The 72,089-nt window shown below is 32.1% G+C and overlaps 3 protein-coding genes and 1 long non-coding RNA gene across 12 annotated transcripts in view; 1 reads left to right on the top strand and 3 right to left on the bottom strand.

Moving 5' to 3' along the window:
* Window positions 1–23,633: 23,633 nt before the first annotated feature.
* LOC114169689 (uncharacterized) lies at window positions 23,634–30,656 on the bottom strand. The gene is made up of 2 exons (XR_003600990.2): window positions 29,480–30,656; window positions 23,634–29,376 (listed from the first exon to the last, which is right to left on the bottom strand). It is a non-coding gene; the product is annotated as an uncharacterized LOC114169689 (long non-coding RNA).
* A 3,936-nt stretch (window positions 30,657–34,592) lies between these two features.
* HB52 (homeobox protein 52) lies at window positions 34,593–35,449 on the top strand. The gene has a single exon (XM_028052922.2). It carries the CDS (start codon window positions 34,653–34,655, stop codon window positions 35,250–35,252), a length of 600 nt encoding a protein of 199 aa, XP_027908723.1. The 5' UTR covers window positions 34,593–34,652; the 3' UTR covers window positions 35,253–35,449.
* A 12,716-nt stretch (window positions 35,450–48,165) lies between these two features.
* On the bottom strand, window positions 48,166–52,096 carry LOC114169097 (Polynucleotidyl transferase, ribonuclease H-like superfamily protein). The gene is made up of 6 exons (XM_028054120.2): window positions 51,820–52,096; window positions 50,421–50,623; window positions 49,987–50,067; window positions 49,486–49,602; window positions 49,225–49,348; window positions 48,166–48,585 (listed from the first exon to the last, which is right to left on the bottom strand). Exons 1-6 carry the CDS (start codon window positions 52,042–52,044, stop codon window positions 48,385–48,387), a joined length of 951 nt encoding a protein of 316 aa, XP_027909921.1. The 5' UTR covers window positions 52,045–52,096; the 3' UTR covers window positions 48,166–48,384.
* Window positions 52,097–65,637: 13,541 nt separating this feature from the next.
* The window catches only part of LOC114169990 (uncharacterized), a 6,796-nt gene continuing 344 nt past the window's right edge, over window positions 65,638–72,089 (bottom strand). For 2 of the 9 annotated variants that reach the window (XM_028055422.2, XM_028055425.2), the window contains exons 2-4: window positions 69,868–70,113; window positions 67,537–67,639; window positions 65,638–66,623 (exon numbers count right to left, since the gene is read on the bottom strand). In XM_028055422.2, coding sequence (XP_027911223.1) covers window positions 65,902–66,621 — 720 coding nt within the window. In that variant the 5' untranslated portion in view covers window positions 66,622–66,623; window positions 67,537–67,639; window positions 69,868–70,113 and the 3' untranslated portion in view covers window positions 65,638–65,901. Of the gene's footprint in view, window positions 66,624–67,536; window positions 67,640–68,901; window positions 68,925–69,867 lie in introns of those variants that run through there. The other 7 variants (XM_028055423.2, XM_028055427.2, XM_028055424.2 and 4 more) reach the window with 6 other exon arrangements.

The following is a 72,089-nucleotide window of genomic DNA, read 5'->3' as shown; positions in this document are numbered from 1 at the left end:
GAAAAACCTTTATTGTACCGATCATTGTGAAGAGACTAGAAGCAATGTAGATGTAGAAGAGATAAACCCTAGAATGTGAGATGTCAAAATTAGAAAAGGGGAGAACAATGAGTGTAAGAGAGAAACGATGAAGAACGACGAGCAATAAACGAAAATGAAGAATAGAGAAATGATGGCTCAGCTACTTGAGAAACGAAAATCGCAATAGTGAATGGGAGAGGAAGCTGCAACGTAGTTGGACTCGAGAGGAAGCCGTGACTGCGTAGTTGGACTCGATAGGAAGCCGCGATGGTTGAACTAGAGAGGAAGGTAGGCGACGTAGTTGGACTGGCAACAGTCAACAGGGGAGATGCACTGGTGTGCAACCATGAATGAGAGAGACAATATGTGAATGTGCAACAGTGAAGAATGGGAGAGACATTTTTTGATCTAACATAAGGGAGGGAAAGGAAGAAAAACTCTTAAAGTGGATTTCACTTTCTTTCGGACCACATTTTTTTTAGCCCACGTGTTTTAAAGACAACATTCAAATAAATGTGGGTCTTAATTTGCTTTATATCACATTTATAAAACTGTTGTATTTAATATATTTAAGCAACATTTATAGACCTGTACTATATTTTAGTGTGGTCTAAAATGCAGAATGACGTAGTGAAATTATTGTATTTCAGTATAGTTGAAAATTTGATGGTCAACTGTGATGATGTCACCAAGCCTAACACACAAAATCCCAAAAAGGAACGGAAAAAATGTGTTTTTATTCTATAAATTAAAATATTGAATTAGTTTAAAAATTTAAATATGAATTAAAAGTATGCAAAGATGAAAAAATTGAAGGATATATAAGAAAAGAAATACTCATTTCATATTTTATGTTTAAATAAAGAAGAATTGACAAATGTAATTATTGCCTCCTTTATTGTTGTTCCATTCACAATATATATATACATAAAGATTACATAACTAGCTACCTCAATCTATGCTAATTACATTTAAATCATTCCTAAATATAATTTGTACAAACTGTCACAATTATAACAAATATTACAATTGTGGTAACAAAATCAATTATAATAACAAAAAATATGTATGGAGAATATTAGGGAGTATCAACAATTATTATGAGATATCTCATTACTCCCTCAAGTTGGGGTATATGGATTACAAATGCCTAACTTAGAAAGAACACATTTAAACTGAGTCTTCCCTAAAGCCTTGGTTAAGATATCTACTAGTTGAGCATGGGAAGGCACATGACCAGTAGTAATAATTGCTCGCAAAAGCTCATCACGAACAAAGTGACATTCCACTTCTATATGTTTTGTGCGCTCATGGAAAATAGGATTAGAGACAATGTAAAGAGCATATTGATTATCACAATAAAGTTTTATAGGACTATGGTGATTGATACCAAAACATGACAAGAGTTCCTTCAACCATTTTAGCTCACAAATGGTAGTAGTCATAGAACGATATTCTGCTTCTACAGAAGAACAGGATGGTGTGTTATTTTTTAGTTTTTCATGAGATGGGTGAATTACCAAGAAGAATAAACCAACCAGTAAGAGATTTTCTTGTCAAAGAACAATCAACCCAATCCGAGTCACACCAAGCATAAAGTTGTAAATCACAATTAACACTTAACAAAATTCTTTGTCTAGGGTTAGCCTTCAAAAAATGCATAACATGTAGGGTAGCTTCCCAATGTTCTTGTCGATGATGTTGCATGAATTGTGCCAGTGCATGCACACAATAAGAAAGCTCAAGCCTAGTAACAGACAGTACTAACTTGCGATGTTATTTTGGATACAGAAGAAGAGAACCTTAAGCTAAAGATAGGCAGTGTTGAGGATCTATGGGAGAGCCAATCGACTTAGCTCCTAACAATCCTACTTTAGATATAATATCCAACGCATATTTATATAGACACAAGAAAATTCTAATAGAGTTATGAGCCACCTCAATGCCTAAAAAGTATTTCAATCGTCCAAGGTCTTTCATATGAAAACATGCATACAAGTATGTTTTGAAGGCTTTTATAGCAACATTGTCATTGCAAGAAATCACGAGATCATCCACATAGACCAACACATGGAGTTGCACATTTTTACGTTGCATTGTAAATAGTGAATGATCAGAAGTGGATTGTGTAAATCCATAGTGTTTCAAAGCACCAACAAATTTAGCAAACTAGCATCGAGGAGCTTCTTTCAAGCCATACAATGACTTGTGAAGTCTACAAACTTTGTTTGAAGTTCTAGATCGAAATCCTAAAGGAAGTTTCATATACACCTCTTCTTCCAAGTCCCCATGCAAAAAAGTATTGACGCGATCAAATTAATACTACTTATCTATAACAACTTTAGTGTTGTTAAGAAAATAGTCAACAAAATAGAAAGGGTAAAATCAACCCTAAGTCGTCTCCCAACAAACACGAGATTGATTTCTAACAAATTAGTACTTATAAAAACTATATAAAAGAGTTAGTCAAATAAAATAATAAAAATATAAGAGGATTAAGATAAACAAAGAAAGAAATAAAATTCAAAAGATAAAAAGAGATAAAAAGAATAATAAGAAAATAGGTTGATTCCACTACTTTTTTAAAATAGAATCCATCATTGGTTTTGTACAGATTATTGTTATTGATTTCTAGTCAGAGATTTCAAATTAATCAATGTAACTTCTCAATTAATTTGTTGACATCCTCTATTTTAACCAAAGTAACTTCTCAAACAAAAGCAAGAACTTTATAGATTAATCATATTAAATTTAACCAAAGTAACTTCTTAATTAAATATTACTATGGCTAATCATGTCTATTATGTTACCTCTTGTATCTAGTAAAAAATTAATTAACCACAATAACTTCTTCATTAATTCTAATCAAAGTTTTCACCTTTAATCAAAGTAACTTCTCAATTATTAGCAAGAACCTCATTCAATCATATGAAAGTTTCTAAATTTAACCAAAGTAACGTCTCAATTAAAATTTAAAAACCCTTAGACTCATATGATTGTTATGTCATGTAGATTTAACACCGTGCTAACTTGCTACAATGTAAAAATCATAACTTTTACTTGATTAAGAGACAAAAGACATAGATGAAAATAAATCAGAACATGAATCAAAAGAACAAACAAATTTATTGATTTAACCTCAGAATCCAATTAAGAAATTGCAATGGAACTAACCCTTGAAGCTTAGCCCTCCATGGAATGCAAAATAAAATAAAAATATAAGAAGAGAATATGGAGGGAGAGAAGGAAATTAGGCCAACTAAGAGTTCTTAAACTCCGAAGTTCCGAACTTGTCCTTTATACTTTCTCTTGGTCTTTTTATTTTTGGATTGGGCTTTCTGTTGCTAAAATCTCTCAAATATCTTTAAAATAATCATAAATATCCTTTTTCATTATAGTTGTTATGAATATCTAAAAATATTTGGAGAGATATAGTCAATTTTAAACTATTTGACAAATATAGTTGGTTGATAATATCGATATCTAATTGTTCCGGTCAAGAAAGGTGTAAAATAACCTTCTACCGAAGATAATAAGAAAGACCAATTTTGAACCTTAGCTACTGACTCACTTAGGTCAAAATTGATTTGTCCCTTGACCATGGGAGTAACATTCTTATTTGTAGAAGGTAAATCGGTTACAAATATTACAGATATACATAATCGGTTAATGCATGATTATAGCTTTAGAGATAATCTAAGATATCCTCCTAAATAACAACCAGAATATTTCCTCAACAAATAACTAATGTATCCTCTATTAAATACAACCACTTAGCATAATCTAAAATTCTATCTTCACGTGCTTTATCTCTTCAACCCTAACTTAGTATTGATAAGTCGGTCTTAAGATGACGCTAATATCCTTCTCCTTCTTGCAATGACCTCGGTTATGCGGAGATAACTTCAAGCCTCCTCCTTTCTCATACATCAACAACCCTGTAACTTTGCCTCGTCTTTATGACGACACCAATCTTCTTCTCTATACATATTCACCGCTAGGTCGACTTTATGACGATGCTAATCTTCTTTTCTACACATCTTCACCGCCAGGTCGGCTTTATGACGATGCTTCTCATACCTTTACCTTTCGCCACTCTGACGATGCTTCTCACACCATACCCCTCGCCACTCTAACGTCGTATTCTTGGTAGGTACATAGCTCTCCAACTTTTTGAGTTTCCTCTTTTCAAGATAGGGAACTCATAAGTTGTCACATCATTAACTATTGTCGTTCATCATTCCCCACGACCCATCATCACGTTTCAATTACCCCAGCCACGTGTCCCATATCCAACGAGCTTTTTTTTTTCAAAATCATAACCTGCACACTTACCCTCCCACTTTTTAAGCTTATTCTTTACCCTAGTAGTACCCTTTCAGTTCCCATCTTCACCTTTTTTTGCCTTTCTTCCTCTTTTTGTACGTTGTGCTTGCTGCTTTCGCTCCTTACTCCACTCCCAAGTTCTTTTGATTCTCCCTCACACTTCATTTACATTTCTTGCTCTTATATTGGATTTCCTAATGATTTTTCCTTATCATTAGCTATTTTTCCATGTAATTCTGCATTTTCTTCATTTATGCGTTGCAACTTTATTTCCCTCTTAATTGTGTGCTTCCATTTTGTTTGCTTCTTATTGTGTACCCTTTTAGAAATCCCTTTACATATCCCTTATCCACATATCCTCATGTCTTCATACGACCCTTTATATCCCTGGGCCGCCCTTGCCTTGCGACGAGAAATTTCTTCTATGACCACAACTACCAGAGTTAGGGCGTTTGGACGCCATCAGACCTTATGCCAAAGCAATGAGGATGATGCAATAGTTTCTGTGTGCGATAATGATGAACCTATATGTAGGGATGGATCTAAACATCCTTTTTCCCTTCACAGATTCACCAATATGTACATTACCGTTTTGAAAAACTAGGTTTAAGGATGCCCTTTAACACCTTCGAAAAGGAACTTCTCACCACCTTAAATGTCACCCCCTGCCAACTACATCCTAACAACTGGGCTTTTATCCGAGCCTTTCAAATATTATGCACACACTTCGACATCATTCCCTCAGCAAACATGTTTCTCTATTTTTCGAACTGAGATCCCCCCAAACAAATGTGGTGTTCTTTGAGCGAAGTCAGTGGCCGATGTCTACTTACTTTATTCAACTCTTCATACAAAGGGTTCAAGGGAGTCTTTGTAAAAATACAAGCTCCCAAGCACAATCCCTCCCTCCTAGAGGGCTTTCCCTTATACTGGTGTCAATTCCCAAATTTACAAACCCCTCGACAATTAGGAGACCTGGACCCTTGTAAAAAAAGAGATTGCCTGATGTTGGAACAACTAAACATTATTTTCGACACACGAAAACTCTTAGAGCTGGAATTCCGAGTGGTGGACCTAAAATTCCACATCGGTACTAACCTTCCCTTCTTCCCCCTTTTTGTCTTTTAACTATACTTGCCTTTCTTTCACTCTTAATCATAAATTTTTCCTCTCATCTTTTGCAAAAAATCTCATGGCTATGTCATAAGAGGATGTATTGAAATGGGCTCGTCAATTAAAGAAACAAAAGATCTCTAGTGTCGGCACTAACTCTTCCATCCCTCTCCCTCAGACTGAGGTACACAAAGAACTATCCGAACCGGACAAGCCTCTGATGAGGAAATATAAAATTTCCCGAGGCAAGAAAATCGTAGAAACCACCTCTCAGCACTCTACCTCTCAACTTCAAACTCCTGTATTTCAAAACCAAACCATGGATGACACTAAGCTGAGCTTTTGGAACCCTAAGTTCCCACATTCTTCTCATGGTCGCAAGCACAACTACCTTCGCCAAGATGCCTTCGCACTCTAAACCCGAAACGTCAACAATATCCACGAAGGTGTTTTAGAAGGTCTTCATCGAGCCGAGGTTTCCACCTTTGCTTTACTTGACCAATTTAACATCCTTTCCCATATAGAGAAACAACAAATGAAAGACTTGGAGGAAAAAAGAAAATCCCTAGAGCTCTCATTATCCGAAAGTTCTCGGCTTAAGACTGAGGTGACTGAACTAAGAGGCCTTCACAACCAGCTAAAACAGAAGGATGAACAGCTTCTTACCTTAAAAGATAAGTTGAAGAACCTGGAGCTTGAGAAGAAAACCTGGAAGACCTAAGAACAAAACCTAATCAACAACTCTGACCTTTTAAAGGATCAAATAGGTTCCTCTCTCAACATGGGTTTCCAACTTGCCCTCGATCAAGTTCGTGTTTTTCTTCCTGATGTTGACTTGTCCCAAGCTGACGTCTCTAAATCTTTTATGGATGGGCAACTGATCGAAGCCGATGACTAAGAATTTTCACCATATCTCATCATATTTATCTATATGTATTTGTATTAAGAACATCTTTTGCCTTTATTTTGTCAACAAACTACTTTCTATTTTACTAAGTTATATTTAAACAATGACCTTGCCCAATGCTGCTTGTTTACTACACGCTTTATCCTAGAATCAAAATCTTATCTAACTTCCTGCTCCCATTCTCTAAAGAAACTAACTACTCTATCTTGCAAAACTCGACTTCACTTAATAAAATAGCGAACTCTCATTTCAAACCAATCTAGCAAAGTTTTTTAAACCCTCAAGCCCTTGATCCTTTAAGTGTTAAATCCTCGCATAGCAAGAGAAATCAGTCCAAAGCCGATATCGCTTAGTAAGAGAAATCGGTCTAAAGCTGAGATTTCTACAACATTTAGCATATGCAAAATAACCCGGAGCTCTCAACTCCCGCAAACAAACATGATAAGAGAAGTTAGTTCAAAACCGAGGCTTCTATAATTTTTAGCATATACAAAATAACTTGGAGCTCTTAGTTCCTGCAAACAAAACATGATAAGAGAAGCCAGTTCAAAACTGAGGCTTCTACAATATTTAGCATATACAAAATAACCTAGAGCTCTCAATTCCTGCAAACAAAACATGATCAAAGAAGTCGGTTCAAAACCGAGGCTTCTACAATATTTAGCATATACAAAATAACTTGGATCTCTCAGTTCCTGCCAACAAAACATGATAAGAGAAGTCGGTTCAAATTTGAGGCTTCTACAATATTTAGCATATACAAAACAACCTAGAGCTCTCAGTTTCTTCAAGAACTAATCTCCATATTCTGGTTTCGCTTCTTGCCATCTTTATCAGCATAAATCACTAAGCAATATGCTCGTAATCAATTACCATCGAGCGTCGTGGCTCGGAATTGCCTTCGAGCATGAGAGCCCAAAATTATCATCGAGCATCGCATCTTGGAATTGCCTTCGAGCATCGGGGCCCGGAAAAATGATTTAATAAAATAATAAAAAATGACTTGAATTCAAAATGAACGTTTGTAACAAGAAAACAAAACAAAAATCAAAAAAAACAATTATCAAACTAGCTAAAATAAAAACGCAAATTTGCAGCATTCCATATTCTAGGAATTTTCTTGCCATCCAAAGTCTCTAGCTTATACGCACCCACTCCGACCACTTCTTTGACTCGATAAGGTCCCATCCATTTGGGTGCCAATTTATTATGCATTTGAATTAGCCGTGCCTTTCTCAAGACTAAATCCGCTTCCTGAAAACTCCTTGGATTTACCTTTGTCTTATACCTTCTTTCCACCCTCCTTTTAACTGCCTCCCCCAATATCCTAGCCAATTCTCGAACCGCTTCCAAATTATCCAAATTAGCGCGTAATCCCTGCTCTGAAAGCTCTTCTTCAAATGATCTCACCCTTTCCGCATTTTTAGCAATTTCTATAGGAATCATTGCATTTGTCCCATATACCAAACTGAATGGAGTTTCATGCATGGTTAATTGAGGCGTGGTATGATATGACCATATCATTCGATGAATTTCATCTGGCCAATCACCTTTAACTGTCATTAGCCTTCGTTTTAAACCTCGCAAAATAACTTTGTTAGCTGCTTCAGCTTGCCCATTCATTTGAGGATGCTCTACAGAAGAAAAAACTTGTTTGATGCCCACCTCCTTACACAATTGTTGTACTTGTGAACATACAAATTGTGTGCCATTATCTGAAATGAGGCGTCTCGAAACTCCAAACATGCATACTATATTCTTCCAAATGAAATCTCTAATCTTATTCCCTATTATTATAGCCACAGGCTCTGCTTCAATCCATTTCGTAAAATACTCGACGACCACTATAAGAAACTTGAGCTGCCTAATTGCATGTGGAAAAGGTCCCAGTATGTTTATTTCCCACGTATGAAATGGCCACAATGCATTGATGGAGTGTAGAACCTTAGGTGGCGCTCTTGCCCAATCAGCGTGTTTTTGACACTGTTCACATCTTCTCACGTACTCCATATAATCAGTTCGCATAGTTGGCCAGTATAATCCCGCTCTCAGGACTCGTAACATCAATGCTCTTCCTCCAATATGACTCCCACATATGCCTTCATGTAATTCGACCCTGATTCTTGTGGCTTCCTCTTTATCCACACAGATCAACAAAGGGCGAGAATATCCATACTGAAACAAGTTGCCATCGATCAATACATACATGCTAGAACTCTTCCTAACTCTACTCGCTTCTTCATCATCCCCTGGTAGTTGTCCATCTACAATGTACCTTTTTATAGGAGACATCCAATTTTCCTTGAGGTTCACTTGTATCGCCATAATTTGATAATTTTCCCCTATTTCCACCCGTGGAGATACCAATGTTTCCCGAATCACCGATTTATGCTGCCCAGGCTTTGTATAAGTAGTTAATTTTGATAGCAAATCTGCCCTACAATTTTGATCCCTAGGAACATGTATAAACTTGAAAGATAATAAATTCTTGGCCAAAGCCTGAACGAATTCCAAGTACTTAGCTAGTTGAGGATCTCGTGCTTGAAACTCTCCTTCTACTTGTCTTGTCACCAATGTTGAATCACTCTTAATTAACAACTTTGTGGCTCCCATCTCCTTTGCCAACAACATTCCAGCTATCAATGCTTCATACTCTTCTTGATTATTACTAGCCTTGAATGAAAACCTTAAAGATTGTTCAATTAAGATTCCATCTGGCCCCTCCAAGATAACACCAGCTCCACTCCCTTTCAAATTAGAGGCTCCATCCACAGACAGAATCCACTGAGAGACATCTTCAGGCTTAGATTCCGCATGAGGATTAGTAAGCTCTACTAAAAAAATATAACAATACATATGCTTTGATCATACCTCCTGCGTCATACTGAATATTATACTCCGACAATTCAACTGCCCATTTAACTAACTTGCCTGATATATCAAGTTTTTGCAATACTTGTTTTATAGGCAAGTCTGTCATTATCCTCACAACATGATTTTGAAAATAATGTCTCAACCGCCGAGCTGTTACCACCACGGCTTGTAAGACCAGGGAAAAATTAGAATAAAGGGAAACACATAGAAAAAACAATTGATGGCTTATTTGAGATTGTTGATTTGTTTAAATTCATTATTTAATTTTGAGACATGATGGAATAATTAATTGATTGATTGATTTAAGTTAAGTGTTGTTTTGTTTAAATTAATTATTTTATTTAACCATGACATATGGAATTTATAATTGATTAATTATAATTGTGTTTTGTTTATTTTAATTATTATTCAATTATGGCGGATGGACAATATATGTTTATTCGTGCAGAATATATAACGAGATTTCTTGTGAGATTCCTCTCGTTCTTCCTCAAGGCGTGCTTGATCAGCCTTTGCCTTTAGTTTGATTTCCTCATTATGTCGTTGTAACACCAAGATGCTCTGTATAATCTATTGACGGGTAGGTCCCTCCCGAGTTGCATTTCGGTTCATCTCTACTTCTTGTTGAAGTATTTCTTTGTTTAGATTTGGTGGAGTTGAGATCGAGTTTTACCGGACCCCACGATGGACGCCAATGTTCCAGTTAAGAAAGGTGTAAAATAACCTTCTATCGAAAACAATAAGAAAAGACCAATTTTTAACCTTAGCTACTAACTCACTTAGGTCAAAATTGATCCATCCTTGACCATGGGAGTAATATTCTTATTTATAAAAGGTAAATCGGTTACAAATATTACAGATATACATAATCAATTAATGCATGATAATAGTTTTAGAGATAATCTAAGATATCCCCCTAAATAACAACCAGAATATTTCCTCAATAAATAACTAATGTATCCTCTATTAAATACAACCACTTAGCATAATCTAAAATTTTATCTTCACGTGCTTTATCTCTTCAACCCTAACTCAGTATTGATAAGTCGGTCTTAAGACGACACTAATATCCTTCTCCTTCTTGCAATGACCTCGGTTATGCGGAGATAGCTTCCAACTTCCTCCTTTCTCATACATCAGCAACCCTGTAACTTTGCCTCGTCTTTATGACAACATCAATATTCTTCTCTATACATCTTCACCGTCAGGTTGGCTTTATGACGATGCTAATCTTCTTTTCTACACATCTTACCGCCAGGTCAGCTTTATGACTATGCTTCTCACACCTTTACCCCTCGCCACTTTGACGATGCTTCTCACACCTATACCCCTTGCCACTCTCACGTCATTTTCTTGGTAGGTACACTAATAAATTAATTATTTAAAGATATTGATAAATTATCACCAAATAATATTTGCATTAATTTTTCCAAATCAACCCTTTGTAATATCCTCCAATTATCTTCTAAATAATTCAATATCTTCAACATATATTTGTTTGTTGTGGAGATCTAAAAAGATTTAAGAAGATCTTGCCATATTTAAAAAGATTTGGTAGTTATTATCTTTTGATATTTTATGATATAATTAAATAAGATAATTACTTAAAAATATCCAATAAAATATCTAAAGATATATTTTCCCAAATTATCTTTATCATAAATATTTATGAATTATTAAAGCCTTTTTTCTGGAAAAAGATAGAGAAAATCGTAAGGTCCAATTTTTGTTAACCTGAGGTGTGCTTGAACTAACAACTGTCAGAAAATGTTTGTGGTGTACAAAGAACTTGTCATAATTAACATAATGTGTTATAGGATAAGGTGTACTTGAGGTGTGAGAGGTAGCAAACGAAGTGGGAGAGGAGTCTACGTTGCAGATGGCATTTGTCACAAAACCTCACAACTGAGTGGACAATATTTTATCACGACGTCTGCAACCTAAAGTTTGCCCATTCACCTCAGGGTTGGAGTCCCCCTGTTAGTTGTATCTGTCTCTGTTTCATCGGTGTTATCAATATTGTTCTAAGGTGCAAAACTACTTGTTTTTGTGTTAGACAACTCAAATGCTAAGGACTGTGTTTCAACATAGGGAAATTTATTTTCAGAGAACATGACATCTCTGGATGTTAAGAACACACCCAAATCCAAGTCATTCAACCCTTCTTACCATACGAATATCCCAAGAAAACACACCTCCAACTGTGACTTGCGAATTTATCCCCTTTAGTGTCTTGGTTATGAACATAACACAAGCACCCAAACACGCGTAGATGATTGAAAGATAGTGGTTTGCTATAGAGCATCTCATATGGAGTTTTTCCATTTAATACAATTGAGGGTGTGCAGTTGATTAAGTATCCTGCAATTAGAATATGTTCACCCCAAAATGTAATAGGAAGATTAGCTTGGAACCGCAGTGCACAAACAATATTGAGAATATTTCTATGCTTTCGTTCTATTCATCTATTTTGTTGAGGAGTTCCTTTACAAGATGTTTCATGCACAATCCCGTGATATTTAAAATAATTATCCATGCAAACAAATTATGTGTCGTTATCACTACGCAAAATCCCATGATTTTGCTCTATGTTTCACTTGTTTATTAAATTGACGCTCCAACATAGCAAAGAATTGACACAAGCGTGTGAAAACTTTTTTCTTTTCTTATAAGAAATAAATCCATACAGCTCGTGAATAATCATCTATAATAGTCAAAAAATATCGAGCACCACAATGAGACACAGCTTGATAGGGTCCCCACAAGTCATAATGAATTAGTTGAAAAATATCCACTGTTTTATTAATACTGACACCAATATTTCTACTAACATCACAAACTTTATTGCATAGTGCATTATTTGTACTGACACCAATATTTGGAATAAGCTCTACAACCTTACAAAAAGCTCTACACCATTATTTCTATGCCATAAATTGAAATCATTCCCATATTTTATAGTTGCAGCAATAACATAATCCATTCCTTGAAGATAGTAGACCCCCCCTCTTTGTTCACCCGTTCCAATGACCATCCTCGAGTCATGGTCCTTGATAACACAAAATTTGTCAGTAAATTGGGCCATACAGTTAAATTCATCAATAAGATGTGATACTGAAATTAGATTGCATTTCAAGTTAGACACATAAAGCACATTGTTTAATTTTAATGTTTCACTAAGCACCACCATTCCTTCCTTAGCAGTAAAAATTTGTTTTCCATCTGGAAGCCTTACTTGGCATTCTAAGACATTTCTCGCATCAGTCAAGTATTCTAGCTCTCTGATGAGAAGCACCTGTATCGATAATCCATTGAGTAGAATTACGCTTACCAATTAGCTTTTCAGTAATGTCTAATTTGACATTATTTAAGAGATTCATCAAAGTTTGCCACTATTTGTCATTTAGTCTACCAACAACAGAGTTATCAACATCAATTATATCATAAGGTGAGATTGTCTTTCTCATCTTCGCTTCGTCCGTCATTTTGGTAATATCAGAGAAAACTCTGGTACCATAAAGAAGAATTAGCAATGTTATTCTTGTCCACTTTATTCTTGTTCTAGTCACAATATATATACACAAAATTTACATAACTAACTACCTCAATTTATGCTAATTACATTTAAACCATTCCTAAATATAATTTGTACAAACTGTCACAATTATAACAAATATTATAATTATAACATATATTATAATTATGGTAACAAAATCCATTATAATAACTGAAAATATTTATGGAAAATATTAAAAAATATAAACAATTATTAAGAGATGTCTCGTTATAAAATGGATCGATATTTGATATGAGTAACTCATACCTCGTAAATATCAATATTAAAAGTTTTCTGACCATTGGTTAAGAACGAGTAATTTATCTCTATGTGTGTATGATATAAACTCCTTGTAAATCCTAACTCACTATTAAAAGAAGTACATATTTAATGCACAATTTTTAGAGTTCATATCAATATTTTTTTTTCTCTAATAATATTTATATTTACAATAAATTTTAAAGATTAAAGTTACTATTATAATATATATATATATATATATATGAATTTAAAAAATTGTTTAAAAATTAATCAGTTTCAAACAAATTCATTATGTTCTCACTAGTTAATTAAATACAATATCATTTATTATTTTATATAATTTTTGCATGTTTAAATTGCACATTCATATATTGGTTAAACATTTTTTTACCATATGATAAAATTTTACAAAAAGTTGTTGGAAAAAGCTACTAAAAATTTATTAAGTTAGTAAGGTGATTAAAATTCATGACAATTTTTATTTTTATTGTTTATATAAATAGTTTAATTAAAATTAAATATTTAAATTCCTATACATCAATTATCGAAATAAATTCAAAGATCAATTAAAGAAATAGTGCAATATTGACTGTAATTTTAATCTAAGCATATGAACAGCTCATGTGATGAACTCTCACTTAAATGAGCTTCAAAATCGATTAAGTGAGTTGCATGCGACTACATGTACATCATTGTTATTACTACTACCACTTGACCTAAGGACAAACTTAGAGTGGGTTACAAACAAAAAACTCAACTCTAAATATTATAAATTTAGGATTAGAAAACATTGTAAAGCATCTTAAGTAACTAAGACACACATAAGAATATTTGTGTATGAGATTTTAGTCTTTAGTTTTTGTTTTTCTTTTAACATTTTTCTGGTGTTAAGCCATGAGTTGTTAAACATGTTAAAAGTTGCTATAACCCAATTAATATAATTCATCTTCTCATACGAAACATTTTTTGTTATTCGGTTAATTGTTTTTATTTTGATCTTATTGTTTCTTTGGCCTAATCAACCAAATCATGATTTTATTATAATTGTAATTGTATTGGAAAAACCTTCTATAAATTAGGATTTAGGAAAAATTTAGTGGTACAACCTACAAGTGAGAATGGAAGTAAGATTTACCAAGTTAATTGTAAGTCTTTGACCTTAACATTAGTTGATTGACAAAGTTCATCAATTAATTGGGTTCTCCCTTAAGCAATCTAAGTATTTTCTTATTGAATGATTAAGTTAAAATTTATTTTGTGGATCGTTGAATTAAATGTGTAATTGAAGTTGGATCGAGAATGAGTTAACTATATAGGAAAGGCCAGTGAAATAAATCTTCGATAGCTATTTTAACATTTCACATGTGTTTATATTTATTATTATTCTTATATTTGGTCATTTGATTAATTTTTACTCTCTTATTCAAAATCTTAAATACTCTTTTGGTTTTTTATTCTTTTATTATATAAAATGTTGTCTTTACTTTTATTTTCAAATACAAAAACCCTATATCTAATTTTCTTTCTTAATAATTAATTGGCAAGACTATGTAAATTTGATTCTTGAAACTTTGTTGATTCTTGAAATTTTGTCAATTTACTAGTGAAAAATAGTGCACTTACTAAAGAGTAGTCATTGTCTAACATAGAAAATTGTAATTTATAATAGTTAACCCACACTTCAATCACATTTAAGTTGTTTCACTAGTAAAAACTTTGATTATATGAGTACATCAACAACTCCTAATTATCTATTTTAAGTTTATCTTAAGACTAAGTACAAGAATATTCCTTATTGCCACATCTAACTACAATCACAAATGAAAAGTTGAAGGAAGGATTACTCTCAAAGATTGCTCAAAGATTAGTAAATTCAAAGAAGGATACAAAGATTTACCGCATTCCTACAAAAAACTTGATTAGACAAAAGGGTTACAGCTAAAAACTATATGTATATTGGTATCGCATTTGATTTTCTAGGTTTTTATATAAACTTTCAGAAGGATGGTTGTTGTGTAAATTTATATATAAAATGAAGAGGGTGATCAAATAAATTTTGCACAAAAGTATCCTTAATATTTCATGCTCGTTAGTGAGTCTGACTATGCAATGTTGCATTTCTCTGTAAATAATATAGACATTTTATGGATAAATTACGATTTCATTTAATTTCTTGTTAACCATACTCTTGATTTATTTTAAGATCAATTAATTTTCTAAGAGAACTTTTCCAACATTGTTGCACTCTTATTTTCATATTGGTTTAAATATGTTTTTGGAAACCCTTAATTTTCGGTAAAAATTAAAATTAGTCATCCTTCGAAACTTTGATTCAATTTAGTCTCCAACTTTAAAACTGTGCAAAAATAGTCATTTTAACCAAATTTTTTAAGTTTATTTGACGTTTAAAACACGTTTCATTATAGTATTTGAGTTGTATACACTGTTTGACACATTTTTGCTTCAATATTAATTAAAAAATGCATTTGAAATATCAAATAAACTTATCAAAATTTGGTTAAAATGATTAAATCCACGCATTTCTAAAGACGAGGGACAAAATTGGTCCAAAGAGGACTAATTCCAATTTTCACCGATAGGTAAGAGACCAAAAACATATTTAACCCTTTCATATTTATAAAAATGTATGTATTGTAAGTTGTTTGCAATGTTCAAGATGCACTTGAACAAATTCAACAAAATGATTCTTATTAAACATAGGTTAATCTTGCATATAATAGAATATTAACTCATAATACTTTTGTTACTGTACTTACCTGGTCCAAAAATATATTACTGTTGTTATGTCCAAAATAGTCCAATAAGCGTAAGATCTAAGTGTGAGATCTATATGAAATATTAACACCCTTAAAATCAAGTAAAGATGATATTTATGATAATATAAACAAAATCTAGGTTATACTAAACTGAATGCAATTATCATATCTGTTAATATATTGGTATATCTTGAGCTTATCTTATTTTTTGTTATACTAACTCTTAGGAAATAAAGCACATTTCCTATAATCAGATTTATGGAAGCAATATAAATGCGGAATAATCACACACAAATTAATAATGGAGTTCAGCCAATTATACCTACATCTCCATGTTGTTGCAGACTTTTATTTAATGAAAAGATAAAATTACAAAAAACTCAACTCACAACCTAAATAAACAAAAAAAAAAGGTATTATTTCATCCTTTAAAGAAATGAGAATGCACTCCTCACATATGGTTTGACCAATTCCAAAACTAACATACCCATGAAAGCATATAAATTCTCTCAATCACAAATGGTAATCTAACTCAATACTTATTCCTTACTCTCATACTCACAAAATACCTTTTATTGACTTGAACATCATAGTCCTTATAGCTGAACTTCTCCCTTTGTGTCGGATCAGAGCTCACACCTACCTACTCTAGAGACTAATTTATCTCGGGTCAACCAGATAAATTTTCGGTAAGAACCATTACTCTTAAGTTAACCATTGATTATTTAAACATCATGATAAATATCTAGCATAAGATTTTTTAAAGAAATCTTATAAGACTTTAATATATGTAATTGTAACTTTACTAAATAAAATATAAGTTAGAAGCTTTATAACCAATTTAAAAATTAATTTAAATATTTTTATATTTATTAATATAAAATATTTTCAATGGGACATAATCTAGTGTGTCTAGGGGTGTCAAAGTGAGCCAACTAGACTCACATGGGTTGGCTCACCACGGGTTGAGTTAAAGAAGGGTTAGCTCAACCCGACTCATTTCTTGATGAGTCAAAAAATTTTGCAACCCGGTCCAACCCACTATGGGTTGGTGTGTTAGTGGGTTGACTCCTATGATGTACCGATATTTCAACTTGGGTCACGTATCTGTATCCGACACGTGTCTGTATCCGATACTTTATAATACTTTATTGATACTTAGTGAAGTAGTTAAATATCTAATTTATAAAGTCATAGTACAATACAAGAAAATCTTTGAATGATGACAAATTTTAGTGATAAAAAATAATTAGTCATTATATAGTGACCAATTTAAGTACCAATTTAAAAACTAAAAATTATTTGCAACTAAAATAGTTCAAAATAATTATAACTAGAGTCTAAATTGATAATTAAAATAGTTTTTATTATGAATTGGTTTCTAAATATGTCTCTAACATTAACTATCAAGATTTTGACTATTAAAGTAATTGGTCTCTAATTAGAAAATTGGTCTCTAACATATTTTTTGTTACTAAAATTCGTTATTATTTAAAAGTTTTCTTATAGTGGTATTTTTATAATGACAATAATTTTTATTTTTTTATGTTGACAACTTTAGTACATATAGTTTTAATTTGGATTCACATAATAACAATCATATATTTATTATGTTTTTAAGAATTATTGTATATTTTTCAATATTCATATATCGCGTATCTATCACGCATCGTATCCTATTATTTTCAAAATAAAAGTATTGACGTGTCAGATATGTATCATATCCGTGCATCATAGGTTGACTCACTTACGAATGTTTTTTTATAATTTATTTTATACATTTATTGTATTACAATGATAGTAAATTAACTTAATTTATTTTTTATAATAGTGAAATCAAATTGTTAACCTAATTTTCGAAATATTATTATAAAGATAATAATTAAAAATTAAAGTATCAACACATATAACTAGAGAAACAAATTAATTAAACATTCAAACTATTCAAATATTTTTAAGCAACATTCTAGCATTTAAAAAATATGAAATTTTGAACTTATATAATTAGAAGTAGTAAATAATTATAATAAACAAATTAAAAAAATTGTAAAAAAATGTTGGTGGGTCAAATGAACCAACCCACCTTCAACCCAGCTCGAACCCATTTAATCTGTGGATTAAGTGAGTCGAATTTAGTTCAACCCACTTTTAAAATAAATAAATATTTTTTCTCAATCCATCCCGACTTGAATTTGTAGTGAGTGAGGTTGACTCAGAGATTATAACCCACCATTTTGACATTTCAAGGTGTATCTAAGAATTATTTGATTAACACCCAATTTTAACATTATTAACAACCCACATAGCATTGGGGGGTTGAGGATGCATTTGAATAAATGCATGTCTTGTTTCAAACAATGTCATTTATCATACAAAAAAAGATAGTCTTGGTATTTTTCCACACTATTCTTTTTATAGAAAGAATATGGACAGCTACAGATATAGTATAATTAATAATATAACAAATATAAGAAAATAAGTAAAAATCATCCCAAGTTTAGTTTTTTTTTTTTATTGCAAAGTTGGAGTTATAACAATATATTTAGAATGATTTAATTGGTTGATCTTTTCTCCTAGCTATTCTTTGTTTCACCATTTAATTTGGCGGCTGAAACTTGAGAATTGACTTTTTGCTTTTAGTTTACCAATGTTGTGTTCATAGACATAAAGGACCACATCAATTAAATACATCAACTCAATGGAACATCTATATTAATTGAAAAGGGGGAAAAAAGAAACACACACTTTAGGTTCCATTGGCGATTGAATCCCAGCAATCTACCTTATTCAAGTTGATGATCTTATCCCTCTACCAAATGGACCACTTCATTTTCTGTCTCCAACACAAATAAATATTGAGAAGTTCTTCTTCGCCTTCTTCTTAATAATATTTTAATAAATGTCAAAAATTTGAATAAAATTCAAAATAACACAAGTTCATTCTAATATACAAATTACAAAATAAAAAAATATTATTTATTTTATTAAGATACAAAATGTAGTATTTACCTTAATCTTCTAATGAAAACTTTACAGAAAAGATAAAAAAGGAAAGAAAAGATATAATGTACATCTACTTAAACATGAAGATGAACATGAATGCACATATACATATAAAGTCAGCGGAGGGAATGTTATTTGAGTGAGAAAAGTAACCAAAAAGAATAGTGATACAACATTTCGTCACTTTGGAGAATAAATATTAGTATCAAAAGTATCAAGGAGAAAGCAAATAAAGCAACCAAACCTAAGACTGAGAAACTTCTAGTGAAGCAAATGGTTGATGAGTTGAAACACAAGATTCTGGGGCGGCTGATATATTCCCAACACGCAAGTTGGTGAATGATATATGCTATCTTTAATACTTTTAGCTGTATAGAACTTCCACGAAACAAAGTAGACTTTCAAGTAGACTTTTAGAATACAACAACTGAATGTCTGTGAGTGTGCCTATCTATGCATTGAGTCAAGGATGAGAAAGTAAAGATGAAGGATCTCAATATCCTAGATCTTTCTTCACTCTGGATTATATTGTATAAGGAAAAAGACATTTTTATAATTTTTAACAACGATCCTTTGTCACCTTTTTATAGGAAAAATACATTTTTATTATTTTTAATAACTATCCTTTTATTATTTTTAATAACTATCCTTTCTCACCTTTTTATAGGTTGTGTATTTATGTTCTGACCAAATGTCTAAGACTCAATATATATTAAAAATTAAAAAAAAAATTCAAAGTAAACACAGATAGAAGATGGTAAAGAATCAAGATTTTGACAACTTAACGAAGAGTCTAAGTCTAGAGTCTCCATGTTCGTGATCAGGTTTCTTTGGTTTTTTTACTGTAGTGTAGTTTGGAATTTTTTCTGGTTCCTTTTTGTTGGGATGCACACCAAGTGTTTGGTTTCTTTTGTAGGTCTCATTGCTTCTTGAGACTGATCGTTTCTGGTTTCTTTTTGGTGACCAATTCTTGTGCAACTGACTTTTTCTGGGATTCTTGTGACTTTTCTTGCATTTAGCCGTTTGGTTGTTTGGTTTTGTTATCTCGTTGCTGTGGATCTGGGACTGATTCTGCAGGTGTCATTCCTTTGTGATGCATTCAATCGTCCATAAGGCTTCTCAAGTGCCTATGGCTCAAAATTGTACTTCTGCACAAGTTGTGCATAATACTTGCAATATTCCGCTTTCTTAATTGCCTTCCCCTTGAATTAAGGGTAACATTGTTTCTGTATAAATATTTTTGAGGTCCATCTCACTGGCATGGGAGAATGTAAAAAGTATCTACATGGTAGATGATCCTATCAAAATGAAAAAAACCTTTAAATCATTTAACCCGAATGTTTCTTGGAAATCTTTTGGTTCTTGGAATTTATCGCTAGATTTCCTCTTGTCTTTGCTAGGCCAAAGAATTTTTTTTTCTTTTGTGGGATTGCGTTAGGTTTAAAGTTCACTTTTTAACATGATATCTTAGCGAGATTTGTTGTTTGTTGAACATATTATTTTTTCACCCGCTATCGGACCACCCATAATGTCTAGTCCCACGTTCGATATATATATATATATATCTCTGCATAAGGGAATGTGTTGGAAGTCTTACATCGATTAGAGATAAGACAAGTTTATAATATATAAGTAAGTGCAAACCTCACCTTATAAATTGGTTTTGTGGAGGTTGAGTTAGGCTTAAAGCCCACTTCTCTTATTTTTATAAGTGAGTTAATATATACTATAAATTGATCTTATCTCTAGTCGATGTGAGACTTCCAACACACTCCTCGTGCTGAGACATATACATCTCAAACGTAAAACTAGACATTAGTGGGTGGTTCAATAGTCACCAGATAATGAGTGAAAACAATAAATCCAACAAATAACAAACTTTGCTAGGATATACTTTAATTCATGATTATGATATTTTGCCTATGATGTAGTACCCGGAGGACTCTTAGCTAGTGTATATCTTTTTTACAAGAATAGAGTATGGTATAAATTAACTTTACAAAAAATCGGCTTGTAAAGTGAAGTTTGTATCCACTTGTAGACTGTAAAGTGGCGTTATCTCTAATCGATGTGAAATTTCCTGTACCAACCAAAGACCATTTTTTTCAGTAGCATGTGTTGGCCCTCCCCTTTATCTTGCTGACAACATATTGAACAAAACCGGAGGTTTCTTAACGCGTGTTTTAGTTGATATTGATCTCTTATCTTACTTTCCTAATCAACTCCTTGTGGAGAGGTCGGGTTATGCTTTTGTAGTTTTTATTGAGTATGAAAACTTACCTCATTTCTCCTTATCCTGCAAGATGATTGGGCACAACTTGAATAATTGAATAAGGAAAAATAAAACTGCAGTCACTGAAAAGGGAGTGCAGAATGAAGAACAGAAGTTTGTTCCTAAGCAAAAGCATGATAAGGTTTTGGATTTTTCTGATCTCAATGTTGTTATTTTTAAGGTTTATGTAGCAGTTGAGGGCTCTTCTGGTGCAGGTGCAAGAGACTCTGATGATTTGGCTGACATGCCAGCCTTGGAATTAATTCATACTCTGTTTGATGGATTAATGAATAATCATGTGGTTGACTGGGACAAACATATTTCAGTTTCTCCACGAACTGATAAGGGTAAGATGAGGTTCTTCCCTCCTCGGTTCAGGCTTTCTCTAAGCAAATTCCAGAATCTAATGATCATGTTGAAGGTCTTTCCGGTAAGGGTCAATTTGATCTTGGACGAACCTCCCCTGTCAGAATTAAATTACAATTTTCATAGTCTAGCTAATGACGACACTAACGAACCTACTGAGCCAGCTGATCCTGCGGAACTTAATGTTCCTACTTCTATTGTTCATAATGTTGACTTATATGCTACAGAAACTGAGGATGTGCCTGAAACTGCTTCTAAGTTTGTCGAGGAGGATAAATTGGTCTCCAAATTGTGGGCGGATAAGGTCCAAGAGGAGGATGAAACTATTAGTGAGTAGGATGAAACTGAGGAGAAGCTATTCAAACAACCAGAAAACCTGGCAAACCACCTAAAAACTCCACCAAGGGTACAAGAAAAACTTCTAAAGTCGGTCAAAAAAAGAGAACGTAAATGGATCTTAGAGGTCTATCTTGGAATGTTAGAGGAATTGCTAGTGACAAATCGTTAAATATGCTTCAGCAGTTTATTCTCGAACACAAACTTCACTTTCTTTTTATTGCTGATCCTATGATTAGTTTCTTTGAGGCACATGCTCTTCTTTTTCAGAATTTGAATTTTTCCTGGTGTTGTGTGCTGTTAATTTTTCTATTAAGTAGTCTTTGGTGATTGAGCAGGTTTCATGTGACTATTAATCTCATTCATTCTGATTATCAATATATATCTATTAGCGTTACTTGGCATAGGAGAATTTTAAATGTTGCTGGTATTTATGGATCTACTTCTTACACAAATAGAAGATCTCTTTGGTCTGATTTATTCGATTTGTAGCAGGGCCGTTGGTGTTTTTCTTTTTGTGATTTCATTGTTCTTTCTGTTCATGAAACTAAGGTGGATTGTCCCTAACAGTGTGTCTTCTTCTAAATTTCATGGCTGGGTTAATGACATGTGATTTCCTGCTTGGATCAGTAGGTTAACTGCAGAATCAGGGTTCATCCAAGAAATTGTTCTGATCAGGCTACAGCTCTCTTTATCTCGCAATAATTCTTGTTTCCAACCCTCCTCTTTTAAAAAGTGACTTGAACATCCTGAGTGTAAGAAGTCTATTCAACAGTTCTGTTCTGAGTCAATGATTGGCTCTCCAATATGATCCTTCAAAAAAATTGCAAAGACTGAAATATGCCTTTAAAATCTGGAATAAGAATTTGTTTGGGAATGTTCACACTGTTGTTGTTTCTCAACAACAACTTTTGGTTTCTATTCAACAGAAATTGGCAGATTCGGTGTTGGAGGAGGAGGCTATGAATGATCCTAACACTGCTCTGGACCTGGAAGCTATGTTTTCAAAAGAAGGGCTTAAAATGAACTGGTCTGTGGATGGTGACAGAAACATGTCTTTCTTTCTCGCAGCGGTTAAAAGACGCTTCAATGCTAGTGTTTTTCATAGGCTGTTTGTCAGTCATTTGCTGTTGGAAGTTTCTAAGCACATTGAAGATTATATTTTGGACTTTTTTAAGAGTCTTTATTCTGCTGATGCCAGTAATGCTGACTCTACTTTCAATCAACTCATTAAAAATTTTACATTTAAAATGAAAGATATAACAAATTCAAACTCACTTAGGTGGTAAAAAAAAAATGAAAACTCAAATAAAACCAAAGAATTTAAAAGACAAGCAAAAAGGTACAAAATCAAGAAATATGTAAAACCCAAGAGAGTAAGAAACAAGACAAAATTATGACACAGAGAAAAAGTACTTTAAAAAGACAATAGTAATCTAAACAAGTACTCGAATTTATCACCATAAATGTAAAACAAAGTAAGCTAGATAATTAGTAAAATTTAATCTCCAAGCAAGATTTTCCGAATAATTCGTAATAAGAATTGAAAAACTATTTTTAGACACCAAAAAAGCACCAAAAGCATCAAGAAAAGCACCAGAACAAAAACACCAGTAATAGCACGTTTGAAGCCCAACACTGCACCACCAGCAATGCACACCAAGTGTTTGATAAAAGGGTCAAACAAATGAAGCACTAGTTCAGCACTTAATCAATTAACAAATTGTAATTAGCTCAAATATGAGTTCCAGCCGCTAATCGTCAATGCTGCACAACATCACCGAAGAACATATGTTTGTGCTGCCAATTGAATCAATTCAATGAAACAACCTTATCCGCTAGTTATATTAAATTCAATCACAATAATATTCAATGATCGATTTTAAATGTACAAGAATCTGCTGCATATAACAATTGAAATTAAATTTTTCACTGCTGCAAGGATTCAATCAAGGAAACCAGCAGCTACATAATTCACGTGTTTCCAATTTTTTGCTTCAATTTTCTGATTAATCCTTTGATTTCAATTTAAGTGCAGATTCACAAAATCAAAGAATTACATTGATTAGATCACCAATCCCACCAGCCGCTTCTACCAAATATACGTGATGAATTGCTACAATCAAAGAATAAAATTGCACCAAGCTGCTTGATATTTCAAGAAATCAAGTGAATTTCAATTCTTGCCACAATCAATCAAATTACTGAATTAAAATCAGATTTCTTTTTTCTTGAAAAAAAAAATCTGCACTGCTTGAATATTCAGCGGTTCCAAAACAAAATGGAATTGGAATTTCCAATTTCATGCTTCAGCCAATTTGTTCTCTTTTCGAATTTACAAGGCACCGAAAAGAATGATTTTAAATCAATCCAAAAATAGTTCCCAATACACTTCGATTTATATAGCAGAATTTCAACGAATGTGTCAATTGAATTCATTTGCCAGTGAATTGCAAACAATGAATTGACGTGACTGCTTAATTTTGAAATGCAATTTTGTATCATTTATGCAAATCAGATTGCACATTCAATTTCTTAGCCATTACTACTAACAAAATATTCAAATTCTAATCACTAACAAAAAATTCAAAATCTAATCACTAAATAACAATTAAACAATGCACTGAACCTTTTTCCAGAAGCGCTGAAATTGAATCACAACAGCTTATTATGTAATAACTCTTTATAGAGTTAGTTAGTACAGTTAGATTTTGAGTCTGTTTTGATAAAACAGAATGATATGGTTTGTTTTAGAAACTGAACTCTTGGATCAAAGGGTAAGTGTGTGTATATATATATCTTCAGTGTTTTTCTGAGAGAATACAGGAAATTAATTCAGTTATTTATATCTAGAAAGTTGTGAGTGAGTACCTTCGTGTGGCAGTGAGTTACCGGAGTGAGGAAGATTCTGTGAGAGAACAAGAGGAGAGTGCATTAGGGACAGGGACGAGCAGATAATCACAGCTAACCTTAACAATATCAGTTAGCTTGGGGAGAGATGGTGACCAACAAAAAATTAGAAATTCGTATGGAATCTATGGAAAAGTATGGCAAATTCTCAAACCCAGAACGCTGTAAGGGTTACAACAAGCCATTGAAGGATTGGTTTCTTCTATGCCAGCTATGAGTCCAGGGCAGCAAACTGAGCCTCCCCTCCAGTAAATCAAGATTATATGGAGTTATCTTCCATGGTTCTTGACAGAACACAGCTGCAGTTTTTGATGGAACATACTCAGGGAATGACGGGCAAAAGCTGAGGAGTTTGTTGAACTGGAAGGCACACTAATTCATCACAGAGCTCGTTAGCTGCTTCTTTCTGTAGAAGGCAAAGTTTTTTTCTAGGAAGTGGCATTACAATAAAACTTGTGACTTCCACCGGAAGTCTTGGATACAAATTTTGAAAGATGTGGGCAACATGTTTGACGATGGAGCTTCTGATCATCCAGTGGAAGATTTGGCACATTTAAAGAGATTAGTTCTTTAGTTGGTATTTGGAGTATTTGGAAAATTTGACAATTTTGGATACAAATTTTGAAAGATGTGGGCAACATGTTTGACGATGGAGCTTCTGATCATCCTGTGGAAGATTTGGCACATTTAAAGAGGAAAGTTCTCTAGTTGAGTATTTGGAAAATTTGACAATATGTTGGCTAGAGTTACGGTTTCTGAAGAAATTGCTTTAAGTTTTTTTCTTTCAGGTTTAAAATTAGAATTGGAAATTTCTATGTGCCTACATAGGCCTTCTTCAATTCAAGAAGCTGTCAGGTTTGCAAGATTGCAGGAGGATGTGCTCAAGAACTGACCAAGAAGATTCATGGAACATCTACCATTAATTCTGATGACCAATTTAGATCTTCCAGACCTTGGTCAATATCGGCTCAATACAATAGAACTCCACCTATAACTACTCTACAACCAAACTCTACACCGAATTCTCAAAGGTCTATGAATGCGACTGATTACAAGACTGCTGGTTCTGGATCAGTTTCTAGGAAAGAGCTGAGTGAAAGAATTTCTAAAGGGTTGTGAAGATAAGCGAGACAAGAATCATAGAGTTAAATGTAAGGTTTGGGGCAGATTAAATGCTACTTTTTCTGCCCAAGATCAGATGGAAGATGTGGTCAATTCTGATTCTGACTGGAACTTCCTAGAACAAAGTCTTGACTTAAGAGATGATTTGCAAGTGCATGTTTCTTTACATGCGTTACAAAGAGTTACAGGCGGGAACACCTTGCAGTTAATTGGGATAATCAAGAAACAAGAGGTGCCATTTTTTATAGACACAGGAAGCACACATAATTTTATTAATGAGAAATGGGTGAAATCCCTGGGCTTGAAAACAACTTTTATCAATGATTTTTCTGTCATAATGGCATTGGATAAGCAGCTAAGATTAACAGGACAATGTCCGCAAGTACAATGGAGATTCAACAATATTTCATTTCAGGCTGATTTTCTGGTCCTACAAAGTACTAATTTTGGAGTTCTTTTGGGGATGCAATGATTTAAAACTTTAGGTGAGATTTATGGAATTGTGCTCAATTAACCATGACTATCAGGCATCAGGATGCTAAGGTTACTTTAAGAGGAGAAAAACAACAGCAAGATACTATTCAGATTTCAAGAAATCTGAAAAATACAAAAGGCAACCCTATGTTACTAGCAATCCAATTATCCAAGCTGCGACTTGTTTTCACTCTTCTGCCAATCAGCAGATAACCAAATTAAATGCCGACCAGACATTGCAGCTGGCCACTTTGTTACAAATGTTCAAAGATGTGATTCAGGAACCAACTCAACTACCACCACAACGAAGGTATGATTGTAAAATTGTTCTGATAGGCAATAACCCTGTTACTTTAAAACCATATAGGTATTCCCATAATCAGAAAACTGAAATTGAAAGACATAAGAACTCCATTGTCTACTGGTTTTATTAGAGAAAGGTGGGTCGTGACGTTGTTGCAAAGACTTTAGAAAACTCAACACCATTAAAAAGAAATTTCTGATACCCTTAATTGAAGATCTTTTAGATGAATTACATATTTTTCTAAACTAGATATAAAAAGTGAGTATATTCAAGTTAGGATGCATGAGGATGACATTTATAAAACAGTTTTTTGGACTCATTGTGGGCTGTATGGATGGGTGGTTCTACCATTTGGTCTTAGTAACGTGCGTGCTACATTTCAAAACTTAATGAATGATATTTTTAAACAACATTTAAGTCATTTTATAAGTGTTCTTTTTTTCTTTATGATATATTGGTTTATACTAAAGACTTGGGAGGAACACATAAGGTGCCTCCACATAACTTTAACTATCTTAAAACACAATTCTTTATTCCTCAATAAAAATAAGTGTAGGTTTGGTAAGACACAGGCAAATTATTTGGATCATCTAATTTCTGCACAAGGAGTACTTCTTGATCCAAAAATAGTTGTGGGGGTCAACAATGGCCAAGGCCAACCAATTTAAAGGAGCTTAGAGGATTCTTAGCTTTATTTGGATATTATAGAAGATTTATTCATGGATATGGTAAGATGGCGGCACCTCTAACATCTCTGCTACAGAAGATACCCCATATGTTTGGAGTCATGAAGCATCTGCAGCATTCAATACACTGAGAAGGCTTCAACAACAGCCCCCGTATTGATATTACCTGATATTTCCCAACCTTTCACTATAGAAACAGAAGCCTCAGGAATTGCGACAGGTGCAGTTTTAATGCAATCTAACCATCCTATTGCTTACATAAGCAAGGCTATGGGCCCCAAATATCAAATGTTGTCTGCATATGAAAAAGAGTTTCCTGCCATTCTATTTGTGGTCAAAAGGTGACAACATTATTTTTTAGACCATCAAAACAGATCAAAAGACCCTAAAGCATCTGTTAGAGCAACCTCCGACAACCACGTAGCAGAATTGGGGAGGACTTCCAAATTGAATATAAAAAAGGGAAAGACAATGTGGTAACTGATGTGTCGTCAAGAAAGGAATATCAGGTACACCAGCTTCAAATTTCTTTTGACATGATTCAGAGGGTTAAGGATTCTTGGAAGGAGGATCACAAATTACAAGAGATTGTGGATACTATTCGTATGGCCCAACATCCATGTAAATGTTATACTTTTGATAATGAGGTTCTTAAACTGAAAGGAAAATTAGTGGTTGGTAGTGTAGAAGAATTGAAAACTGAAATCCTTCAACAGTTTCATAACTCCATTATAGGAGGTCATTCAGGATATGAATTAACTTATAGAAGGGTTAGAGATCACGTCTACTGGAAAGGTATGCAAAATAGAAGTCAAAAGGTGGGTCCAACAGTACATATATGTTAACAATATAAACCTTTACTTTAATTGGTTGTTGGTATTTTACGACCTTTATCTATTCCTGATAGGCTAGGAAATCTATATGTGTAGGTTTTTTATTACTGGCCTTCCAAAATCAAGTTCTATGACTGTTATTTCTGTTATCACTGATTGACTAACTGAGTATGCTCATTTTTTGCCTTTATCACATCCCTTTAGAGTGGTGAAAGTATCACAACTCTTTATAGATAACGTTGTTTAAGCTTCCTGGATGGCCGGAAGACATTATTTCAGACAAAGATTCAATTTCCACGAGTTAGTTTTGGACTTAGCTGATGCACCAACATGGAGTAAAGTTGCTACGACCAACAGTTTTTCATCCTCAAACGGATGGACAAACTGAAGCTTTGAATAAATCTATTGAAGCTTATCTAAGATGTATTTCGAGAGATGCACCTCACAAATGATCTTAATTTTTATCCTTAGTAGAACTTTAGTATATTACTGAATTTCGTACAGCCAAATTGACTCCTTTAGAAGCCCTCTATAGTTATCCTCCTTCCCTACAAACGGTTATACCACAGAATGACTCTGGTGGAAGCTGCCACACCACACATACGATTGAAACGAGGGAGGAGACTTCATATATTTTGCAAACAAATCTGGTTAAGGCTCAGGCCCCAATGAAGTGGTATGCCGATTTCAAGAGAATGGATAAACAATATCAAGTGGGGGATTTGGTATATTTGAAAATTGAGCCTTACAAGAAAAAATCGTTATATAATACTAACTTCCATAAATTAGCTGCAAAGTTTTAGGGTACTTACAGAGATTTAGAAAGCAATGGAAGGTTGCTTTTAAACTCGACTTGCCTCCTAAAGCTAAAATTCACAATGTTATCCATGTGTCCTTACTAAAAAAAACATGGAATAAAGCTGTCTCTAAACAACCACCGTTCGTTGAAAGTGAAGGACAATTTGTTTCTCAACCTTTGCTGTTTTGGCAAGAAGAATGAAGAAGAACAATCAACCGGAACAGAAGTGTTGATCCAGTGGAAAGACAATAATCCGGAAGATGCGGTATGGAAGGAGCTATACCAAACGCAGCTTCAATTTCCAGACTCAGTGGTTGCAGTCGTATATGGCCTTGAGGTCAAGTCCCGGTTAGATGGGCGGGACTTTTGTAATAACTCTTATTGTAGGTTAATTCTGTTAGGTTTTGAGTCTGATTTGATAAACAAGATTTGAACCCTTGGATCAAAGGATTAGAAAGTATATATATCTTCAGTGTATTTGAGAAAGAATATAGGAAATTAATTCAGTTCTTTGTAATTAGGGAGTTGTGAGTGAGTACCTGCCAGTGGCGGTGAGTCACCGGAGTGAGGAATCCGTAAGAGAACGAGAGGGGAGTGCATCAGAGACAGGGACGAGCGGAGAACCACAATTAACCCTAACATATTATTATGATTTGATTCAAAGAATGGAGTGAACAAGCTGCCTCAATAAATCACACCACCACCATGCCAGTTGTTTGAAGAAATGTTTCTTCAAATTCCACAGTTTGGACCATATTCGAACAACGAATGAATTTCCTCAATTGATTTAACTGGTTTTTTTCACACAACGAGTTGCCGAATTTGTTACCTTCAAATGCAGCGTAAACAAAACAGCAACGCAGCACCAATCACTAAAAAGAACTCCAATCAACCGAAGAAGAAAACTGCAGCGTGCCAGTGCCAAATTAAAATAGCTACAAGCTATTCTCGATTATAACTCCTCCATCGAAAAAGAACATTGCAGTGAATTGAATGTTGTTTCAGGGAGGTTGATTCTCCAGTTCAAGCTTCCAATTCCAGTTTCAACGTTCATGAATTCACGCCATTTGATAAAATGCTTCAATAGCATTCACGTTGATTGTTTCCAAAAGTTCCAAAACTGAATTACAGCAGCTTCACGTGCTCATACTTTACCGAATTGAAGGCGCCGTATGAACGATCAACACCAATCGACAGCACCGCATTTCAACTGAACCAATTTCCCAATTGCACTGATCACCGGAATTCTTCTGATCACCTTCTCCATCACTGGTTTCGTTGGAATTTGAAACTCGTGTAATCTCCAAATCACCGATTCATGAACAAAGATAAATATACCGTTCACAGTTGAAAAATTCCGATCCGAATCATTTATCGATTAAGATTCAATCATATTCCGGCCAATCACCAATAGCCAATCTCCAATCTCCGTTTCACTCAACTTCATATTTTTACTTGAACACAGATCTCGTATCATCGAATCATTGAAATTACTCGGGTACGATCAAGCGAATCGCAACAGAACCATAGAATTTCAAAACGGAATTTCATAGTACAGGATCAAACTACACAGCATGAACGCGCAACAAAAACAGAAACGTGTTGAAAACAAAAAATATTAAATTCCTAATTGCACCAAAGAATTTTCTAATTGCATCATGATGGAAAATTGATCTCGTATAGGATGTGGAACGATCATATACCAATAAACTTCAAATCTTTATTGACAGCATAATTAAAAAAAAAAAAAAAGTTAACGAATAAAAAAGTTAACTAATAAAAAAGTTAATTAATAAAAAAGTTAACTAGTCTAAACTTGGATACTTCCATCCGGGAAAATATACTTTAACAAAGTATTTTTTAACAAAGTTCAATCAACTATTTATTTAAATAAAAAATACTACTTATTATTTTATTTTCATTAAAAATTAAAAGATTAATCTTTTAATTTTATTTATAAAAAGTTTGTCAAGTTTGGAAAAAAAAATTCAAAAACTCATTTTCCCTTCCAAAAGTTATTGATAAGAATTTATAAATTATAGAAAATAATTTATAAACATATACAAACCTAAAACAAACAAATACTGAAGAAATTATAAAATCAAAAAACAAAAATTACACACAAAAAAAAAATTTAACTCAACGCTATTATGTGATTCCTAAAATAAGGTCTTTTCCTATCAATTGTATATATAACAAGTATTAATATTATATAAACTAGTGAATATAAGTATATTAATCGCTTTTTTATATAATAAAAATAATAAAATAGTTAAGATTAAAATAATTAAAATAAAAAAACGGTTAAATTTAAAGTTGGTCATTTAAATATCAAATTGATAAAATAATTATTTTAATTTAAAAAAAATAAGAAAGTAAATGTGAAAAAACAAATCTCTTTTGTATATAGAGGTACAAATGTCTATTTCTTGGAAATTTTGTTATTCCTGTTATTAGATATATGATGTTCATACCCATTTAGAGTGTTACATAACTAAAAACTAAAGATTATAAGGTCAATGTTGAAAAGGTTAATAATACGATAAATTATTGAAATACCACTGTATAATTACCCAAGTCCTTGTGCACTAGTGTTCTATCTCAGCCGTATTTTTTTTTTTTTCTTCTCACCTGATCAATGGTGACCGGATTTAGGAGAAGAATTAGTATTCAACATCAAAATTTTATTTTAAAAATAATAAAACACGAAATGATACGTTGTATATTAATAAATGTACAAGAATATGATAAATATATGATTAAACATATATATTAAATATTATTAACATAAAAAATTATAAATCATTAAAATTATAAAAGTACTTTTACTTTGTAGATTAGATACTTTATGGATTAATATTTTTAATGTATCTAAAGTATTAGATACGAATACATGTTGAACACGGATACATATCGAATACAGATATGTAATCTAAATTGAAGAGCATCGTAGTTATTATTCGGTATGCAGTAAAGGCAATTTTAATTACATCAAAATGAGAAGATGAATGGACAAAGTTGGTAAGAAAAAACATTGTTAACATATCATTTTCCAATATCTAAGAAAATATGCAACCTAGCTATAGTAGCCCACAATTTGGTTGTGTAAATCTTTCAGAGTCCCACATCTGGGTTAATTGACCAAATGAAACTAACATTAATATGAACCAGTATCCCAAGTACTGTTACTCGCGAGATTCTCGAACAACTGATTCTTAAAGGTGTTATTGAAGAACTTTCTTCCAAATTATGAGAAGGATACATTGAGCTAGATAAAAGTGTAACAGGATAAGCTTATTGAGCACACACCGACAAATACAAAGTTAGTTGGGACAAGACACTGTTCTAAAATGTGTTGAAAGTTATTATCATTTTCACTTTCACTATCAATGCAACTGGCATTGGCGTGGCATGTTCACTTGCTTGAAGGCAAGAACTAAGTTCATGCACTTGGGATAGGAAGAGAGGAAAGAGAGGAAGTGAAGCTATGAGCCATCCACTTCTTCAAACAGATTCAGTGAAGGGTTTCAACTTCATCATTGTGTGAAATAGTTGAGCTTTATGTTTAAACCAGTGTGAGATCCCAAGGATGCATGAACTTAGGCCTCACCCACAATTCTTTTATGCATGGGTGGGGAATATCTTGTCACCTTCCAAACGACACACCCACCCATAATTGACTTAACATATACAGTATCTCATTAATCATTCCGATCTTTCCAATTAAAGTTAGATTAGCTTTGTTTTAGTTGAAGCAGACAACCTCTATATCACAACTTATTGGAAATAGATCATTAATAATCACTATTTCTAGGTTTGTCTCATGCAATCTTATCAGACATATGTCTGAGTAAAAGCTGTTCAAAAGATTACCTCGGATCTTTACCAGCTTTCAATAATATATTTAAATTTTTTATTTTAAATTAAGAGGAAGTACCCCTGAAACTTGGGAAAATTCAGATATATAGAAATTATTTTGTTTTTTTCTTTTATATATGTATACACATAGAAAAGAAGAAAGAAATTTTTTTTTTTTTTATATATGTCGCACGTATAATTACCTAACTTTTTTTTATTTGTTTATCTTTGCTTTTCTTTAACTCAAAATGTGGTCAACCTTTAAATTCTTTTATATGTGAATATCATCAAATCACCAATTTTTATTCTTTTTTCTACAAGAAATCACTAAGCAATTCATTTTACTTTAAAGATTAAAAATAATTTATCATTATATTAGCTAATTTAGATATCTAAGTTATATAGGTATCTAAAACAATATTTTTATAAATAAAAAATTACGATTAATTTATAAATTTAAATTTAAATTGATCTCTAAACTTTAATTCATAAACCAATTATAATATTTTATTTATAACAGAAATTATATTAGATACCAATAATTTATAAAATGATATATAACCTGGTTAATAACTAATTATTTTGATTTTTAAAATTAATTATTATTTAATTATTTTCTTTTAGTATTTCTTCTTCTTTTCGTGAATGACTTTTTGACTTATTTTCCCTTCACAAATATTTCTTGTGTATTGTTCTTTATTTTTATTATCACAGTATATACATATAGTGGTGGAGCTTTTTCTCTGAGGATAGGGTAAACTTGGCCCACCAGATTCATAGTTTTCCAATTTTTCTTTTTAAATAAAGTCAAGTGTTAGTAACTAAAAAGTATATATATATATTATCTGTACATGTAAAGTGATGGTGCAAAAAAAAATCATTTATACTACTTTAATACTTGATTGAAAACAAACTTTATTTACATCAAAATTATATTTAATTTAAATATATTATTTTAATCCAAAAATTATTAATCAAGATGTAACTTTCTATATCTATATCTATATTATAGGGCTGTCAAAATGAGTTGAAATTCGCGATGCAATTCGGCTCACCACGGGTTTGGACCGGATTGAGTTGAAAATTTTTTTACAAATTTCAATACAGGTTGATTTATGACCCGGGTCATCTAGTATTCGACTCATCCGGGTTGAACTCATAGTGAACCGGGTTGGTGAGCCAACCCGTAGATAAAAGAATCATACAAGTATTTTTTTATTAAGTTGAGCTTTACATTTGGATCATGTTAGGTTGCTTTTTGTAGCCAATACATAAATAATTTGTATTTATTTTATTTTGGTTTGTATTTGGATTGTATTAAAGTTTATTTACATTTTAATCAGAATTATAATTTAGTTTTAACTGACAAAAAATAAAAAGAATTATATTTTTTTTAATTAAGTGAACTCGTGATGGGCCGGATTGGGTTCAAAATTTTTGGCTTGCTAAAAAGTAAATCGGGTTGGGTAGCTCAGTAAATGATCAATCCGTGATGGGTTGAACCGAATCGGGTCAGATTACCCTTTGACAGCTATATATATATATTCTTTATACGTCAACTAACGTGACATAAACACACTTTGATGAAAAAAACTATTAATCATGGCATGTCTTTTTTTATCGGAGGGAAAAACAAGGGAACAAGAAACGGGACAAGTGGTTTTAATCCTACATATGCATGTAGACAATTCATGTTTGCCAGCCATAGCGTAGTATTTGCAAAGACTAAAAGCTCTCTGTCACTGAGTTCAGTGGGGCTCTTGATGTGTCTCAAGCTAAAAACCCTTATAAAACAATGAACACCCTACTTACGAAGAACACACTACTACTCACCCTTTGTTCACACACAATCCAATGGGGGATCTCATCTTCTCCTTCAAGACCCAGGAGCATGGTCAGCAGAGGGCAAAGCACAACAAGAAGAGGTTAACCGAGGAGCAGGTTACGATCCTCGAGAAATGCTTTTCTTCCAACATGAAGCTGGAGCCGGAGCAGAAGTTCCACCTCGCAAACCAACTCGGTGTTCCTCCGAGACAAGTTGCTATCTGGTACCAGAACAAAAGGGCTCGCTGGAAGACTCAGAACCTTGAGGTGGACCACGGTGTTCTTCAGGCAAAGCTTGAGAATGTGATGGCGGAAAAGAAGCAGCTGGAGAAAGACGTGGAAAGGCTCAAAGCTGAGCTCAAGAAAGCCCAAGAGATGCTGCTAATTGGTGATGTGGTGAAAGGTGGAAAAAATAGTAATTATAACAGTGGTAACAATAATAATAATAATAAGAATAATAATGGTTCTTGCTGTGAGTTTTCAACTTCTTTTGAAGAGGGAGGGAATTCAGGTGTGGTGCTTGATGATCATGAGTGTTGGCAAAGTGGTGAGGTTATGCAGGTTGAGGAACTCTATGCTTACTTCATGGGTGCAAATTATGGGTCAGGTTTGCATGAGAAAAGGGCGTAAAATATAACAAACTTTTGGTGGTTTGTACATTTTTCTTTTTCTTATGCCCTTCGCCGGGATCCCAAAAAGTAGTAGAATTCGTTAATTTTCATTTTTGTTAAGTCAAGAAATGTTGTATAAAATCCATGTGCATGTGTCACAGTGTGGCAATGCAGATCAGAGAGTGCCTTTCCAAGAGAAAAAAAAAACTGAAATAGAAAAACAATTTGATAACCGTCTCTTAGTCCTCTATGCATTGCTTTTGTTAACTTCTTAATTTTTTTTTATCAGAAGAAAATATATAAATAAAAATAGTTTAGGTACTATAATTCATATAATTAAGGATATGGTAAAAAAAAAAGTCGAGCTAAAGAAATTGATGGAAATAAAAAAAATCGAGAGAAAGATAAATGAATGGATGGTGGTCTCGTATAATATCAAGAAATTGTCAAGAGGTAATTAAGGAACCGGGGATGATTGAGAAGGAGGAAAACTCAAACTTTATTAAAAGAAGAATTCACAAAACAAGATCAAAATGAGAAGTTATACGAATCGAAGGGGACGTTGTTGGGTTGAGCTCCCAATTATGCCTTAAAGTTCTAATTTAGCCAAATTTTTTTGTCTCACTATTTAACTTAAGTAGAGAGTGTCTTTTAGTAAAAAAAAGTAAAAAAAAAAAGAAAGAAGATAGAGTGTATAAATCGCAGTTCTCGGAAGAGAGAAAGATAGAGAAAATTTTTGGCATCTGCCTCAATAAAATTGCAATTCCCACTACGTTCACCATTGATCAAGCTGAAGGTTTTACAATAGATTTGCTACATAAGGTTTTTCATTTTAACCATTGGGATCGTCAATTGAACGTTTATGGTTAGAGAAGTTAGTCTTACATTGTTGTTCTATTTTTTTTTTCTTTATTCTTTATATTTGAGAGTATATAAGTATTGGTTTATGCTTCTGATTTGACTTTTTTTATTCATATTTAATTTTAGTGAAGTTGTATTTATCGACTTATGTGGGTTTTTACTTCTCATATTAAAAAGGTTTTTCGACACTGAAAATATAATTTTGTGATTATTATTTCCCTTTTTTTTATTGTTGTTGCTCCTTGTATATTCTTTCAAGTTTTGGAGAATTAATTTTGCTGCATACTTTGGTACTTTTTTTTTTGTTATTGCTTTCCTCTAAATAGAAGTAATTGTTGCAAACATGGGCTTAGTGGACATAATTGTTGCAAACGTGGGCGGTTTTAGGCGGTTTTAGACAGTTATTTTAATCATTATGTAACTTTCTTTTCATTTTTATATTTACATAACTATTAAAAGAGATCAGAATCATAAATAGGTGATTTGTGTTTAAAATAGAGGTAACAAATTGTATTTACAACAAAAAACTTTGAGAACGCCATGAATAGGACAATGATAACTCCAGGAAAGATTGTAATGATTTGGGTCATCTCTTTAATTGATTACTTTTTATCGGTTTTTGTTTTATCCTTGGTATTTGTTTTGCTTGCATCTTTACCTTTCTACTTCATTTATTTTCTCACCAAGTTATGTTCTTCGTAGTTTTAATTTGCAATATTTATTTTTCAAATTCACACGGTTTAATTATCTTTCTCTTCAAGATTTACTTTCCAAGTTTTTAATCACCTTTTACATCATTTACATTTTTGAAAGCAAGTTAAGATTTAAAGATTGCAATCTATCTAAGACTTTCTAAAGATCGATTTATTAGAAGCAATGCAAGAATTATTAATTAATATTCACATAAAAAGGAAACACACTGAGTTAGATATATTTATAAAGTCAATTCAACATATAAATGTTTTACAAATAAACTCTATGTTGATCGTCAAATCCTAAATTAAATGCTGTAACTTAGATTGAAATATGAGTTGTTTGGTAGTCCCATTAGAAGAATACACAAATTGAGTTTGTTTGGTTCATTAAAAAAAAAATATTCAAACAAGCATCAAACCAAATTCTTGAGAAACAATAATATATAAAGCAAATTAATTTGAAAATATTTTGAAATATCAAAATTGGTGTATAAAATTTTGAGGACTAAAATACTAAGGTAAAAAAAATGTTTTTACTAGTGCAACAAAGACTTTTTATGCCGGTTAGAAAAAAAAAAAATTATGTCATTTCTGGAACCAACATATGTATCGTCGACATAGAAAACTTTTTATGCCAGTTATGTTACAACCGACATAGAAAGTCTCACTCTCATTCCATTCCCAAATTCTCCATCAAACTCAAATTCCACCATAGGCGACACATTTACCGCTACCTCATGCTCACTGTCATTGTCATTCACTCCCTACTTCGCTTCTTTCTCCTCTTCGTTCACATTCGTGAGGTCCTTATTCTCGTTACCCCTTTCTTTGTCTCCAATACCACTCTCATCATGCACTTCTTCGTCAAAGAGGTTCTGGAATCCATTACCAACATAGCAAACACAATAAACACATTATGATGTTGTCCTAATAAACACCAATAAACACAATAACAAATTAGGGACCTTTACGAGAACGAAAGCGACTACCAACTAGAGGAGAAGACGAGAGCCAACAACGAGAGGGAGAAGACAAGAGTCAGTGCAAGGGAGAATAACAATGTGAGGGAGGATAGTAGGGCTAGCAAAACAATGAAATGTAGTGCGATGGGGAGAAGGGATAAGAAGAAAATTAAACATTTTATGTCACTTCTAGTAAAGAACCGACAAAGTATCTATCTTTAAATTTAAAATAATTTGCACATCCATTTCCTATGTCGGTTCTAAGTATAACCGACATAGAAAATCTTCTACTTTATTATGAAATTACCACCACTTTCACTTTCTATGTCAATTCTATGTATAACCAGCATAAAAAGTCTATGTCGATTTTATATATAACAGACATAGAAAGTCTTCTACTTTTTGTGAAATTGTCATCGCGTCCACTTTTTATGTTGGTTTTAATGATATCCAACATAGAAAGTGTTATAATATTTACAATTCTAACACCACATCATTTATTGTGTCAGGTAAATTATAATCGGCATAATTAGTAATTATAAAAAAATATTTTTCTACTAGCACTAGTGCAATTTTGGAATTCAAAATCGCCTTATATGCCTTAGTTCTGGCAGAAACAAAGCATATAAGAACATGGTAGCAATTTTGCGATTCTCGCGAACTTTTATGCCTCAGTTATCCAAATAATTGAAGCATAACAACCTTTATGCTTTGATTTATCAAGAACTAAAGCCTAAATGGGTTTATGCTTCGATTGTTTTGAGAATCGATGCTTATAAGTTAGTTAAATTTTCAAAACTGCAACTGTTTTTTGGCTTAAATACTATTTTCGTCCAGTGCTCAATTTCATTCCTATTTTCGTGAAAAATGTTCAATTAGACCCTTTTCCGTAATAGTCCTAAAATAATTAACAGAACATTGTATACTATGGCACTATGTACATGTTGTGTGTTGTATTTCATTATGTTGCCCATTTTATGGGTTTATGAGGTGTATATCCATTACAATGTTTAATTTAGCTTGAAATGAAAAAATGGTGATAAAAAGTTAGATAGGTTTGCAATGCACAAATGGCATTGGGTTTTTCTCGTTTTGTGAAGAAAGAGGTTGTGCAAACTCCTCCTCTATAAATCGTATGCGTCCATTAGAAAGGTATGTCTCGTTGCCAATCTTCTTCCTCTTGCTGTAATAATTCAGGGCTGTTAGGAATCCAAGTGTGAGTCTAAGTTCCACATTGACCAGAAAGTAGAGCACTATATAAGAATCAAGACCCATAAACCCATTGCCTTAAGGTTTTGGGTTGAGAGTGGTGTCAGTGTCTTATGTGGTTAGGCTCAGATCTCATTGGTGTTGTTCTCCCCAGTGAAACCCCCCTCTGTAAAACCTGACAAGTGGTATCAGAGCCGATGGTTAATACTGGCTCAAACGAGTGCAGTATGGTCCTAGTATCGAAAGTATTCCTGGCAAAGGTCCCAGGTAAGGGTTCCAGGTAAGGGTTCCAGGTAAAGCGTGTCCCGTTAAGAATAACGGCGGTATAGAAAAGGGCAGAAAAGGAGTACTCGTGGTTGGGCAGCTTCTGTTGGAGGGGGAGTGTACCAATGTGGTTGAAGGGACTCACCCTTGAGGGGGAGATTGTTAGGAATCCAAGTGTGAGTCTAAGTCCCACATTGACCATAAATGAGAAAGTAGAGCTCTATATAAGAATCAAGACCCATAAACCCATTGCCTTAAGGTTTTCGGTTGAGAGTGGTGTCAGTGTCTTATGTGGTTAGGCTCAGATCTCATTGGTGTTGTTCTCCCCAGTGAAACCCCCCTCTGTAAAACTTGACAAGGGCAACGTTATTGTAATAGTTTCTCCCATGGTGGTGGTTCAAAGGGAATGGGCTTAAACTAGATTTGTAATTGTGGAGACCTAACAACCTTGAGAATGACAAGAACTTCAAAGAATCTTGGTACACAATTTTGGGGTTGTGCCAACTACAAGATTTGATTAATAAAACAAGTTTTTGTTATAAAATTATTTATTTTTAATCAATATTGAGTTTGTTATTTTTATGTTCAACAAAGAGCAATTTTGATGATAGAAATGTTGTTATCACTAGACAAAAACAAAAAGGAAAATAAATGATCGGGAGAATTCTCTCAAGGTTTCCAAAAAAAAAAAAGGATCCAATTATTAGTAGTAGTGGGTTGTATTCTTGGTTTAATGAACATAGAGATGGTGTCATTAATGATGAAAAATTGTTCTCTAATGGGTTGTGTTTTGGGTGGCGTTTTGGGTGGCTATGTTAAGGACGAATGCATTATTAACATTGTATCAAAATATTGTGTAATGTTAATGCTTGAAGTAATGAATGAAGTTATCACTGTGTTTTGTTCAAAAAATCCGAAATATTGGTAATGTTTATTCAATTTAGTCCTTATTATTAAGGTTTGTTTAGTTAACTGTACACAACTTGTGAATTCATAACACAAAGGAAAGTAGGTGATCTAATACGCATTAATGTAGTACACACCCAATAATTTTTTTAAACTATAAAACCATAATAACATTAATTTTTGGCAGGAATAATACAAAGCACTTAAGTTCAACAATACGTCCAAAAAGGTAATTGCCAAAATACGTCCAACAAGCTACTATAAGTTCAACAATGTATATTATCTAATGAGCCAAAATAAAATTCATAACACTTTTGGTACCTCTATATATAGACACATAAGTTTAAAAAACCCTTAAAAGAAAGTCCAAAGCCTAACATAAAATAAAATTTGAAAACACAATTTTCAGATTTAAAAGAAAACCCAAAGCCCAAAACATAAAATAAAATTGAAAACATAATTTTCAAATGCAAAAGAAAGCCCATAACCCAAAACATAAAATAAAAAATTGAAAACATAATTTTCATATGTAAAAAAAATAAAGAAACTTAACAAAATAAAGAAAATTACAAAACTTATAATTTCCTAAAATATTTTCAAATGTGTTCCAAGTTATGATCCTCGTGTTCTTTAAATTCTCATCTTCGTGAAGCATCAATAGTTGCAAAGGTAATTTTCTTCCAAGTTCTATGTTCTTGATCTTGTCTTAGGTTCTTTAAGTTGTATTGGTTCTTCCTCAAATTCTTCTTATAAAGAGTTAAGGGATAGTCCTCTATCACCCTATTGGGATGAAAAAAAAATGAATATGCAAGTGAATTCATGCTTAATTGTTCACTCCTATGTATTCATGTGATACAGCATCCATATTATGTACTAATAATTTGTGTGCATATATATCATACCATTTTCTAAATAATGTTTAGCATACATACACTATACTTATAAAACCAAAAAAATGTCTAATTTCTCACCTTGTGAGGAGCCTACTGATAACTCAACTTCTATACCTTCATAGTGAAGCTTATTTCACTCCCTTAGATTTTTTTTTTCTTTTATCTTTCAATCTTAGCTTAGATTTGTGAATTTTTAGGAAGTTTTAGCAACTACAGCACCGCCCGGCACAACCAAACTGCTACAAGGTGTCTACTCCCTGACTTGGTACCGCCTGGTGCAATTTATTGGTGCCTAGTTCAACTAAAATGATATATTACTACACACTTTCTATTTCTTATTTCTTCTAATTGTTTGGTTTGTCATGAAATTCATTCGCATTTCCAATATATTTTTCATCTTATCATAACCTTTATGAAATAATGTTCAAATGATGTGTATCAATTAATTTTTTTTTATTGTCTCACATTTGAATATTTTTATTCTTTTTTAATATTTTTATTTATTATATATTTTTCTTTCATACGAGACTGTTTAACACTATTCATTTAAGTGTTTAATAGCATAAACCTTTCATTTACTAAATAATATAAAAAATTTATCTTCTTTACTCTATTATTATTGATTTTTGTTTCATTTGAAGAATTTTTTTGTTTCACTAAAACAATTTTTATTATTTCTCAACCATTGACTATGTTGATATTTGAAAATATTTCTTAGGTCTCTAAGGTATTCTTTGTTTTATCATACCGTTAATTATACATTTGTTTTTCTTTATGCGATTTCATTCCAAAGTTCTCAAATTTTTTCTAAGACACACATTTAATAATTTTTTAATTGTTGTATATTTTTATCATATAGAATATTTTTTTTGATATACTTTATATAATTATTTTTTATTTTCTAACTCATTATCATACTGTCATTTTGTCACTATAATTACATATATAAATTATATTTACTTTAATATAAAAATTTAATGTAATTGTCATAAATTCTTTTTATCACCATCTAACATATATTGAAGTTCAAAAGATACAAGATCTATGTTAATTTTTTTATTATTAATTTAATTTTTGTTCTTTGCGTGATTTTGATCATGTTATATATTATAACTTTTTATCCGTGTATAAAAAAGAGATTCATTAGAATTTAAAAAATTAAAATAAACAGATATTTAAATTATATTTTAATTTGAATATTTGTTTTCTTTTTATATTTTTCTAAAATATTTTTAAATTTTATCAACTAAGTTTCATTAATGTTTGCAAATTTAATAAATATTTCGATTCTCATGAAATCTGGTTTGTTATTATAATTTGAGATGTAAAAAATTATAATTTTTTTATAAATATTTGATATCCAAGAAATAACTCTTTTCTTAATATTAAATATTTGATAATATTATTTTTTATAAAATTTAATTAATTAATATTAAAACAGTAAAAGTATAAATATGAGTACAAGTATATATCCATTATTTAGAATATACAGAGATGAGTCAAAAATTTATATTCATTAAATTTAAATATAAAAATGATAATAGAACGAATATAAAATAACGAAACACGTTGCATCATGTACCATTGTCTTCGCTACTTACCAATGAACGATGGACATTCAAACGAGTAATGATAGGATACAAACCTATACATTCGCAATGAAGGATATGTAATGTTCTAGAAGAGAATTTTATCTCTTCCTTCTAATACTAGTAGTGTGTGAGTAATATTATTATTCTTCAAGGATATTTGAGCTAGTAATAGAGAACTTGTGAAGCAACACTATTGTTACTCTGTTGATTTTGATTTATATATATATATATATATATATATATATATATATATATATATATATATATATATATATATATATATATATATATATATATATATATATATATATATATATATATATATACTATTTCGTGTAGGTAATATAATTAGCTCATAATGATTACATCTATGTGATAAAATCGTAATTGTTTTTATCTGAAAATATAAGGAGAGATGTGGGAGACGATTTTTATATTTAGTTTTTGACTAAAATCATTTTAAGATAGTAAATTGCTAGGATAAATTTTACTATATTAATTTGTTGTGTTCTTAAAGCCTGAATTATGAAATAATCTATATAGCCTGTCCTTAGAGTTTTAAGAAGAAAAAAAATCAGGAAAGTGATTCTTAGGATTAGTTGTTCATATGAATCTTAGCATATTAATTGCTTTTAATAAGGATTAAACAAAATAATAACTCTAATTATATTATAGGTGTGTAAGATATAGATATATTCTATCTTTATATTTTATGGTTTGTTAAGATTTGATTGAAATGTCTTGATTATATAAAATAATAATCTAAAGGCGACATTAATGATTCATTTATTGAATCCTAAAATATAAATCACAATAATTAAATATAAAGATTTCGCCTTCAAATCTTTCTTGACATTATCTTTTTATAAGCAACTTTTCTCTACAATAGATTTCCAAATAATAATTAATGTCGTCAATATTAAATAAACTTAATATTATATTTGAAATTAGGTTTCTAAAATGAAATTATCTCTAATGATAAAGATTTTACTATTTATTTTTTATCGTATTATACATACTCAAATTACCATCTATCTTTACCTGTAATTCATATACAAATAATAATTAATGATATTAAAATATTTAGAATTATATTTTCAAAATTAAATCATTTTTAACAGTAAAAATTTTCATTAAATACTTAATTTACAACTTTTACAAGTAATCTATTTTGAAGAAGATTTACAAATAATAACTAACGAGATCACGATTACATAAAATGAATATTACAATTATCAAAGTTAAATTATCTTTAGTACTATAACAGATTAAATAATATTAGATTTTCAAAGTAAAATTATCCTTAATAATAAATATTTCATGTTTCCTTAATTAAATTATCATCCTTATAAATATTTTCACCGTTTTTGAATGATGGAACAGAAATATTTTTTTAATAACTAAAGACAATTTTAAGAATTGTCACGATTACATAAAATGAATATTACAACTATCAAAGTTAAATTATCTGTAGTAATATCATAGATTAAATAATATTAGATTTTCAAAGTGAAATTATCCTTAATAATAAATATTTCATGTTTCCTTAATTAAATTATCATCCTTATAAATATTTTTACCGTTAAATATTTTAACCGTTTGTAATGATGGAACAGAAATGTTTTCTTAATGACTAAAGACAATTTTAAGAATTGTGGTATGTGTAACTACATTATAAGAGATCACGATTACATAAAATAATGAAGACTACAATTATCAAAGTTAAATTATCTTTAGTAATATAATAGATTAAATAATATTAGATTTTCAAAGTCAAAGTATCCTTAATAATAAATGTTTCATGTTTCCTTAATTAAATTATCATCATTATAACTATTTTCACCGTTTTTGAATGATCAAACAGAAATATTTTTTCAACAACTAAAGACAGTTTTAAGAATTGTGGTATAGTACATTATAAGAGATCACGATTACATAAAATGAATATTACAATTATCAAAGTTAAATTATTTTTAGTAATATCATAGATTAAATAATATTAGATTTTGAAAGTGAAATTATCCTTAATAAATGTTTCCTTAATTAAATTATCATTCTTATAAATAGTCCATCTTATAACGTAGTTACACATTCCACAATTCTTACAATTGTCTTTAGTTATTGCAAAACTTTTGTGTTCCATCATTCAGAAATAGTGAAAATATGCAGACAGTGGTACTGAGAGGAAACTATTTGGGAATCCGAAGATATCAAAATCCAGTTGCAAGAAGAAGACACCACCACCGTTTTTCGCATCGTAGAAGCAACACGCATCATTTTCATCTTCCGGCCATTCGTGTAATATTTCATTTTCTTTACTTTTGGAATTTCTTGGTCCTTAAAATTTTAGTTTCTTTCTCATTTTCATTGTTATTGTCTTTTCTTGTGCAGGATTTTCCTTCATTGGGTGATCATATTCCTTCGTTGGTCGACCCTCACAGTGATATGCTCATGAACAATGATGACATGTTTGAAGAGGTATTCGCTCTTCCTGTTCAGGAATTTTCTTCATTGACTGACCCTCACAGTGATATGCCCTTGAACATTGACGACACGTCGTATGAGGCAAGTATTCTGTATATAGTTTGATGTATTTTCCTATGAATACTAAAATCTTAGAAACTATGAAAAACTTTAAATTGTTAACTTTACAAAATTGAACTACAGGATCGTCTTGAGTTAGATGAATGGATTGACAATGAGGACTTAGAAAAGGGTTTGTTAGAAGACATTATTGCAAGACAAATGCAGACAAAAACTTATATGTTACCTATTGACTTAGTGGCGTCAACTGAAGAGCGAGAACCTGATATTTGCGTAATATGTCAGGTATTTGTTTTTTTATGTACTAGATTGGGGTTATTTATTCAAGTTTGATGTATTAGAAATATATTTTACCCTTTCTCTTATTAATTGAATGTTTATGCATGATTTTACAGGATGAATATAAAAATAAAGAGGAGATTGGAATTCTGCAATGCGGACATGAATATCATGGAGATTGTATAAAGAGATGGTTACATGAGAAAAATGTTTGTCCCATATGCAAATCAAAAGCATTGACAATTGGATAGAAGGGGAAATTGAAATCACATAATTCATTATTTGAGTGAATTCATATTTTGATCTGAACGAAACGAAGTAGTACATATTGTTAACATAGTTGTAAACATTGTTGTTGTAATGGTGAAAAACTCATTGCTTACTGGTTTCATGAACCAGTAAACGTAGTTACATTCTTGGATTTAAATTATGATATAATATTACTTTTAAATTATTACCATTTTTAAAAAGCATTAAAAAAGGAATCATGTTTGATAAAAAAAAGTTAGTTATTAATAAAATAAATATTTTTTTAATATCATAACAAACTTTAAATTATTGAAAAATTATAATTTTTATATATGACGTGTTTAGTGAAAAGAATATATATTACAAATTTTACAAATTTAAAAGAACTTTGCAAATCTTAAGGTCTAAGTAAGTGTGATATACGTAATGAAAACTTTATTTTCTAATTGGTTGGAATAAATTACGTCTAATTCATTCTTTTTATGATTGATTATATCGAAAAGATATAATATTTATTTACCATTACACATTATTGTGAAAAGAAATAAAAAAAATAAAAAAGATAAATCAAATTTCAAACTAATATTTTACAAGTGTATTAGCACAAAAAAGTATATAAAAACAGGAAAAGCTAAAGATTAGTTATTATTAATCTTCAAATTAATTAATTAATTAATTTCTTATAGTACTAATAGCATTTGATTAAAATGATATTATACAGTAAATTCATTTATCTGTTGTAACATTTTCAAAAAATATTTCATATTAATATTATTTATATTAACGTTTGTAAGAAAATATTACAACAGAATATATATATATATATATATATATTAATAATTTTAATAAATATAACTAAACAAATGTTACTAAAACCAGTAAATCTTGAAGAGCTACTAATGGTACGAAAATCATATGAACAGAGAATTTAGAATTATATTTTAAAAATTGAATTCTAATGGTAAAGATTTCCCTCTACTTCTCTTGTCATTACGTTCTTTATAAGTAATTTATATTACAATATATTTAAAAATAATAATTAATGTCATCAAATAAACTAACTGAATATTCGGTAGAATTAGGTTTCAAAGATTAAATTATTTTTAATCATGAAGATTTTTCTCATTACTTAAATCGTTATTGTTTTCAGTCATTCATGCTATACTATAGTTGCAAATAATAATTCATGATATCAAGACAAGTGAATTGAATATTTAAAATTAAATTATCTTTAACCGTAAAAATTTACCGTAACCATATCATTAAATACTTACATTACCATCTTTACACGGAATCCATTTTAAAGAATATTTATAAATAATAATTAATGGCATAAGGCTAAAATATTTGTTATCTATCCGAGGAATCGATATTTCATAAATGTTTTTGTATTGTGCTTGGGTGAAGTAATTTAGAAATTTTCAGAGAAAAAATGAGTTGTTTGAATGAGAAAATAATTAAAATTTAGAATTTTTTAGAAGCTATTTGAAATAAATAAAAGGAACAGAATTTGAAATTCACCAAAATATGTTGAAATTGAAATTCCACTCTCTCACTAGCTTTGAACTTTTCATCATAAGTCATGTTAGATGCCATGCTCAACATCATGTTGGCATGCATTATATTTCATACATGATCATTGTAGATGATATTGACATATCTCATAATGCTGCTCTCGACTTTGTTGTGTACATTCAAACAATATGTTATATGCATAAAAAAAGTCTTCATCATTAACTTTAATGGATTTGGAAGAACATATTTAATAACGATTTAATAATAATATAGATGAATTTAATGTTGTATGCTTATTGTTACTATTTGTGTTTTCTAGTTAAAATACAAATTAATGTTTGCATTTTTCATCATGATTGCATTTATGAATTAGAAGCACTAATTATTAATATTTTTAATTTGATGTTTTAATTTTCAATAATTGAAATTTATTTAATTAATAATTAAAAAATAAAGACAAAATAAATTAGAAACCCCAAAAAACAATGACTTATGACGTGAGATTTCCATTTACAGACAAAATTTAAATAAGATCTTATAACATCTTGTACTTTTTGTAAATCAACAAAAAAAATTGTGAAAATCTCAATAAAATCTTAGATGATCAAAAGAGAAAAAAAAAAGATAAATAGGTAAATTAGTTAACACTACAATATCATATAAAGAAGTACGTGGCTCATTTTAAATTGATGTTTTTCAGGGTCTAAAACCACTCATAGTAAGATGTAGGACATATAAAACAAGCTATATTACAAGAAAATTAATTCAATCCATCCATTTCAAAAATATAAAAGAGATATATAAAATCAACTATATCTTGATAGGAATCACTTAAGTAGAATTTCGATTCTCTGCCAGAGTTTTACCGTGTCTTCAAGAACACTGATTTCAATGTTTTGAAAAATATAAAAAAGATTTTTAAAATACCAACATCAACACAAAAAGAGCAGTAAAAAATCTGGATTCCACTTAAGTATCAGATATCTATCCAAATGAATATTTAAGTTCTACTAAACATATTTGCTTCGAGAATTTTTTTTCAGTTCATGTTTTATCTAACTGGGTTCAAAGAGTCGGTAAGAATGAACTAGAGTTATGTAACTATAATCCATAATCTGATCATTGAATCAATTACATGATTAAAAGTATTAAACAAACTTGCACAGGTCATTGAAAAAGACACTATACAATACGGTTCTTGAAAAGAAAACTGACCTTTTGAAGAGAATTAGGATTCCTCCTTGCAGTAACCTGAATGAGTGCACCATCAAGAAGCATGCGTTGCAGTACTCTTGCTATGTTCATAGAGTCATCAATGCCAAGATGATGACTTCCCATCAATGGTATTTGCAGTTCCTTCATCATTGTAACCATTCCTGTGGCCTGTTACCCGTTATAAACAAAAGCATACAATAAGTTATACATTAGGATTATGCAAAATGAAGGTAAAGAAAAAACCTGAATCCACCATAGTTAAGATGATATTAACTCAATGGGTTAAATATGTTTCTAGTCCTGAACTTTGGTGTAAAATTGAAATTTGTCTTTTTTGTTTGAAACTATAATACATTTTAATCTCCAGATTTTAAAAATGAATAGATATAATCCTTTTAACCTAATTATGTTCAACTTTTTTGACGTGTCAAACATGTTTCATGCTAGCATTTGAGTTATTTATACTGATGGACACATTCATGTCTCAATGTCAACTGGAAAACGTGTTTGACACGTAAAAAAAAAATAACGTAATTGGATTAAAAAGACTATATCTATTCATTTGTAAAGTTTGGAGACTAAAATGTATCAAAGTTTTGGACATGAACAAATTCCAATCTCACGTTAAAGTTCAGGGACTAAAAACATATTTAACACCTATATAGAGTTGCACCCTAGCAAAAAATTTTATGAAAAATGAGATTAAATTTCCTTTGATGCATTTGCCATAAGTTTTGTATGTTAGATGGAAAAATGAATAAATTCTATTATGGTCTTCTGCCAATTATGAACATTTAGAGAACTTACCCTCCTGTTATAAAAGTTCAAATAGACATCTTTGAGATTAACCCACTCCATAAAATATGGAGGAAGCTTTATCTTTGACACTTCACATTGTTGAAGGACCTTAGTTTTCAAATCCCAATTTCCACTGCAAAACCAAAAGATTTTGATGTAGAAGAACAAATCCTGTTATTCTAGTTCCAGATATACAGCGCAGGAAACCAATGCATCATTAGAAATAAAACAAAGAGTTATAAAAGTTAAACCATAAGTAATGATACTTACCATGTTACAAATGCTGCACGATTAAGTTCTGCACCCCTCCACAACTGATTTCGCATTAACCAAACTCCAAATTGTTGAATAACTTCCGTAAATGGAATTGCTGTGTCATGCCAAACTCTGAAAAAATAATGATCAGTATGGCTATAGTTCGTGGTGACACTTTAGGTTGCAGAAGTAGGTAATAATCCCTTAGTAAACTGATACAATAAAATGATTTTCATTGTAATGGCTAATAGCTATCTTTTCACCAGTCTAACTCATTGTTCATCAGTTATAGGATATTTCAAATCAGAAATCTCTACAAATGTTACTAAAAGCTACCTTAAAAACTACCATTACTTATAGCATCAATTTATTAAATAATAAATACATGTAGAAGGGGAATTGGAGGATATATTTGTTTTTCAGATTGTATGTGACAATAAAAATGAAAGCAGAGATTGTATGTGGATCAGAAGTATGAATCAGGCTAGATTAGTAAAGGCAGATTAAGCAGCATACTTGTGAACTCCAAATTTCCCATATTTGTTTGCAATGTATTCGTTTATTCTCCGTTCACTCATTTTTGAGGGTCTCACAAACCTGTTAAAGGACCAACACAAAAGTAAATTGTAAGATCAAAGAATAATGATCCTCATATATAAATTATATTTTTAAATTCAACAGAAACTAACCTATGTAGTCAAAAATATTAATATCATATGAGTTTAAGACTCACAAGCCATCTTGTTGCATTTAAGGGTTCAAACCTTGAGACTACAATTCCATTAAAGGTATAAACTATTAAAAAACTAACATCCTAATTATAGTCTAAGAATGCAAATTATATTCATTTTAGAACTATAGAAAAGACCAAGAAGAAAAACAGAAGATCTCAGGCAATCACTGAACAACACTGCACCTGTTAGATATGGTATAAAGTGGCAGATCAAAACCTGTGGAATGTGTCTTCAAGCTGCAATGTTTTTGCACTAATCATTAGAACTGGAAACTCAAGAATCTCAACCCTACCCTCTAAATCAAGCACAAGGAAATAGTCTAGATTCTGCGGACGTATTTTGTTCAACTCAGCAATGTCAACTGTAAGCCCACTGGAGCAATCATGATTAAACGTCTCAAGGTGGATAGGATCATCCATCTGCAATTTCAAGAAAAGAAAACAATAAAACCATTTTTTCCTCTGCCATCTCATAATTACACCAAATTTAATTTAACATGACATGACAAAAAGATGAAGCTGATTAACAACATCACCTTCAAAACCTACAATTAAATGACTTAACTAGCTATCTTCCGACAAAGCTTGGTTCACACCAAAACTTCAAAACAGAAAGAATAATTTAATGACACCAGGTTTCTCTACTGAGCACATTATTTGGACCTACTCAAAATCATACATGGAAAGGATTAATTGAACAAAGGCATGGACATGGAATACTTTTGCATGTGCATACTAAGTTATCTGACTTTTGTAATGTGATACAGTAATTCAAGCAACAAAAAATTCCAGGAAGTCCAATCAGTTCGAAGAACAAAAGATGCAGGAAACTCTAAACAGGAAAGAGTTTTGAGGATCTTCATTATAGAGAATGAGATACAGAAACATAGTCCTACAACTGAAATCATTACCCGCTCCTTCATCGACAACAAAAATTATTATAGACTAGTGGAAAGACAAACGATATTAAAAAAAGAAATATAATCATCATTATAGTTATAAAAATAAATATAAATAATATTTACAATTTTATTATAGAGAATTTTTATTTATTTTATAGATAATTTTTTACTATAAATAATCATTTTAATTTAAAAAATGATTAATTTAAAAAAATGACTAAATTAAAAAACAATTTAAAAAAAAAAGTCGTTTGAAAAATAAAATAAAAATAATTAGTTTAATTTAAAAAATAAAATTTGAAAAACAATATGTATACAACAAAAGAGAACCCAATACTGATTAAGTGACTTAAAAAAACCAATTAACTAGCTCTAAAAATAGCTACTCTAACATGATGTCAGTATTAAATAAATTTTCTAAAAATCAATGTAAGGTGTCCAAATCCAATTCATATTCACACCCCTTCTTCCCTCCGTTTCATTCACAAATAATTCTCTTAATAGATATATCCTCTCTGTAGACAATAAGGCGTTCATAAACTATGCCACAGTGTCATGTCCTTCATTATTTATCATAGAAACAATTTATCAAGCACATGCCATGCAAAACAACAGGGTCTCCCAGAATACTTCAGAGCTTAAAATTTAAACAGAATAAAATTACCCATAAACCGAAATGATGTAAAAGGTGATGGGTGAAAAAAAAGTCATAACCTTGGTGCATTTTTCCTGGCAATGATACAAGCACAAGGGTTTCCAGCGAAAGTGGGGCTCGTGAAAAGAAGGGGTCTCGGAATTTGAGAGAGAAGCAGAGGGTGCTAAAGAATGTGCTGGATGAAGTGCAAGGTTTGCAGGTTGCAGAGTAAGAGGAGAGAGAGAAAAAAACATTGGATTACGGTGTGACAACATTTTTGCTAAACATCCTCTCGGAAGCGCCATCACTATTCACTGGGTGTGCAATGTGGATTGCTCTCCTTCCCAACTAAGCATTTTTCTCTTATATAATATGTTTTATATCAATACTTTATAATGTATATATATACTCTTTCCCAGTGGAAATACACAATTATTTTTATAATAAAATAATAAAGAAAATGATAATTTAACAAATGTTTTTTTCTAATAAATTTTTACAAACTACCGATTTGAATAAAAATATATTATTTTATTACTTATATTATGGTTAAAAAATGAAAAAATAATCTATTTTTTAATTTCATTTATAAAAATTTTGTCAATTTTAAATTTTTTTTATCAAAACATAATTTTCTAATAAATAAATGTAATTAAAAATATTCTATGATTAATTTTACAATAAAATTATTAAAAATACTAAATATCAAGTACAATAAAATATATAAAAAAACATTTTTCTATAAAAAATATTTATTACACTATAGAAAATACGTGTTATTTTTTATTTGTCTTATTTTTAATTTTTTAAACAAACATTTATAGTGTGAAATGAAATAAAAGTTTAATTTTCACATTTATTTATAAAAATAATTAAATTGGTATTAGTAATCATTATTCTTTCTTATTTATTTAAATAATTAAAAGTAATTACGACAGTTTAAAGATAAAATGTTAAAATGAATGGGCCTGTGAGCAAAAGGATGACAATGGGTGAGATAGAGTTTTATCAGGGAGCTTCTTCCTGCATCTTCAAATAGTTCTACTGCACCCAAAAATTTTAAACTTTTTATAGTATCTTTTTAAATCCTTTGACCATTCAGTAGTAAAAGTTAAAAAAAAAAAAAATTCTCTCTCTGCTATAAAATCACAGGTTATTTCATATTTCGAAATCTAGTAAAATCTTTAATTAACTTTCGAAATCCGGTGAACAGTATCAAACGAATTTGGAATTGTGAACCGGTATTTGAAGTCCGATTAAGTCTTTTAAAGAAATTTGGAATCCATTTTCTTACGAAACCCGGTTATGGAATTGTCTACCAATATTCGAAGCTCGGTTAAGCCTTTAACGAAATTCCAAATCAGTTTTTTTTGTTTAAATCGGCATATGTAATACGGTTGGTGATTTTAATTTTTTTATTTTTATATTTGATATTTTTATAAGATTTAATTTCAATTATTTTATAATTTATGTGTTAATTATTTAATTTTAAATTATTTATATTTTATATAAGTACATTAAATAAAATTTTATTAATTTAATTTTTGTAGTTATTTTTACTTTGTTAATTTTTAATTAATAATGATAAATTTTTGTTTAAAATATTTACCTTTATAATATCTAGATTAATTTTATTTAATTATTTTTCAGTTATTTTTACTTATTTATTATTTATTAGCTTTTAATATTTTTATTTATTTATTTGATTTTATTTATAAAATTTAATTTTAATTTTTTTATATTTATATATTAATTATTTAATTTTATATCATTCACATTATATATAATTACATTAAATAAAATTATACACCGATCATCGAAGTCCGGTTAGTAATAAACTATTTTTTTATTTAAAGTTTATATTTATCGATATTCGAATTCCGTTAGTTTTGTTTTTTTATTTATTTTGGATATAAGATTTAATTTCAATTTAATTATTATTATTAAGTTGCTGTTTAATTTTATTTTTTAATATAGTTTATTAATATTTATTATTTTTTTAGTTCTGAACTTGAATTTTTATTTATTTTTATTATTTTATTTTTAATTTGTTATTTTTTTTATTCATTTTATTTCTTAATTGTTTATAAATTTTATCATTTGCAATTTTTTTATTAATTATTTTCTACACTTTTTCTAAAGTTTTATTTATTTGATGAGTGAGTTTTTATTTGTTATTTGTTACAAAGCATTTCAAAATTTAAAAAAAAATTAAGAAAATAAGTAAAGCAAAATAAAAACTGGATTTCCATTTTCGATTTGTATAAAATGAAATCCGTGATTATCATTACCACTTGAAGCCGGTTTATATTAAAAACAAATTCAAAATTAAGAATTAAAGACTTGACAAAATATTTAACTTTTAAAAGTTAGAAAAAAAAATATATAAATTAAATAAATATATAATGAATAACAAAATATATAAACAACTTAAAAATTTAATAATTGAAAAGATTTATTATGAAATTACGGATCGAAACCCGTAACAAGATAAAACGGATATCCAAATCCGTTTTCTGAAAAATCGGATGTCGAAATCCGTTTAATTCGTGAAGTTGACTTCTTGAGGGGTGCAACATAAAAACCAAATACAACTCTCAGTTCACCTAACGCAGTAATTATTTTAATTATTTTTACCTATTTAAGTCAGAGGTAAGTCAGAGGGGTAAAATGGACTGTACAATTAATCTTTGAGGTGCAGTAGAAGTCTTTAGAGGTACAGGGAGAAGACCCCGTTTTATTATTCCATCTTATTTTTAAAATTCTTAAAATAAAATTGTACTTTTATCATCATTCTTATACCTATATGGACAAGTACACAAAAAATTATGTCATTCTTATTTCGAAACATCATCAACTTCATATCCAATGGATTTATAACTTTGGTCTCATCCCACAAGTATATTGTATTTATGTTCTAGCTTTTCTTCCTGTCTCGTAATCAATTAAATAATTTTTATAATAAAAATAACAGCAAAGAAGTGATGATATTATCAAATATATAAAAAGGATATCTTTTCTTTTCTTTAACATCAAATATTAAAGAAAATTATATAAATATCAAATTACACTACTACAAATAATTGAATAAAAGTTAATTATAATTTAAAATATTAAATAATTACACATAACTACAATCCAATAACAACAAAAATATATATTGAATTTTTAAGTAAGGACGGGAGGGTCGCCTCACTCATTTTAAATCGATCCAAGTTTTGTCTAAAAAAAGAATTGAATCACGTCCTACATAAAAAATATAAAGCTGATAAATAAAGTTAAAAAAAATTAAAAAAATCACACAACCAAGTTTAGAATTATTTCAAATATTACTTTATTTACTTTCCCTAAATTTTAATGATATATCATTTGTTTTTACTAATAGAGATAGTAATATATCACTTAAACAAAATTTATTAAAAAGTTAAACTAATAATAGTTTGATCTTAATCGAAGATTTTTTTTACTTTTTAACTCTAAATTTGATAAACAAAGTTCGTGACGTTACATTATTATATTATAGTAAATAAAATATTTTTATATAATTACGATAGTAAAATTACACTTACGATGTATTAAAAAATAAAAGTAATTATGTCAAAATCTTTGAAATAATATTTCACATAAAAGCAAACAAATAAAAATGTTAAAATGAAAGAAAAGTGATCAAATATTTGTCCTAAAAATAATTTGATAAAAATTTAACAAATGAAATAATTTATAATTAAGGATATGATAAGAGGTAAAATACTTTGAAAATCTAAGAAAACTTGTCATATATCAAACTACTTGAACTAATGAGAGATAGTAAATATTATTTTAGCAAAACAAATGTTCTTCAAATGAAACAAAAAACTAAGGATCAAAGAGAATAAAAAAGATAATTCTTTTTAGGTTTAAATACTACTTTGATCCCTACTTTAGTCGTGTTTGTTCGATGTGGCTCTTTTTTTTTTTTTTTTTGAGTTCAATAAAGTTCCAATTTTTGTTAATTATGGTTAATTTGGTCTTTTTTGGTAACAACATTTAAATAGTTAACAACATGTGAACAATGTACCACATGCACTACAAGAAAACAACCATTTACCGATAGATATTTATTGACAGAAAGTAATCTGCCTGTAATGATAGTTTATTGACAAATTTACTGACGGATATTGTTATTGATGTTACCGATGAAAATAAAATATCCATCAGTAATAACATGCAACAAAGTCTCCTATAGTTCGTAAAACCATTAGTGAGAACGTTGCCGACGGATTTATCCATCGATAAAGTCGCGGACTGATATAAAATAAAATTTAAGATTCCCTTTATTCTTTCACCCACAATTGCGTCCCACTTTCTTTCTCTCCCAAAAATTCATAAGCCCAAAATTGACCACCAATCTTCTGACCCTGCTAGAATTATGTTGGTGCCTCTTTGCCATGATGCTGTCGACCCTCCCTTGACATTGTCGTGATGCTCCGCAGCCTGGCGTGACCCTCCCCACGAAAACCCAGCCCCAATTCTTCAGCTAGCCATAACTTTCTAGCAGCGTCGTCGACATCAGTGGTGGTGTCACTGGCAACGTCACCTCTTTCTCCCCAGATTCATTATTTTAGGTACGAATCTCTAAATTGTGCCTCCTTTTAATGTTTGTGATTTGGTAATCTGCCTGCTTGAATTCACCGCATCACATTCTTTGCCATTATGTAGCATTTGACCATTATGTAGCTTGCTTGAATTCTTTGCCATATTTCCCTTGAGCATTTTCCAAATCCTAAATATATTTCAGCAAGTGCAAATTTGGACTTTGTAAAAGTTATATATGATAAATTGTTGGACTGATGTTATAACCTGAAGTGCTGATGAGGATGGGTGTGATGATGGCACGCTCGTCAGAGTTCAAACCGGTGCCTAGGTTGATGGAGTGGCCATTGGGAAGCTCTAGAGGGGAGGTTTTCTCAACTGGTTCGAGACGAACATCCCGACCTACTATGGGGTCTAGATCTTCGCCTGATAGGGCGATGCCGGAGCCAGGTGGTCGCTCAATGTGGTTGGTTTGTTGAATTGGGAGTTGTGGGCGCAGGCTGGCCATGTAGCACTCGCGTGCCAGGCGCTGGTCGCAGTGGACGGTGAGGATGTCACTGGAAGGAGAAGGGAACTTCATGGCCAAGTGGGGGGTGGAGACAACAACGCCAAGGGTGTTGAGGGAAGGACGACCCAAGAGGACATTGTAGGATGTTGGCGCGTCGACAATAAGGAAGCGAATTGGAATGGTTTTGGTTTGGGTTCCTTCGCGAAACACAGTGTGGAGGTCGATGTAGCCGTGAGTGGATACCTGTTCGCCAGAAAAGCCATAGATTGGTTCGTCATACGGGACCATAGCGGTGTCCGGGAGTTGAAGTTTTTGGTAGGTGGTCCAGTAGAGGATGTCAACGGAGCTGCCCTGGTCGACGAGGACTTTCTTAACGGCGTAGTTTTCGATTTCAACAGTGATGACCATGGGGTCATCTTGTTGATGGTCAAGGCCATGAAAGTCGTCATCTATGAAGATGATGGGAGGCATACAACGTCTGTGGTGGGAATGGATGATATGATTGATTGATTGGATATGGCAGAGGTGTTTCTTTCTGGCAGAAGAGGTGGATCCTCCACTAGCGAAGCCCCCAGAGATGGTAGTTGATGGTGCCACGTAGGGGAGGATCAGCGGGGGTGATGTCGGTGCAGGCCGGTTCAGGTGCCTGGTTAGCGAGTTGGGCTGGGCGTCTGTCATGACGGGAGTCGTGTGGGGGGCATATGTGGTCAGAGCGAGGGGGTGGCAGGATCGAGAGGAATGATCATCTCTACGGATGAAGCGGCGAAAGTGACCAGCACGAACCAGTTCTTCTATCTTACCCTGGAGTGCTTTGCAGTCTTTTGTGGTGTGGTCATGGTTACGGTGGTAGCGGCAGTATTTGGTCATATCAACATTAGAAGGTGTGGTTGTCTTGCGTGGTGGAGGGATGAGGTCAGCCTGTAGGGCCTCATCGAGGATGCAGGAGCGAGCTACGGTAAGAGGGGCATATCTAGTGAAGCGGGGTTGTCAGGGCTCGCGTGGGCGGGTATCGGGGCGGGGAGGTTGCAGGGTAGGGTTGGCGGTGGTGGCTGCATAGTCATTGCAGAATTTGGTATGGAGGGTCTGCATAGAGGTAGGTGGGTGGAGGTAGACGTTGTTGGTGAAGGGGTTGGGTTGTAGGGTAAGTGTCATGCACTAGAGGATCATCTCTTGGTTGAGGTGTGGGGTGCGAAGAGCTGCCTTACTGAACCGATCTATGAACGCTCTAAGTGATTCGCCTTGTTCCTGTCTAATGCCCAGGAGGGAGATTGTGGTAGTTTAGTGTGGGCGGCTGCCAGCGAAATGGGTGGAGAACATGTGTGAAAGAACGTCGAAGCTGTCGATAGAATAAGGCAGAAGGGTGGTGAACCATTCCAGAGTAGGGCCCTTGAGGGTGGTGGGGAAGGCTTTGCAGAAGACTGCATCTTAGGACGTGTATAGGGCGACATGAGTGATGTATACTTTGAGGTGTTCATCGGGGTCGGTTTCGCCGGTGTAGCGGTCCAGTGTGAAAGGTTCCCACTGGGCAGGAAGGGGGGTGTTGGCGATAAAGTCGGTGAAGGGGTGACGACGTATGGGCTGGTGGGGAGGGAGTAGATGAGGTGGGATGGGATGGTTGATCATAGCAGGGAAGGTGGAGGTAAGGTTATGAGGGGGGATGTGGGTTGTTGGAAGGTAATGTGGGTTGTAGGGTGGTACATGTGTAGTGTGGAGGGTGGTGGGTATGTTGTAGGGGATCTGGGTGGTGGGGAGGGTAGCAGCAGGGGTTGGGGCTGTAGTATGCCCTGGGTGAGTGGATGGGAATTGAGTGGGATGGGTATAAGGAATGGGTGTTTGTTGGGTGGTGGTGAAGGTGTGAAGGGTGGGGTTGTATTCGCTCTCCTCTTCTGTGGGCTGGAAGGTCGGGGACCTTGTAGCTTCAGACGCCTCCTTAGCCTTTCCCTTCAGGGTGGGATCAGCCTCGATCTTTCGCCTAAGGCGAGAGTTTTCTTGTCGCAGCACTGATGAGATGGAGGTGCTGCGTTTCTTCAGATCCGCTAGTTCTTATTTCATCTTCGCATGGGCGTTCAGGATGGCGGCTAGGTCAAGGGTAATGCCAGCAGGTCCTAAGGGACCAGCATCCGCTTGCTTGTTCACTCCAGCTCTGCTGCGGGTGGAAACCATCTTTGGAGAAAAACGGGTACTAAAGGTGTTCGTCTCGAGCCCCACGGTGGGCGCCAATTGTTCCTGCAGAGAACAAACAAAATAAGTTAGGCACAAGCGTCACCTTACCCATGTAGTCCGTTATCTCCTCAGTTGGCTTCGTCCCGGTTGATACATGTCGGCTTGGACCCAGGAGGGGTTACCTGCAGAAGGGACTCCGAAGCTCAAGTAAGTCAAAGCTCTCAGAAGGTCAAATCAGTGATTAATGGAGTAATGAATGCGTACCTTAAATTACTGGGGTCCACGTGTATTTATAGAGTATTAATCATGTTTGGTTATGCCATGGGCTGGGCCCTGGCTTGAGCTTCAGTTTGGGCTGTAAGTGGGCTTGGGCCCTAGCCCAGGCCCTTAAGAGGACTCACTGAACACTAGGGGGGACCTTAGTTTTACTAAGTATATTGGAGTAGTCGGCCTAGGCCGACTACTTTCCTTGGCGGTTTATATTGGTTATGTGTTGCCTTGTGCAGGTTATTTCTCTGGATGTTTAGGTTACCGGTTTAGTCTGGTAAGGCTTAGGCCAACTCGGCTTAGGCTGACTACTTGATTATTTTGGCATATACGTGTCGTTTTATTACTACTTGGTCGAGTTGGTTAGGTGTGGTACACGTGAGCTTAGGAATTGTCCATCTTCATGCACATGTTTCCCATTCAATCTCATCTGATCAAGTTCATGGATTTCATTAGCAAGGCTTTTACAAATTTATGCATCTTGTTTTTACTTTAGTATGAACTTTAATGTTGTGAACTTTAATGTTGTAGGATGGATTTAGATATGATTCCCTGAGGATAATGAAAGATATATAACCCCCAATTACCATACTTTAAATTTAACTTAATAAGATAAGCTTTGCATCATATTCTGCAATTTAGTTTTAACCATTCTAGATACATTCACCTTAAAATTGGACCAAAATAGAATTAAAATTAACTAGTGCAGCCATGGTTTTCCCAATCAGCATTGCCATTGCTCATGTCATCCCACCAAGCACTTACATGCTTCCTTTCTCTAACCAAATTCCCTCTTCTAGTTTGGTTCACCATATAGGCTACACAATTATCACACACATGTCTAATTGAACCTGCAACTTAAGCTACTCAGGTTCCTTCCCTTGAAAAGATGAACATGAACTGCTTCAAATTCAGTTTCCTTCTCAATTAGACACTGGACCATACACTTTTACCTCCATTTTTGTGTCTAATTTTTTTCTTTCTCTGTAGTTTGATTGTGTTTGTCTGTGAAGTTGTGATTTTATGTTGTTCACTCATGAATTTACTAATAAATTCCTTGGTTTATTATTACCATACATATTTTGTTTGGAAAGAAAAAAAATATAAGGATGTGCTCAGATGATTGGTGTTTTCTAAAATAGAAAAAAATTATTGGTGGAACATTTGATTTTATAGTAGTTAGCCTACTTGCTAGCACTCTTTTATGATCTAGAATTTGTTTAGAAAGACAGTTTGTTGTTTAGGTAGCTTAGGTATTAATATCTAGTCATTGTAGCATAGTGTTAGTTTTACTTGATAGTTTTAGGTTCTAAGTAGTCAAATTTTAATTTTCTTGTTAATTTCAAATTTTGACTTGATTTTTATGTTTGTTTTAGCATTGAAAACTTTTCTAGACAGTGGTTTAGTAGTTCAAATAATTCGATTAGTGCAATTTTCTTTTTTAATTAGATTATCGACGACTATATCCGTCGGTAAGTATTACCTATGCCATATTTATCGACGGATTGTTGTCCGTCATTAATCTGTCAGAAAAACACGTTTATTGATGGATAATACCCTGTTTTGACAAATTCTGCCCGTCGGTAATAGCTATTTTTGTAGTGATGTCAGCTCGTGGTTTTTTTGAATTTGTTTATTTTTATTTTTTTAATTTTAAAAATTGTTCATGTGTCAAATCACCATCGTACCATATGTCAATGTTAGTGCCATGTGTTAATATGTGATTGTGTCATCGTCTTTTCTTCAATTTATTTCCTATATTTGTTATTTTGATCTAATTCAATCCCAATTCTTTTTAAAATTGAGCAATTTTTTTTCCTTTTCAAATTTAATTTTCAGTAATATTTTTATTAAATATTTTTAAAATTATTTTTAAACCAACCCTATTTTTCAAAATGTAGTAGAAAACAAATATAAATCTAATAATTATATTCTAATTACACTAATATTTCTAAAATTGACATTTTAATCTAAAACATTTAACAATTATATTATAATAATATTCTAATGATATATTCTATTTAATAATTTAATATAAATATTATATTCAATTTATAATTAAATCTAATAATTTATAATTGAATTCAAGAAATATTTAATAAAAATATCAATTAGAATAAAAATACAAGTATAACATTCATATAAAAAATAAAGGCTTAAATATACAATTGGTCCCTGATATCGCTGTCGTTAGGCGATCAAATTACCACTACTTTAGCAACTTCAGTATTGCCAGTTTGTAGTGAAGAAAATAGTTAGGGTTAAGATAACCCTGAGTCGTCTCACAACGAATACGGAATTGATCTCAAATATTTGATTCTCAAAAATGTAATTTAAAACTAGCAACTATAAAAATAGGGAGGTTTTGATATGCAAAGAAAATGACACGGAAGATTGTAAACACAGTAATAGTAAATAGGTCAATTCCACTGCTTTTTCTAAATAAGATTCTTCATTGGTTATCTAGAGATTATTGTTAAATTAATTATTGTTGTTGATTTACAAATAAATCAATATAAAGACTCAATTCATTTGTTGGCATCCTCACTTTTAATCAAAGTACAGTCTCAATTAAAAGTGAGAATTATTAGATTGTCCATAATAAATTCAATCAAAGTACAGTCTCAATTAATTTTACTATGCCTAATCATGTCTATTCCTTTGTTTCTTTACCAAATAGAAAACTTAATTAATCAAAGTAAAGTCTTGACTAATTTTAATTAAAGTAATTACCTCTAATCAAATTAAAGTCTCAATTATTGGCAAAAACTTATTTAATCAAATGAAAGTTCCTAAACAAAATCAAAGTAAAGTCTCAATTTAATTTAAAAACCTTTTAACTCATATGATTAGCATGCATGTAGATTTAAAATCATTATTTTCTATTCGATTAAGAAGCAAAGGACATAGCTAAACAAAAACCACAACAATAATCAAAATAACAAAACATATAAATTCATCTAACCTCAGAATCCATTTAAGAAATTACAGTGGAATCAACCCTAAAAGCTTAGCCCTCCATGGCTTTGATGGAATACATGATGATATGAAGGAAAGAAAATAAAAGAAAGAATGAGAGATGTGGTGGAGATGGTATCTGCCAAAACCAGAGAGTTCTAAGTGTCTAAGCTATCAGCTGTAAAATGTCAGTTCCCCTCTTCTGCTCCCTTAAGTCTCTTTATATAGGCTTCCACTGGACTTTGGGCTTTATCTGTCAGTTGCTAAAATCTTTTATTTTTATTTAATTAATTAACAACTCAATTTCTGTCCAATTTCCAATTCTGCCCCTCTTATTTAAGCATTTTTACAAAATTGACCAGAATTTGACTGCTGACTTTGACCAGTTGACCAGAGTTGACCAGTTGACCAGTTTGACTGTCCAATAGCAGCCTGACACGTGGCGCGTCTCTCTCCAGAACTAGGGTTTCTCTCTCACACTCTTCCTTGGCTGCGCGGCTGACGGTGGCTGCTGCCATTTTCCGGCGTGGTGGCGCGACGCGGTGGTGCTGTTGCAGTGGTGGCTGACTGCGGGATGAAGAACTCGCGGTGGTGGTGTTCTGGTCACGGTGGGTGCTGCTGCGACGGCGGCTGTGTGGAGGTGTGAACTGGTTCGCGCAGTGGCAGTTTCGATGGCTGCGGTGACTGCGAAAATGGTGGCCGGCGGGAAGGAGATGAATGTGCGGTGGAGATGGCGGCGGCGGCAGCTGCCATGGTGGTGGAAGGAGAGAAGAAAATTAGGGTTAGGTTTTTGGGAGATGAAGATGATGACGTGGCAGAATCTGAGTGGTCAATTTGGTGAGTGGAGGATTATGACACGTGGCTTGTTCTGGTTGGCTAATTTTAAGAGGTGGGGATTGCCACATGGCATGATCTGGTTTAGTGGAGTTTAAGTGGTAGGAGGGGTGCAACTTAGTGAAAACTGGGGGTGCAGAACAGGTTTTTGTGGTCCACTTGAGCAAGGAGTGTGCAAATAAAAACTAGGGGTGCATTTAGCTCCTGATTTATTCTTTTTCAGAATTTCTTGATTTTGGACTTATTTTGTAACTTTGAATATTTCAAAATCACACTATTAATTGACCAAAAATAAATTCCAGCTGCATTAACAAACGTTAGAATATCCAATAATATTTTATGCAACTAAAATCAATTTTTACGCCACTTTTACCAAACTTACTCAATAAATCCAATAATCACAAATCCTAATTAAATCAATCTTTAAGCACAGAAAATTCAATTAAATCCCCAAATTTAAATATTAAATGAGGGCAAAAATTTGAACTCATCAGTCCCTATTTTTGTTGTTTTTATTCAATTTGGTCCCCATTTTCATTTTGTCTTCAATTAGATCCTCATTTTTGTCAAATTTTGTTCAATTTGGTCCTTTTCACTAACAGTGTTTAAATAGTCAACGTTTTTGAACAGTACATGCCATGTGTCAGCTCCTTTTTTTTTTTTTTAATTTTCTTTTTAATTTTTTTAATTTCAAAAAAAATTATCCACGTATCAAGTCACCATTGTGCCACGTGTCAAGTCACCATTGTGCCACGTGTCAATGCTAGTGCCACGAGTTAGTTTGTGGTAGTATTATTTTTTTTGTTCAATTTAGTCCCTATATTTGTTATTTTTGTTCAATTTAGTCTCATTTTTTGTTAAAATAAATCAATTTTGTCCCTTTCAAATTTACACTAAATTTAATATCTTTTATACAAATTATATTAATATTTTTTCTAAAATTGACATTTGAATTTATAATTTTTTAAATTTAATTATAAATTACTAAATTTAATTATAAATTGAATAAAATTCTTATATTTAATTGCTATTTAAAATATTATAAGAATATAATTATTAAATGTTTTTTTTTCTAATATTTATATTCTAAAATACTTTTAAAATTTCTATTAAAAATATTTTAGAAAAGTAAACTAATATTTGTAAAATTAACATTTAAATATAAAATATTTTAGATTTTAATATCTAAAATGCAATATAAATTAGATTTAAATGTCAATTTTACAAATGTTAATATAGATTTTTAAAATTTTAATAATTATATTTTAATAATATTTAAATAATTATATTCTATTTAACAATTGAATTTAAGAATTATATTCAATTTATAATTAAATATTATAATTTATAATTGAATTTCAAAAATAACTAATAATAATGTCAATTTTAAAAATTAAATTTTTCCATTTTAACAAATATTTGAGACTAAATTAAACAAAAATATCGAATATAGAAACTGAATTTAACAAAAATAACGAATATTGTGACTAAATTGAACAAAAAGAAATAATACAATCATATATTGACACGTGACACAATTGTGACTCGACACGTGGACAATTTTTGAAACTAAAAAAATTTAAAAATTTAAAAATTTAAAAAAAAAAAAACAGGAGCTAACATGTGACATGTACTGTTCAAAAACGTTAACTATTTAAACACAGTTAGAGAAAATGACTAAATTGACCAAAATTGGACGAAAATGAGGACTTAATTGAATACAAAACGAAAATGGTGACCAAATAGAATGTAAACAACAAAAATAGGGATCAAATGTATATTTAAGCCAAAAATAAATTTGATCTCAATTTGGAGAAGGACAAATATAGGGAGTGGATTGAACAAAAGACAATGACACAAGTATGAACTGACACGTGATACTAACATTCACATGTAGTACGATGTTGACTTGAAACGTGAACAATATTATTAAAATAAAAAAACTAAAAAACAAATAAAAAAAGTAAAAGAACACGAAATTACATGGGGCATACACTCTTGAAATGTGTTAACTATTTAAATGTTGTTACAAAAAATATCAATTTAACCAAAATTGATGAAAATTTAAACAAATGTGTTAACTATTTAAATGTTATTAAAAAATATCAACTTAACCAAAATTGACAAAAATTTAAACATTTTGATCGCACAAAAAAAGGATCACATTCAACAAACGCAACGAATATACAAACTAAAATTGTATTTCTTAGTACAACTTATGCTTAGTACAACTATTTGCAATTTGCAAAGAATTAGACATTATCTAAATTTATTATTAACCAATATATACTGTTCAATATTGCATTCTATTATGCGAGAGTGTATTTCTTTCAGTTATGGTCTAAGCAATTGTGAAAATTATTGTAAAGCTTTTTTTCTTTCACTAGTAAATGAAATTACAACCCAGGGTAAAGGGGCATTTTATAGACTCCATGAAAACACATGCACCCAAAAGCAATTTGTTCTTACAAGTACTTTAGTTAAATGCATTCTTACGACAATTACAGAGCAGTAGCCTGAATGCATTTTCACACTTTTCGACTACTACATTATCCATCATTCGGTCCAGATTTCATCACTTGGAGAAACAAGGGCGTAAAAAATAAGCACTAAAATAATGTATGTCCTGTGTTTTCCTTTGTTTCTCGATCCCTTTACACAATTGTCTTGATAACGGGCAGCTTTGTATACAACAGATGAGAATCATATGTTGCAAAGATAACTCAGGGCTTGGTCATTGTTCCAAATAAAAGAAATATCAACATTGCAGCAAAAGAGGCTTCGAACTTCTAAATACTAATACTTCACAGTAAGCATAAATAACTGAACAATCTTAAACCTACGTAAAACTCAATGAACACTATGCACTTCTGTTTAATGACAAGTCAGCAATTTCAGCAACAAGATCATCGATTGAGCTGTCCTTCATGTCCGTCCATTTCACTGGGTCATCAGAAGATGATGACACTGTTTGAAAGGAATTCTCTGACAAGGCTTTATCCAACTGTTTAACCAGTTCACCTTCTTCAGATGGAATATCTAAATCCCAAATTTTGAAGATATTGTCAGCGAGTTGCTCCGTCTCGTAAGAGGAAGAATCCAGATCAAATCCAAAATCAATGGTTTTCTTCTCCTCCAGATTTTCATTATAAGTTGGCAGAAAAGGATTGAGAGATGGCAAGTTGGCAATCGTTTCATCATCTGGAATTTCATCACTGCTTGTTTCTGCTACCACACTTAATGGGTTCACATTATATGTTGAAGACGACTCAGATAATCGTCTCCCGTCAGAAGTTGAAGATTGCTGATTAAGTTCCATAGTAATACTTTCAGAACTAAGAGAGTGGGGAGGAATTTCTATATCTTCTCTGGAAAATTCAGACTGGGAGCTGATAATTTCTAATAAAGCACTTTTCAAAGGGATCCAATCAGTTTCTGAAATATCAGAAGAATCTTTAACTAGGCAGGAATCAGCCCAAGCAAGATCTTCCGGAGAAAGAAATTGATTCTGCCGAGGAGCGATTGAATTGGCAATAGCAGAAGAAACTGAAACTTCACTCTCTGCTTCGTCGACATCCATTGCTACAAGTTAATAGAAATAGATGTAAGTAAAAAGAAGAAAGGGTAGGGCGTGTGTGGATGAAACTGAATCAATGAAACACAATACAGTAACTTTTTTCATAAATATAGCAATCAAGATCATGCTTTCAAAGCTATGAATAGTCATTGACATGAAATAGCATGTCGTGACTAGAAAGATATGAAAAAATATTTCCATGTTCCACATCCATTGTTGGATTCACCAATGCATTTTGGCAAGGAAATCCATGGAACAAACAACCACATATCACTTCCAAAATTGGTAAACCCGATGGAGGTGCTACAAACTAACATCAAAGTGTCAAGATGTTGGTTTTCTATTGCCGGATGATTTTCATAGATTTTCACACACAACAAAAAAAAGGTCCCATGACTGCGTAAGATCTTCCAAAAAGATACAAAACTATAAATAAAGATATACATGTGATAAAAAAGCATCACGCAGGTAATAAAAATCTTGTAATTCATAAACATTAAACTAAACTTACTGAATATTCATATTCATAAGTTTACATGTCATAACCAAGGTAGTTGAATCAGGATACGAAGTATCAACAGGAAAGCCTATTCTATGAATTGTGGATTGAACCATATCGTGAGTTCTTTATTCATGATCAATAGTAAACATGGTATATGTATGTGTGTGTGGAGGACATTTAAAAACTCAAATTCATGATCAATAACTGTTTAAACTTGCCCTCCAATCAACTATCCTTCAACAGAAAAACTCTAAGCTGCAGACGCTTCATGAACATTGCAACCCAATTAACTATTTAGAATAAACAAAATAAATACTAATAACAGAGGACTTCAAACCTCAGGTGACACACCTTCTAGATGTGAGTTAAAAAAAAAAAACCATGAAAATTTTGAAGGCAGTTTGCAAGGCCCATACCTGAATGTTGAACTCGAATCACCACCTTCTATCCCTAATCAACTCACTAGATACACAACTTCTCCCACGTCAATAGTATGCAATGCTATGTCACAACACAAACCTGCAACAAGTAAGGAAGCTGTAATTGTCATTGTCATGGTCTCTGCAAGATCATCGGCATAAATCATTTATTTCCATTGAAATATCACAATTCATGCCATACTTTAGTGATTTGTGTGATACACCGAACAATTCAGATACAAAAACTATACTCATCACGATTCACATTGTCAAGCTTCCAAACCACATACGGAATCAATAGTATCATATTGTCTATTGTGCAATACTAAATTCTGTGGTCATAACTAATAGGTCCAAAACAGCTCATAATCAGTAATATAATAAAAATCATAGGAAACTATTAAAATGACAATTGGAGAATGAAAAACAAAAAATGTAACATTAGGGCAAATAGAAGTGAAAAATACGAAACTGAGGAATAAGGTCAACCAAAGAAAAACAAAAACTTACTGAGGCAAAGAATGGTTGCTAGATACCTCAATTTAAGACTCAGAACAGGAGAAGAAGCTAAGTAGGAATACGAATAGAGGAAGAACAAATCCTAGGGATGACGGAGAAATGCAAGAATGAATGTAATAAGACAAAATATACCTTTTTTTTCTCATCTTTGCAAGGTCAAGAAATCTGGGTTTCAATCTAAAATGTAAATGCTGACCCCAAAATGCAACACACAACACTATTGACAAACCACAAAAATGTAGAGTTGTTTTTCTCATTGACTTGACTCACAAGACAAACAGTTGCATTTTGGCGAGGCTATGATGACCAAGCTGAGCATGAATGAGAGAGGGGGAATCTAGTACCAATCCAACATGTGCAAATGTCCTTAGATGATAAAGACCAATAAACTCAGATCTAGTGTCAATCATCTGCCCCAGACTCTAGTCTTATAAACAAAATTGTAAAGGAGATAATACAATCTTGAGAATGGGTGAGATGACTAAGGGATAAAAATTTAAATGAAGACGATGAATAATACTAACACCATGTGAGGAGGCCCTAGAGCCATTGGTCATAAGACTAATAACCTGAAGTAGACAGAGAAGAGAAACAAGATTTATTACTACTAATATGATTTGTGGCACCTGAGTCTAGAACCCAAGGGCCAAGAGAGTTGGAGTGAGTGACACCAGCAAATGATGTACCTATGTATGTAATAGAAGCAATGGGATTCTCATATCATTTGAGAAATTCATTGAAGATAGCATGGTATCCATCCTAAATTTTCAGATGAAGTGGGAACCAAATCAAACGATTGCGAAGGAGCAACTTGGGAAACAGAAATAGATCAAGGAGAATGACCATGTAAGCATAACACCAGTCAACTCTGTGATTGAGCCTGTGACAATGTTCGCACTTGAGACGCCCTTTGCCTTGCTTGTGAGAGTGATTGCGATCATCACGCTAAAATAATAATGCAAAAGAGTCATCAAAGAAGAAGGTATTTCAGTGGTAAACTTACCCAACATGCTCAATAGGGTGAAATAGGTGAAAGTAAAAGTAGGCACAACTGGAGACCCCAACAACATGAAGAACTTTGATCATTGCTCTAGTTATTGAGAAAGAGTGAAGGAATGTAAAACCAACAACACAAAGAACTTTGATCATTGCTCTAGCTATTGAGAAAGACTGAGGGAATGTAAAACCAACAACATGAAGAACTTTGATCATTGCTCTAGTTATTCAGAAGGAGTGAAGGCAAGGCAGGAGGCAAGAGGTAATAACTCATTAAAGTCACAGAGAAGAGTATGTACTTTACCCAAATATTTATCCATTGCACTATCAAGACCTTTGTGAGCAACAATATTTAGGATATTTTGTCAAACAACATAAAGACGTTGAGTATCATTGGTGTACAATAGTCTAGCTTGTTCCTAAATGTCTGAACATGTCTCATAAGCACAAAATAGTTGTTTGAACGATGAACGAATGTACAATGCATAATTGAGCATTAATTTTTAACCAGCAAGAAAGCTCATTTTCAAAAATATTGGTCACATTCTAGGTAGGATGATCAACATTACCCCAACTTTTAAGTCAAAGTTTAATGTTTGATGCTCAAGTATCATAATTAGTTTTATCTAATTTGTTAATGGATAGATGCACATTGACATAATTGGTAGATAGACGGATCAGACATAGTAGCAGCAAAAGATGCCATAAAGAATTGTATATATAGAGAGAAAATAATTACTAGGAGAGAGAAACAACCCTAAAAAAAAGAATGAAAAAAAAAATCCAATAAACTACAATCAAGATGAAACTTACAAATCTAGAAAGATGGAGAGACGAGACCGATGTTGGTGGTCATCACTAGAGAGGAGGTTGGACATGCCACCACATGCAGCAAGAACTACCGGTGGCAATGAGAGTTGAGGTGGCACGTGCAAGTGCGTCAAAGCTCCAATTGCCTAAATTTTGCAACGTGGTGGTTACCTGGCCTAGATGATCACAACCGTGGTCTCATCAGACCAAAAGGAGGCGGCGCGATGAAAATCATCATTCCAGGTTCACCTAGCCACAAGGAAGCTATTGTTGTGTCACCAGACTAGATGAGGTGGTGACAACACAGTGATGGTGAAAAACAATGGCTGGAAAAAAAAGTTTAGGCAACAACAAGACAGTAGCGGTTGAAACAAACCTAAGAGCAGTGTCGGAAATTAAAAGGAACAATTTCCAGGAAAAAATTAGCATTGGTGAACAATGGATTCATGGGAGAGGCAAGGATTAAACCTAACTCAAAATACCATGTTAGAATAAAAGAGAAAGATATAGGCTGAATCCCATAATATATGTAGAGCATAAAGAGTTCTGCATTTATAAAAAAGAAAATACAAAGAGATGGGCATAAGCCCATTACATCTAACAAAATTAAATGATCTAAGTGATGATTATATTTAAGGGACTTATAATTCAAGATATAATATTTTCAATAATGATGAGTGTAACTTATATTGTGTTAACCAATGATTATAACTTGTATAGTTAATAAACCGATTGATGCACCGACTTTCATAGGAAATGAGGGGATGTCTCAATAAACTAAAGACACAAAAAAAAAAATGCAATCAGTACATTAGGTGGGTCTATGTTTCTTATAATTATGACCAAAAATCTCCATTTATTCCTTCTATATATAAGGGAGGGACAGGAAGAATATAATACAAACTAAATAGTATATACTACACATAAATACTGAACAAATCACTGAAATTAAAGAAATGTATAATTATATTAACTCAGAATTTACGCTCACAGTCATCATCTATCTAGGAGCAAAAAGAATACAGCAATCAAGTCAAAAATTGAAAGATGATGGTGAAATAAATGAAAAGAATAACAAATTAGATAAAAATAACAAAATGTGAACTAGGAGGTTTAAAAGAGGACGAGTGAGCAGAACACATATAAACTAGTTTTATAAAATGTTAAAAGAAGTAAAAACAGAGGTAACTTCTCGTGGGATATTTTAGCCAAAAAAATCCAAAACAATCATGTACGGCGGGAGGTAAAAGTTGGTTTTTGAAGGCTATATTACGGAGGTTCAACTATGATTGCAAGCACCAATTTTGGTGGCCACTACTGAATCCTAATGCAGTCTGCGGCAGCTCCACTCCACTAAAGAGCACTATTGGCTACTATGCATATAGCAGCAATAAAATTAATGCAGAAAACACATTGTCAAACCAGAATTTCTATATTCTGTCGAAAGAGTACAATATGAAACGGGATTAAAAAATGAATTGAACAACCGCAATTATACTCTTATTCAAACCCAGATCTCAAAAGGGTAGAGTAAGGTGATTCCTACTCATGATCCGAAATCTATCAAAGCTAGAAATCACCTAGCATCCATTACATAGAACAAATTACACTAGTGACCTAAAAAATCAACCCTTCAGCAAATCCATTCAGAGCAAGGACTTTTGAAATGGTTGGATGCAACAATCACCAGATAGAGATATCAGAACTTCACTACCAAAATTAAATCTCAGGCCATCCATATTAATGCAAAGACGCTACGCAACTCTGCCGAAGGGTAAGCTACACACAATTTGTTGAAGTGTTGTTGTCACTTAGTGCCTTGTGTATGTACTTATATGACTAAATTTGGCAAATCAAGCAGATGGAAAATAGAAGAAGATTTCCCCACCATTCAAAAATTCAAAAGGGACTGAGATATCCCCTCTAAGGCCTACGCTCATCCTTCTCCATTTTTTTTTCCCTTATCCTTCACACTATCCAATACATAGTTGCTGCTTATAAGAAAAAAAAAATCCCATACATAGTTGCTACAACAACACTTAAACATCTCTCCACTCCAAATTTGAAACCACTCAAGCATCGCAATTATTCTCTAATAATTTCCACGCGATACCGAATTTTACAACCAAAAATCATCAAGCAAGAAAATAAAAAGAAAAATTGAACATTTGAAATAAGCAAACAAGAACCCCACCACCGCCATAAAAAAAAGGGTTGGGGAAGTT

Source organism: Vigna unguiculata, chromosome 11 (assembly GCF_037176805.1).
Source record: "Vigna unguiculata cultivar grain cowpea cultivar isolate G323 ecotype 2 chromosome 11, ASM3717680v1, whole genome shotgun sequence".
NCBI classification, from domain to species: Eukaryota; Viridiplantae; Streptophyta; class Magnoliopsida; order Fabales; family Fabaceae; genus Vigna; species Vigna unguiculata.
This window is presented reverse-complemented; position numbering and strand designations above follow the sequence as displayed.

Coding starts and splice junctions, on each gene's coding strand:
- HB52 (XM_028052922.2), top strand. CDS start 34,653: ATGGGGGATCTCATCTTCTCCTTCAAGACCCAGGAGCATGGTCAGCAG.
- LOC114169097 (XM_028054120.2), bottom strand. CDS start 52,044: ATGGCGCTTCCGAGAGGATGTTTAGCAAAAATGTTGTCACACCGTAAT. Junction 49,349..49,485: donor CGTGCAGCATTTGTAACATG/GTAAGTATCATT, acceptor TTGGTTTTGCAG/TGGAAATTGGGATTTGAAAA. Junction 48,586..49,224: donor TGAACTTTTATAACAGGAGG/GTAAGTTCTCTA, acceptor AACGGGTAACAG/GCCACAGGAATGGTTACAAT.